Below are 72,089 nucleotides of genomic sequence, written 5' to 3' on the forward strand. Positions count from 1 at the left end.
AGGAAAACTACTGGTCAATATCCCTCATGAACAAAGACACAAAAAGTCCTCAACAAATATTAGCAAATTGAATCAAGCATTAAATTTAAAAATATGTCTTGATATCTGGAAGTGTAAGTCCTCCAAATTAGTTCTTCCATCAAGACTGCTTTGGCTATTCTAGATCCTTTATGATTCTGTATAAATTTTGGAATTAGCTTGTTAATTTCCACAGAAATAACCCTGTTTGGATTGTTTCTGAGATTGTATTATATCTATAGATCAGTTTGTGTAGCAATGGCATTTTAACAACATTGAGACTTCCTATCCATGAATATATGAAGATATATCCCTTCATTTACACAGATCTTCTTTAAGAATATCTTAAGGGGGCTGGCCAGTTAGCTCACTTGGGAGAGCGTGGTGCTGATAACACCAAGGTAAAGGGTTCAGATTCCTGTACCAGCCAGCTGCCAAATATATATATATATATATATACCTTAAACATTTTGAAGTTTTCAGCTTACAGGTCTTGAACATCTTTAATTGGATTTATTCATAAGATTTGTGTCTGTGTGCATGTGTGCATGCACTGATAAATGATAGTATTTTGTTCTATTTTCTAATTGTTTGCTGCTTTTATATAGATATACCACCGTTTTTGCATATTGGCCTTGTATCCTGTGACCTTAGGAAATTCATTTTTTAGTTCTAATAGTTTTCCAATTCTTTGTATTTGTATACAATCATCTACAAATATTAATAGTTTTACGTTTTCCTTCCCATCTTTTTAACATTTATTTCTTTTTCTTTCTTTATTGCACTGCTAGAACACCCAGTAAAATGTGAAACGGCATGGTGATAGTGGACATCTTTATCTTGTTTCTGATCTCAGTGGTAAAGGATTCAAACTTTTACAGTTAAGAATAAGGTCAGCTGTAGAACTTTTTGGAAAAGAGCTTATATCAGAATAGGAAGGTCCCCTTTCATTTCTTATTTGCTGAGACTTTTTGTCATGAATAGGTGTTGAACTTCATTAAATGTTTTCTCTGCATCTATTAGTATTTCTTTATTCTGTTAATGTGGTGAAATACATTGACTGATTTCTTAATGCTAAGCCACACCTTGTATTTTTTGAATAAATTCTCCTTACTTTGGATGTACAGTCAGCCCTCTCTCTGCATGGGAGATTGGTTCCAGGACCTCCTAGGAATAACAAGATCCAGGGATGCTCAAGTCTCTCATATAAAATGGCATAATCCCTTTATACTATTTCTTCCAACTTGTATATGAATGTACAATTATCTCAAAATTAAAGTTTTAAATAATTATAAATAAAAGTAAAATAAAATCTGTATCTGCGGTTCAGCATCCATGGATTCAACCAACCTGGGATGGAAAATACAGATAGTCAGCCCTCCTTATGCACAGGTATCCATAAGCAGTTGGTTGAGTCCACAGACACGAGGGCCGACTGTATTATCCTTTTTAAATATCATAGAAATCAGTTTGCCAGAAACTTGTTTAGGATTTTTTGCATCTATGGTCATGAGAGAATTGGCCTGTAATTTTCCTTTCTTGTAATGGTCTTGTTGGGTATCATTGTTATGCTATCCTCACGAAATGAGTTGGAAAGCACTCTATTTTTCTATTCCCTGGAAGAGTTGTCTATTGGTTATTGTTTCTTCCTTAAATTTTGGGGGTATATCAAACTAAAAAGCTTCTGCACAGCAAAGGAAACAATCAACAGAGTGAAATGACAACCTACAGAATGGGAGAAAATTTTTGCTAACTATGCATCCAGCAAGGGATTAATATCCATAATATACAAGGAACTCAAGCAATTATACAGTAAAAAAAACAACCCAATTAAAGAATGGGCAAAGGAGCTGAATAGACATTTTTCAAAGGAAGACATACAAATGACCAACAGGTACATGAAAAAATGCTCAACATCACTAGCCATCAGGGAAATGCAAATTAAACCCACATTGAGATATCACCTCGCCCCAGTTAGATTGGCTATAATCAAAAAAATGGAGAATAACAAATGCTGGTGAGGGTGTGGAGAGAAGGGGAACACTCCTACACTGTTGGTGGGACCGTAAATTAGTACAACCGCTATGGAAAACAGTATGGAGGTTTCTCAAACTACAGATTGATATTCCATAGAATCCAGCAATCCCACTTCTGGGTATATACCCAACGGAATGGAAATCATCATGTCGAAGGGATACCTGCGCTCCCATGTTCATCACAGCTCTGTTTACAATAGCCAAGATATGGAACTAAGCTGAATGTCCATTGATGGATGATTTGATAAGGAAAATGTGGTATATATACACCATGGAATACTACTCTGCCATAAAAAAGAATGAAATTCTCTCATTTGCAACAACATGGATGAGCCTGAAGAAACTTACGTTGAGTGAAATAAGCAAAGCACAGAGGGATAAATACCTCATGTGCTCACTCATAAGTGGGAGCTAAGAGAGAAAGAAGGAAGGAAAGAAAGACCACAGTGGTGTGTTGGACTTGCAGAGGGAGAGAGCACACCTAGGGATACAAAGTGGAGTGGGGAAAAGGGGGATGGGGAGGGAGGTCAGGGATAATTGGGTGGGGGACACAGGGTATGAATGCAATTTGTGGTAATGGGCATGCTGCCAGTATGGATCTGGCCATCGCATCTTGGGCACAAGTGGTGACAATCAGCTTTGTATCTCATGAGTATTCATAACCAATTTTTAAAAAGTACTACGTAAATAAATAAATTAAATTAATTTTGGAGGTATTTACCAATGAATCCATCTGTGCTTGGAGCTTTCTGGGAAGGTTTTAATTATGGAGTCGTATTATTTAACATGTATAGAAGTATCCTACTTTTCTACTTTTCTTGTGCCAGAATTGGTAAGTTATATCTTTCAAAGAAATTGCCCATCTCAGATATACTGTATTTTTAATGTTTGCTATAATAATTGCCCCCTTCTGTAACTTATATTAATAACTTGTTTTTTCTCCCTTACTTTTCTTTGTCAATTTTGCCAGTCATCTACCAATTTTATCAGTCTTGTCAAAGAACCAACTTTTGGTTTTTTGGGTTTTTTTTTATCTTTTGGGTGCCAGCTCTCTATTTCATTGATTTTTGCTCTAATTCTTTATTATTTTCTTTCTTCTGCTTTCCTTAGGTTTAATTTATTCTTCTTTTTGTAGCTTCTTGAGATGGAAGTTTTCATCATTGGTTTTAAACATTTCTTCTTCCCTAACATATCATTTAAAGCTAAAATTTTCTAAGAGTTGCTTTACCTAACTCTCACAAGTACAACAAAATATTTGGAGCTGAAAGTAATGAAAATGCAATATTGTTCAGCTCCAAATATTTTATGATTTATTTTGTGATTTATTCTTTGACCCCTTGGATTATTTAAGAGTGAATTGCTAAAATCTAAGTATTTGGAGAATTTTTTATTTATCTTTCTATTGTTGATTTCCAGTATAATTCCACTATAGTCAGAGACTCAGGTAAGGTCAATCTTTTGAAAGTTGCTGTGACTTGTTCCCTGGCATATCACATAGTAAATGTTCCATGTGTACTTGGAAAGAATGTTGTTGAGTATCATGTTTTGTAAATATCAGTTAGGTCCAGTTGGTTAATCATGTTGTTAAAATATTTTATATTCTTAGTGAATTTTTGTCTGTGTATTCTCTCAGTTTCTGAGCAAAATATGCTAAATCTGATTGTGAATTTGTTTATGCCCCCTTTCAGATCTGTCAACTCTTTATGTATTTGGAAGATGTGTTATTAGGTGCATATAAATTTAGATTTCTTATATATCTTTGAATTGACTCATCTTTAAGGAACATCTCTCTTTATTAATACATCATGATTCAAAGTCTATTTTGTCTGGTTAATATAGCTGCATTGGCTTTCTTTTAATTATTGTCTATACAGTATATCTTTTTAGTCTTCTTACTTTCAACCTTTCTACATCATTTTATGTGAAGTCTATCTCATAAAAAGCAAACATTTGGTTTTTGTTTTTTATCTGATCAGACCAATATTGTCTCTTAATTTGATGATTCAGTTCATTTATACTTTGTGTAATTATTGATATAGTTTGGGTTAAATCTACCATCTTGCTATTTGTTTTTTTCTTTGTGCCATCTTTGCTTTTTTGTGTCTCTCTCATGCCTTCTTCTGAATTAGTCGGTGTTCTTAATTTTTTTTCACTTTCTATTAACTTTTTTGTTATACATTCTTTATAATTCTTTTAATGTTTACCCTAGAGATTACAATATGCATTCTTGACTTATGATCTACCTTATATTAGTTCTATTGTAATGACTGTCATCAGCTTTTGTTTGTCTGAAAAATTCTTTATTTCATCTTTATTTTGGGGGGAATTTTTTCCTAGTTTGCCAGGTTTTTTTTTTTCTCCTCTACACTTTAAAGATGTCATTCCATTGTCTTCTAGCTTTTATATTTTCTTTGGAAAAGTATTATCAATCTTATTATTTCTCTGTTGACTGTAACATATCTTACCTTTTATATAATTTTAAGATTTCCTACTATCTTTGGATTTTAGCTGTTCAACTTTGATGCATCTATGATGTTTTGTTTTGTTGGTTGGTTTGATTTGGTTGTTTATTGTTTTTGTTTTGTTATGTTTTGCTTTGCTTTGTTTTGTTTTATCCTGCTTGGGTTTCTCTGAAGTTCTTGATTCTGTGGGTCATGGTCTTTCAAGAAAAATTCTTGGCTCTTATTTCTTTATATATACCCTCTTCTCTCTTCTGGCACTACATTTACACAAATATTGGTGTTTTGATAGATCTCAAATGTCTTTTATGTCCTATTCTTTTAAAAACTTTTTATTCTTTATTCTTTTATATTCTGCTTGAATATTTTCTAATGACCTGTCTTCAAGCTGGCTAATTTTATAACCTGTGTCCAGTCTGCTATTAAACCCATCCAATGAATTCGTAATTTCAGATGCTGTATTTTTCAGTCCTAGAATGTTCATTTGATTCTTCTCCTTTTTTTTTTTCTTTTTTTTTAAAGCAAAGAAAAGAAACACAACTTTATTTTTGGTTTTGTTGGCAAATGGTGACATCTGGGGGTTTTAGACAAACATGGGCTCTACGCTCAATTTGGAAGCCCCAACTCTGTCCAGACACTGCTAATCACGGTCATTGCCCAGAGGCCATTAGAAGAGACCCTCCTTTTAAACAGCATTCTCTGTTTCATTTGCAATGGAAATCTGTGGGCACCTCTTTCAGTAGGATATATAAGCTGCTGTCCCTGTTTGCTTAAGCATTTCCCATCTTGCAATAGCAGCAGCCTTTTCAGAATGGCCATTCCCCCAAATTGGCCAGGGGAACTTGTTACTTCAGCACAGCCTCTTGTTTGAGTTAAGATTCACAATGCAGAAAATAAATTACAGCACAGAATCTTCAATGTCCCCACTTCTGACATTTGTGCTGCTAATTGGTTTCTGCTCATTGTTACATTCTATCTTCTCTGTTTTACTTTGGAAAAATACATAAATGTAAATACATTTTTACATATCCAGATTTTCATTTCAATATTCCGAAATAGATGTACAGTTTCAGTGTCTGAGCATGTGACCAGTGCTTAGATGCCACATTTTATACCCCATCATATTGCATTTTATTTCTACATCACTGTAGAAGCAAATCTGCTCAAAGAAGCCCCACTTAAAAACAAAATCTTCAAAAAAAACCCAAAAACAAACAAACAAAAAACCAAAACCTTCAAAATAATAAACATTTTATCTTCAAATATCAGTTTATTACAGTTGTAAAAATTATCACCACCACCCATTGACCCCATCTTAGTTTTCTGTTGCTTATAACAGAATACCTCAAATTGGGTATTTATAAAAAAACAAATTTTTTTTTTACAGTTTTGGAGTCTGGGAAACCCAAGGTCAAAGGGGCCATCTGGTGAGGGCTTTCTTCCTGGTGGGAACTCTGCGAAGTCCCAAGGTGGCCGAGGGCATCATATGGTGATAGGGAAAGAGTGTGTTAACATGCTCTCTTGCTCTCCTTGTCAAACTACCAGTCTACTCTCATGAGTAATCCATTAATCCATAAATGGGTTGATTCATTTGTGAGGTATTGCCTTATGATCCAATCACCTCTTTAAGGTTCCAACTTTCACATATCCTACAGTTGCAACCAGTTGTGTTTTTAGAGACCTCAATTTTTTACAACAGCCCCATTTAACGACCAAAAAACTTACTTGTTGTTTTTTCTATCAGTACAGGACTCTTATGGATCAAGCTCAATATTCAGTTCATACACAGAATGAACAAATGCTCCCAGGGAATAAAACATCCAGTGACCACCACCTCAACTCAGAAGGGATCCTCCCTGTCTGAATCCCAATTTGTCTAGTCACTGTTTCTACAGCTCTCCAGTATCTTAAAAATATGATTTCTGTAATTTATTTGGCTTTTTCTAGTATTGCAACAGAGTGCAGTGTTAAGGTGCTACATCCTATATAAATCAGAAACCCAAAGGACAAGTTTGACTTGAATGAAGAACTGAAAAAAAAACGGCTTTCAATTTTCAGCAGTGATTCAGAAGATTGCCAAGAATAAGTCTACAATCATGGTGCTAATATGATTAACAAAGAAAGGCATATAAGCCAAAATTTTGGCAAAAAATCCAAAAATAATCTTTGGCCATGAAGACATGGCTTCAACAGTGCTGATAGCAATGACATTTTTTGGAGTAATTCAAAGATTATACACAATATTTTCTGGATAGGCCCCAAAATGGAACATATTGATGAAATACAACAAATTTGACCTAAGAACCACTCTCAGCCACATAGCAATCCCAACTAAATGCCATCAAACCAATCAAATTAAATTTTTTAAAAGGTGAGATATACTAGAAAAGTTAAATGAAAGAACTAAAATTCTCAAATAAGGACAAATTATTATCTTAATTTTACTTTTGAATATGGATTATTAAGTTAATTTGCACTATTGCTTGCTATTAAAAATGTTAGCAAAAGCTTATAAAAACTGTTGGCTAAGTTTAACTATTTCACTTTTAAAACTAAAATCTATTTCTATAAGTATTAGAACAGTTTTTTTAATTAAAAAAACATACACACATGTAAAATATACAATCAAAGTGAGATTTCAATAAAATATAGGGCAAGTAGAACACCAGAAGGAAAAAGTTGCATGACAATGAATAAGATTCATGGACAAATAATCTCAAAACTAATTTCTATAGAGACTATTTTTTGACTGTTATAGATTGAAGAGAGATTTGAACCAATTTAGCAACAAAGTGTCATTTTCTTTTTTTTAACAAATAGCCTGTAATTGAAAATTTTGAAAAAAAAAAGAATTTTAGAATTCCTGTATGAATATGGCTTGAAGAAATGGTTTTTAAAAATCACATTATGGATAATAATGATTTATATGATGAAATTAAAATATTTTATATTTTCTGTGATGGTAATTTATTATACATGACCCAAATACACTGTTTAAACATAATATGTAAAACTGAATTCACTCATTTTTGATAATTTGCTGACTTTTGATCCTGAAAACCACAGCTTTACACATATTTTCCTATTTCATCCTTACAAAGGTATATTTGTGAAGGCAGGAGGATGGAACACATTTTATTTAACAATGTGTTAGCTTAATTTATAATGTTTAAATATTTAGACATAGAGTGTGTGAGCCTCCATCCTTACTCTTGCCAAAGACCCACAAATGCTAGGAGCCAGCATGAGCCCCGCACCCCAACCACAAATCCATTTTAGAAGTAGGCTGGTATGCACTGAGAATTAGGGATCAGGAAGGTTGATTTAATGACAACAGTTCCCTGTTAGGGCTAGGTGATTGGCATGTGCCACACCAAAGGCAGGAAAGGGCAGGCCTGGGAATGCCCTAGGAGTGATTGTTCTGTAAGAGAGGTCGACGTCCCTGATGCTGGAATGTAGCCCACGGAGGTAGTTTCAGGGTCAGCAAAAGACTGCTACAGCCACAGATAAATCTGCAGGACCTGGAGCGGGAAACGCTATCCTTCTCCTGGGGCCAGAGGAGAGGGAGACAGTTTTCAAGGCAAAGAATCAGCTGCAGGAAGAGCACCTAGAGGTCTGAAGACAAAGAGCAAAATCAAGCTGGAGTCTGACAGGCTTCCTTATGGAAGCCAGAGGAGCATGTGGGGCCTGGGTTAGAGATAAGGAGCAGGTAGGGTCTCAGAGGACGCAGGGCTGGCAGAGGGGCCTAGGTGGTGTGTGCAGAGTCAAAGAACTGGGCCATTCTTGGCCATGGTCAAGAACCAGGTTGGTCTGGGTTCAGAGACCTGGGCTGTGATTGAGCTGAGGAAGAGGGCAGGGACCGGTATAGAAGAGGAACTTTATTCTTTCTGTGCCAGGAGCAGCTTCCCTGAACCACATCTGCACCCCACAGCCACCGGGTGTGGCCTGGGTAGGTAGGAGAAGGAACTGGGCATTCCTGGCCCTACAAGAGAGTGGGGAACTTTGGGGCATACTAATTAATAACTACCAAAAACAGCTGGCAGATGAGTTTTCCCTGAATCCTAGAGAAAAGGGGTGTGCAGCATCGAGTGAAGGGCCATGCTGGGCTCTGTTCTCCTTCTTGGATCGAGGGAGGGTCTCAGGTCAAATTTTTGAAGGTTTAGAATAAATATGGGGACTGAGAGTTCAAAAGGATTAATAGTACAAAGCAGTCTTTCCTCAGGCCCTTTGCCTCTAGGTCCTCACCTGGCTTCCTGCTTTCCTGAGTTCACAGGGAGGGAAGAAGGAACTTCCAAACACTGTAACTCTAGACAGAGACTTTCCTTCCATCTTGTCTGACCTCCCAGAGGCAATCTTCTCTCAAGTTCTTTTTCCCCAGGTCAGACACAGAAACTAAGTTAGACATTTCCCAAAGGAAACTGACTATTTTTCTAAGGGAAAAGTCACATCAAAAGCGTGATAGTATAAGACCTCAGGGATGGATGAAGCCGCATGGAATCATTTTTTTATTTGGACAGAATAAAATTCAGCCTCAAGAGATTCAGCTGGCTCTAGTGTGGATGCCAGGTCATTTCTCAAAGACCCAGCCTTGCATGGCCCCCCGGGACAGAGGAATTCACTCCACCAGAGCAAATGAATTCACAATGTGGGCCCAGATTGCCTCTTGGCCTTGGGCTGATATGCTGGTCAGCGCTTGCATGGGATGAGCAGGACTGATTCCCAAGGAAGGAGAGAGAACCAACAATTATTGTGGACTGACTACTGTGTATTTGGGCTCTCACTTAATTCCCCAACAAGCAAAATAGGCTAGGATTTGGCTGGTGTGAAGTCTTAGGTGATACCCTTTCTCTTCCCACTTCTACCCCTTTCTGGTTTCAAATAGATGTCAAGGATACTGAGAAGCCTTCTAGGAAAAAGAAAAAAATTAACCATACTCACAGTTGGAATGCAGATATATTCATGTATATTAGAGGAGCTGGGACACCAACAGAAGTCTAGATTCAAGAAGGCGCAGGTGATAACACCCAGTGCTGAGTGTGTGATAAAACAGGGAACTTTACATGCTGTTAATGGGTATGTAATTGGTGCAGCATTTCTGGAGGCAATTTGATGATGTCATTAAACAATTGAAGTGCACATACATACTCTTTGACACATCAATTTCATTGCCAGGAATTTATTCTATAGATTTAAAGTATGCAACAGTTGTGAACAAGAACATTCATTGCAGCATTGTTCATGACAGTAAAATACTGTAAACAAATGTCCACCAACAGGAAACCAACTGAGTAAAATAAACACTTTGCATTTATTAAAAAGCATGACATAAACCTATATGTGCTGCTATGGAAAGATATACAAGATAAATTAAAGAAGAAAAGAAAATCGCAGAAGAGCCTTGTATCCCACTGCAGGTTTTCAAAGAAAATTGACTATACATGTGTCTTGGTGCTGAATAGAAAACACCTGGAAAGATACACACACAAGAAATTAAAAACAGTGGCTACTACTGGGGGACCTTTACTGTCTATTTTACATTTTTCTCTACTGCTTTAAATTTACTTTCATGAACATGCATTACTTTTTTTTCCATTGTAGAATTTTGCATTTTATCTGAAGAACAATGACATGTATTACTTTTAAAATAGAAAAAGAAAAAGCTAAAGAAGGAGTAAGGTACCAATGAAAGGTAATTTATCAAGAAAAAGGAATTTGCCAAATTTATTGTTAGAAGGCAAACTCACAGTGGGACCTTAAGATAGGTAGGCATGGTAGATACTTCCTGCTCAGCCGACTTAGCAACATGAACATGCTGTTCTCACTCATTAAGCTCTAACTCCTTGAGGCCCGAGCAGTCCTGCTGTGGGGCCCCCAAATTCATGGCTGAGGAGGGTGAGTGGTTCCCCTCCCCACTAGAGGCAGACTGCTGAGTTGTCACAGAACAGGAGGAGGGAAAGCACCAGTAGCCAGAGCCACCGGCAGGGATTTGCACCCTGTGAAAGAGTCTCAGATTAGCTGATGCTGAAGGCAGAAGCCTGGCCCATCCCTGTCCCAGCTAATAGCAGGATGGATCTCCAGCTTGGTTACCACCAAGTCTTGGCACAGGAGTCTTGGCACAGTGGAGGTGATGGCAGAATTGCAGGTATCCAGCAACAGCAGGACACAATAATCTGGACTGGGTCAGGAACACATCAGGATAAGACAAGCTTGGAGAATCCCAGAAACACTTGAGGAAAAGCTACCAGAGACTGGACTGTCTGAGTAAGCACGTAAGCATTTTAAGTTACCGATATTCAAGTTTCATTCACTCATCTGATACACTGAGCTCTTACTATGTGCAAGGCACAATACAAAGCACAGGATATACAGCAGTGAGCAAGGTAAACATGGAATTTACTAAGTTGAATTGGATGAAAATTAAATTGACAATATTCAATCTTTTGGGACTTAGAAAAATGGCAATTTCTTCTGGAGTAATGTAAGTACATTCTGGCAAGTGAGAAAGAAAAAAAAACCAATGCATTACCCAATTAATTGCTTGATTACGATTGTGAAAAGAGCTATGAAGGAGCAATCAGATCTGATCAAGTCGTGTGTGTGTGTGTGTGTGTGTGTGTGTGTGTGTGTGTGTGTGTGTGTGTGTGTGTGTGTGTGTGTGTGTGTGTGTGTGTGTGGTGCTAGCCAAGAAAGGCTTCCCTAATTACTCTTGAGGAAGTAAGCAAGAGGAGGATTAACTTAGTGAAGGAGAGAGAGGGAGATCATTGCTGGCCAAGTCAGGTGCAAAGGCCTTGAAAGGTAGGAAACAGGCATGTTCCAGAGACCAAGAAGAAGGTGACTGTGCCCGCAAAGAGAGACGCAAGGGTGATAGAGGATGACATCGGGAGGGAAGCAGGAGCCAGATCAGGCAGGGACTTGTAGGCTATGTTAAGGACTTTGGGTTTTATCCCAAGAGGTTTAAAAAACAATAGCACATTATTTGCACCCAAAAGCTGGCAAAGTCCAGGGAACATTTGGGTTACAATGTTCTATCCCCTTGTTACAGATGAACCCAGCGATCTACAGCTACACGGCTGGTATGTGGTTGTATCAGGATTGGAATCTAGGTCCTTCCAGAGAGCTTTCTCCACCTGGAAGCCGCTAGGAGGGCGGCAGGGGAGGAGGCCAAGGAGACTCTCTGGGCCCTGGGTTCCCCTCAACCCCAGGGGGCAGTTCAGCGCCCAGCAGTCCCAGCAGAAGCAGCGCACAGAGAAGCAGTAGATGAGAGGGTCCAGGCAGCTGCTGAGGCTCAGCAGCTCCAGGCTGAGGGTGTGCAGGACGTTGAGCGTGCAAGCGGCGCTGCAAAAGCCAAGGTCACCGCCCTCCTGCCAGCACACCCAGGGCTCCAGTAGCAGGTGGCAGGGCACCAGGCAGAGGGCAAAGACGAGCAGGAGCCGCAGGACCATGATGCTGCTCACTCGTCGGTGCTGGCCGGCGGGGACAGGGCCCGGGCCCGAGGGTGGCATGCGCCAGGCTCACATAGGCCACGAGCAAGCACCAGCAGGAAGGCAGCTATGAAGAAGGCCACGGTGGCACAGGCCAGGCCCGGAGGTGCCCAGCCGTGCTCCAGGCAGTGAGCGGTGCCGCCCGGGTGGGGGCGCAGTGCAGGCGGCTGCCCTGGGCCAGCCCATGCACCAAGCTGCAGCCACACGCTGGTGGGCGCTGCCAAGGCCACAGCTGTGCAGGTGGACACGTAGTAGGCAGCGCCGGCATCTGGGTGGGCAGCCTCGGGGAAGGACCAGTGGGCTGGGCCCAGGTACTAGGTGCGCCACAGTTGCAGCGTGAGCATGAAGAGCACGTTGGCCAGGCCCAGGCTGAGCAGGTAGAGCTGCAGGGCCTGGCCCAGGAGCCCTCTGCTGTAGACGAACACTGCCGGGGCAGCCACGTTGGCGGGCAGCCCCAGGCCCAGTGCCAAGGCTTATGCCGGCACCACGACAAAGTGAGCAGGGTTACCCCAGGGGTTGCAGCCACCAACACCCAAGTCCCCAACACTGCTGTTCATCTCCGACCTTGAACAGGGGAGAGAAAGAGAGGTCACTGTGGAGTCTAGCCACAAAAGAAGCTCCTCATTCCACCTTCTCCCACCCCAGTCCACTTCTTCAGTCCTTGCTGGGAAAGGACACTAGAGGCAAGAAAGCCCACGTGAGCAAGGATGAAGGACAGAGAGGAGGGGAAGGGCTCCAGAGTTCTTGATGACAAGCTGTGGGAGATAAGGAAAAGGCAGGAGTCCCAAATAATGTGGAAATTTCCAACCTTGGTAACTGGGAGGATGGAGGTGCTGCTCATAGATGCAGTACGGTTCTGATATGTGGGGGCACAGCCATGTGCAGTAAGCCCAAGCAGGGCTGAGCCAACAGAGACTTCTGCATAAACCAGGATGGAATAGAAAGTCCTTCCCAGAAAAAGCGCCAGTCCCTCTCCCTGTGCCACCCAGTGGAGAGTGACCTGGGACTTGCCTTGGTGAAGGTCCACTCCCCAGGAGGTGCCCCAAGTCTTACCTGGAGCACCTTTGGCAGGGCTGAAAAGGTTTCACAACTCTCAAGCCTTCCAGCCTGTTTCTTCCCCTCTCACCTTTAGACCTCAAAGAAGTACTGGGTCAGACTCAAAACTTTGGACATCAAAGCAAAAAAAGCACAGGCCCAGGAATTAGGCAGATTCTACATACACACATTTATTTGCCATGTGACCTTGGGCAAATTACTCAGCTTCACCAAGCTGTCTTCCCTGCTGAAAAATGGAGATTAAAATACCTACCTCACAGGGTTGTTGGGAGGATTATGAGAAAACATAAGTAAAACTCTGAGCCCTGTGGCTGACACTGGGGAGATACTTTATAACTATTAGCTCCCTTCCCTTCTAGGCAGCACACAGATAAATGTGTACGCCCACACAGGAACACATGCAGCGTTAGAGACACAGACGCTCCAAGCAAACAAAACAACACAAAACATCTGGGCGTATTCCTACCCTCTCCCTAAGGGGAGTAAGTGCACAAGCCAATGCCCTGTTACTATTTTTGACCCACAGACACACCCCTAGGGTGTCCCAAAACTCAGTTCCTCCAAAACCAAAATCTGGATTTCTGCCTTTCAGTCTCTCAGGCTCCAGTTCTTTCTGGGACCCTGAGTGAGTATATTTCCTTCTCCCCCGCTCTCAGTTCTGTCCACCACGAAGCCCCCAACAGCCCCAACCCTGAACCTCCCCCGGCCACACCACCAGATTGTTCCTCTTACTCTTGCTGTTCTGGCTTCTGGAGCTCTCTCTGGGGTCCTGGGGGCCTGGCTTTAAGGAACGCAGACAGGGCAGAATCCCCTCCCACCCACACATCCCAGACCCTCCCACTGACCTGATAATCCTAGGACATGACATTAAGAATGGGGCCAACACCTGGAGGGGCTGGGGCCCACCTGTGGCAGCTGTGAGCTGGGTTTGTGGGGGTGCAGCCAGGGCCCCAAGGGAAGGGAATCTCACTGCTGGGCAAGATGGCCTTCAGCAGAGGGAGATACATTACAGTACATATAGTATTAGGAAGGCCAGGCAGCTAAACGTCATTGTGCTGAGCTGACATAGATTTAGGATGTAGTTTGGGGAACACATCTCCTGAGGCCTGGCTTCTCCTTGGGCTGCTAAGGAGGCACTGCTGAGGCTCAAGATACTCCTTCTGCTTTCAATCCCAACTGCTCCTCCATACCAGTTGGCCAGCCCACTCCACCCAGCACCCTGCCTTTCCCCCACCTGCTGGGCCAGCCCAAGGGCCAAGCTTGGGTGGGCCTGGTAATCAGCCGACAGCCCAAACCTTGGTAAACAGGAGCCCACAATCTAATGCCAGCTGTGAGAGGTTTTACTGAAAACCTCTGGAGACAGAGACAGGCTGGCTGTGGCATCCTGGAAAGCGTGGAGAAATTATGAGACCAGAAACCTAGGGGGTTCCAGACTTTTCTCTCATGGGCTTCAAACTTTTCATGCAGCAGGGCAATTCTGGAGCGCAGGGCAGATTTAATCACATTGGACAGGTCTTCCCATCTACTCTCAATTTGAAGAGAGTAGGGGTGCCATGCTTGCTCATTTTTGGCTTTGTCAGCTAGTGCAGTGGAAAGTGTGGTTCTGGAATCAATCAGGCCTTAGTTCTAGCCTCAGATCTGACACATAAGCACTTAAGCTTTCCAAATCCATTTTCTCATCTGCAGAACAAGTCAATATTTAATAATAGCTAGTATTTACTGAACACTTACTATGTGCCAGGCCATGAAATATTTATTATTATTGTCCTTATTTTGCAAATAAGCTAGTAAGTGGCAGAAACCATTATCTACCCCCTCCTTCCTTGCTGACCAGCGTGGGTAAATCTTAACTAGTCTAAGTCCACTATGGGAATTCCATCCTCCAAGCCAGTGACTAGTCAAGGAATGGACATGTAACATAATTCTGGTCAGTGAGAAGTGAAGGAAAATCTAGGATCTTCTAAGAGAACTCTCCTTTCTCTTCTCACTTTTGGATGTTATGTGTAAATGCACTGCCTGGAGCTGCTGCAGCTATTTTGCAACTCTGAGAGCCACAGCCAATAAATTGAAAGCAGCAGAGCAGAAAGTTGAAAGAATGTTTGTCCTTGATGTCATCATTAAGCAGCCAAGTTAACCATTAATGTAACTGAAGTAATGTTATCTTTGGGCCTCTTATGGGAGAGAAAGTTTTCCTTATTGTTTTGACACTACCATGTATATTTATGTACTATCTGTCCTTCTTATAGGTAGATTGTATCACTGTGCTTTCAGACACAAAAAGAAAAGATCCAACCAAGAGTGTCAACCTGCCTGAGGTTCATGCTAATCAGTGACACAGCAGGAATTATTCTGAAGTGAATATGAAATGGAGTAATATAGACTTCTTTCACACCTGTGGGCTCCCAAAGGCTACTGTCCTTACCCTCAAAGCTATTTGTGGGCTGGTAGCTAGAATACTTGCATAAATGAATGGACACTTTTTCCTCACCATTTCCCTCATGGGAAGAACATCACTTCCCTAAAGGCTCCCACTGGACTAAGGTGAAGAAGGTTGGTGACATGAAAGTAGCTGTCCTAACATGTCCACTTTCCCTTGAGAACTGTCACACACACACCCTTCTGACCCCCAAGGACCTCTAGAATCTTTCCCAGGTTTTGGGCCCTTCTGTATCATTCAGCATTCCATGGAATTGTCTATCCCCCACCTCCAAATTGAGTGCCACACCTCACCACCAGAGGCTGGTGACTTCAGGTCCTGTAAAATGACTCAATGGCCATCTTTGTTAGCTCTGAAAATCTAGTGCAAGTGATAAAAAGGAATAGGAGAGAATCCCTCATGTGGCTCCAAAGGGCACAGGCAGAAGCAGATACTTAAACTGTGCCATATTCAATATGTAAAATTTAAATATGTATTGAAAACCTTAAAAGTGTGCATGCATTTGAACAAGCACCCTCCCTTCTAGGGAAAGAAAATCAGTGTGCAAAGGTGATTTACTGTGAGTTTTACAACAGTAAAAAAAAAATTGGGAACAACCCAAACGTTCCTCATGGGACTGAGTAAATACATTACAGTACATCCTTCCAATGGAATACTATGCAGCCATTAACATCAATGAGGTTAAATAGACATGGAATGGTTTTACAGCAAATTAGGTTTAAAAAATAGGTAATAAAGTAGGATATATGGTCTCATTTTCATTTTTAAAAAAATATGTATCTGTAAAAGCATAGAAAAAATTGAGAGATACAGTTGTACTAGGGCACAAAGTGGTATTTAGGTGGCATTAAAATTTGGGGAGATTTAAAATTTTTCTGCTTATTTTCTATTTTCATATGACATGATGAATGTTAGCATGTATAACACATACCCCTTAAAAAAGAGCAGTAAAGTTAAAGAGAGAAATCACTACCAGGTAGACAAGGTGTCTCTTTCAATACTGGATGACCCTGGACATATTGGTAACATGGTGGTAGACTGTGTTCTACCATGTTCCTGCTGTGACAGCTGTATGGCATGGACAGGCAGAGACTCTCTACTTCCAGGATTGCTTGAATGCACTTGGAGTCTTCTTCCTACTGGGTCTGACCACCTTCTTCGTTTGGGATAAAAGTTGGCCGACATCCAGCAGCAGCAGGAGCCCCAGGCAGACAATGGCCGGGATGCAGGTGCTCAGTGACTCTTTCAGAGACATCAAAGTTAAGATAGCCCCTGGAATGGAAAGTGAGGTCCCTGAGGCTCCCTGGGAGAACCCAGGAGATCCTGGCACTCAGTGCTCTCCAGCCTAGGCTGACCCATTCTAGCCCAAGCCATCCCATTAAAACCCCCCACAAACACACACATACCCCAAACCAGCTGCACTCATCTCTCTGGCCTCCCAGAGAAAACAGGACCAGGAATTAGAAGCCTCTTGAGCTAATGTAGCCCCTCTTAAAAAGAGAAACAGAAACAATCCAGACAAATAGGGCAGAGACTAAGGTGGGTAGATGGAGATTTTGGAGCAAATTCTCCCTGATCCTTCTTTCTTAATCCTACATCTACTGGAAGGAAGGAGGCCCAGGGGTTGGTGATGGAGGTATGGGAAAGATCTGAAAATGAGGGAAGCTCTAGAGATGGAAAGAAAGCCTTTGGGCAGGGTGGTAGTGGTGGCAGCAGTGTAACACAGGCCAGGGGATATAGAAGAGCCTGAAGATGTCCAGCCTTTGAGGCAGTAACTGTCTTTGCACATCAGTAGTTCCTGCAGGCAGAGCCGCTAGGAAGGAGCTCCTTTAGGGAGATCCTCTGCCTTTCTGTTGAGAGGGCCCCAGCTTACCTGCTGTCCACTCCCATCTTCCAGACATAGAAGTCAAGTGGCAACTGCTGCTCCATCCCTTCACCCAAGAAGTGGGTGTGTGGAGGAACGAGCAGAGGCTCTGAGGTTATGATATATTCTCACAATGGAATACTATGCAGCCATTAGAACTGATGAGGTAGAAGGTATACGCATATATGACATAGGATACTGTTATAGCATATTAAGTTTAAAAAGCACCTGTCCTAATCTAAAAACTATGCAAACTATAGGAGAGCAGGAAATGCTCCTGGGTCCCAGAGAAAAAGGAAGGGTGGCAACAGTAAAGGGGGATGGCCAGGTCTTTCCATCATCCTGCCCCAGAAGATCCCACTTCCCCAGGCCAGTTGGCCCCCTTACCCATCATGAGCAGGGTCAAGAGCAAGTTACTGATGTCTTGCAGCATCCGTGGGCCCACGACCAGCAGCAACCCAGCCAGCAGTTCCAGCCAGCCCACAGCTGTTTGGTAGCTCATGGGGTCTGGCTGGTAGCCGAACACCTTCAAAGGACATACCTCAGCAAACTGCACAAACAGGGCTTTCTAGGGGTAGCAGGGAATGCCTGTCAGCCACACTCAGCAAGGACACATTACCCAGACACTCCACCAGGGAATTCTATGCCTGTACCCTCAACTCCCCAGACAGACAAAGGAACTACTACTTTAGGTCAGCTCCAGGCCTGAGGTCAGCCTGGAGAGGAGAGAGCTGCCCTGTGGGGCCGAGGTTTGGAATCAGGAAACTAACTTGCTCTATGTTCCAAGAAGGGCTGGGTGGTGGCACAGAGACTGACTGATTTTCTCACCAGATCTCTCAACAGATTACACTCCACCCCAAAGGCCAGGAGGAAGAGGGTGGTGGGCTTGGGCCTTCCCATCTAGTGCCAAGTCCTGGGGAACATTCTTTCTTTGTGCCTGGCCTGGTTTCTCTTCAGGCTGCTATGCAGAGAATATCTGGGCAGAGGGTGGAAGGGCTCATTAGAGTCCACCTTCAATCTCCTATGCTGGGTCCTGGATCCCACTGAGGCAGATGGGGATGGGGTGTGTGGAGAGGGTTCACAGTGACTGATCTTACTGAGTCAGACCCTCCCCTGGGCAAATGACAACTTCATCCTGACCCTCGGGGATACCTGTTCTTGCTCTCCCAACTCAGCTCTACCTTCCCTACTCAGCGCTACAAGAAAGAAGCTCCAAGCTGACAGGCTCTGGGGAAATACTTCCTCAAACAAACCACCACATAAGCCACGGGGAGAGAGAGGCCCAAAGGGGTCTCCAAGCCTGGCTTCCTTGAGCGGCTGGGTGGGATTGGGGGACAGAACATGAAAACCTTCCCATCAGTCTGGAACACGACAAGAGCTGACAGGCGACTTCTAGGCTCCCCCTCAGGCTTCTTGGAAAGGACTGTGTGGGTTGAATCAGGACAGTGTCTAGTTTGGGCCCTGCTTCCTGACTAGCTGTGTAAACCTTTATCAGATACACTTCATCTTCGGGGCGGGTTTCCTATCCTGCAAAGCGGGACTACTAAACTCCTGCCTCGAGGGCCTCCCGAGAACTGAAGCAAACTGACAAAGGGCGGAGGGCGGGGGGCGGGCGGAGAGAGGGGTTCGGTCACTTTTCCACCCATCTTCCTCTCCGGGGTCCCCGGCCGTTCAAAAGTCGCCTGGGGCCACCAGTGCTCGGCCGGAAGGCGCTGCTCCGTCCCCTTCCGTCCAGCGGAGATCCAGAGAACTCGAGGAACTCCGCAGGGCCCGGGACGGGGGCGGGCGGCGCCAGGAGCCGGCGGCACGGCCCCCCGCCCGCCCACGCCGCGCCGCTCACCATCTGCTCCGACACCGGAGCCGAGATGTGCCCCGAGAGCTTGGCCGCCCCCGCGAGCGCGAAAAAGCCGCCCAGCAGGACGCGCAGGCCACCGAGCAGGAGCGCCATGGCCCGAGGGTGGCCCCCGCCGAGAACCCGCCCCCGCCGCGGGCGTGTCCCCTCCCTCCCGGGGCGCCGGAAGGCCCGCCCCGGCGCCGCCCCGCCCCGCGCTTCCCGGGGGACCGCCACCGTGTTTGGGCCTCGCACCCGCTGCGTTTGGATGGGGACCCTGAGGCACACTGGCTCTTGATTGAGCCAGCCCCAAGCAATGCGGAGTGAGGCAAACACGGGTGGGTATCTGGAGGTGGCTCGTGTTCTGCCTGGGTCACCCTAGCTGTGGAATCTGCGCTGTCGCCCAATCCCAGTGGGCCTCAGTGTCTGCATCTGTAAATGGGGATAACGCCCTACCACTTCTCTGGGGTTTGTAACAGGCAAACACAAAGAGCTCAGAAAATTATTTGTAAATTAGTAATTTATACAGTTATTAGTAATAAATCAACATCCAGTAATTATAAAATAAGTCGTTCTTTTCTGTCTTTGCCTGAAATATCTTTACCCTCTAATTTCCCTCAGCAGAAATTAAAATGTGAAAAGTGTTTGAAAATTCAGATGCTTACTTGCAGCCATGGAAAGAGAGGTTTTCATTGAACAACGCCCTACAGGCGCTCCTGGCCCATCTGCTCTTACCTGGAAATCTGTCTAGAGCTAGGATGGGCAAACTATGGGCCAAATTCAGCCAGCTGTCTGGTTTTTTTGTTTGTTTGTTTGTTTGTTTTCACTCTTCTCCCTCTCTCCAAGCCAATTATGTTTTTTTACATTTTTTAATGATAAAAAAAAATTAAGAAGCTTGTGTGACACGTGAAAACTATATGAAATTCATATTTCAGTGCTTATAAATAAGTTTTATTGAAACACAGCCTCTCTCATTTGTTTGTGTATTATCTATGTGACTGCTTTTGTGCTGCAACCAGAGTTGAATAGATATGACAGCATGGACTGCAAAGCCTAAAATATTTACTATCTGGCCCATTATGAAGTTTGCCAAGCCCTGGTCTAGTGGGCCAGAGGGGCCCCAAACAGGGGTCTCAAACTCCTCTCATGCTTCCATTTTCTGTTAGCCGGGTTACTTAGATCTTTGTTTTCCACCTACCCACAACCTGCTGGAGTAGGTGGCTGGCTGGCTGGTTGAAGACTGAAATGTCCCATGTGCTTCTAAAGGCCAGACTGTTTCAATATCCAAGTTGTTTACATTATAAACTAGGCCTTTCATTACCTGCAATCTTTGTCACTAATCCAAATTTATCAATTGATAAAACAGCTAAATTCTCTACCTCGGATTACTAGAATTATACATAATTATGTATAAATGCATGATTATTAAATTCCTCAACAAAAAGAGAAAAATTATTAAAACACTTATTTAATCACTGAAAACACAAATCCACATTAGGAAATTATAGTTTAGGATACTTATACAAAATCTGACACAAAATTATAGACTTTGATGATAAACAATATGCATGTTGCTATTCTTTCTCCTTTACTAATTTTTCTATCCGTGGAATTAAAGATGTGACTGCAAGTCTTAGGGCAGGGCCAGAAACCAACAGATTTCTTTGTTTTGACTCGGTCAAAGCTGAAAAGGTAGCATCACATAAGTAAATACTTGAAAAAGGTAATAAAAATTTCATTGCTTTTTCATGGAGTTCTGGGTAACTTGTCTTTGCATTTATCCAAAACTGAGTTACAGACACTGATTTAAATACTGACTGTAATCCCAAATCTGAAGATAACTGTATTAATTTTTCTTCTTCGAAGTCGGTCAGATTATTATTTTGGTGATTCATAAAAGGATGAATTATCCACAAATTTCCTGAACGCAAGTCTTCTTCTGGTGGATAACAGTCATCAAACATTTGAGAAAGTCCTTCCAGGTGCTCAAAAATAATGCTTGTGATGCTTCTCATATTTAAGTCTGATGAATTTGAGAATTCAGAAAATGAAGGGAACACGTCATAATCATTCTCTTGTGTGCGCTTCAACCACATTTTTAACTTTTTCTTAAATACATCAACTTTATTATACAAAGTGAAGAAAGTAGTCATCGTTCCTTGAAGACTTAAATTTAATTCATTTATAAGTGAAAATATATCTGATAAATAGGCCAGCTTTGCAACCCATTCCTCATCATGAAAATACTTGGCCAAATCTGAATCCTTTTGATTTAAAAATATTTCAATTTCATGTCGTAATTCAAATAATCTTGTTAAAGTTCTCCCTCTTGATATCCAACGTACTTCAGCATGAAGTGGTAAATTCACATGCTCAGACCCCATCTCTTCACACAAAATTGTTAACATACGTGAATTCAACGCATTACTCTTTATAAAACTTAAAATTTGTGCTGATTGCAAAAGAATTTTATGTAGGCATGGAGACAAGTTTTCTGCTGCTAAATGTTCACGGTGAATAAAACAATGTGTAAATGCCATTGTATTCATGGCAACTTCTTGAATTTTTGCCCTCAAACCAGAACACCTGCCAGTCATACTTGCAGCCCCATCTGTACAGAGACCAACACAATGTTTCCAATTCAGAGATTTACTATCAATATATTTATTTATTAGTTCAAATATTTCCAAACCAGTAATTTGAGAAGGCATTTCAATGCAAAATAATAATTCTTCTTTTATATCACCACAATCATAATCAATGAAACGAATATAGCACAAAAGAAGGGTGACATTTGAGATTTCTGATGACTCATCTATCTGCAGGGCAAACCACTTTGACTCTCTGACCTTTTGAATCAGTTGATCTTCAATGTCTGCAGATAGTTCATCAATCCTGTGTCCAATTGTATTATTAGAAAGGGGAATGGTTTTCATTTTGTCTCCAGCACTTGAACCCAAAACTTCTGAACACATTTCTACTAAATATGGTTTAATTAATTCTTCAGCAATGGAGAATGGCTTTTTGCTGGCAGCAATTTGGAAAGCAATTAAATAAGAAGCTTTCACAAGTGACTTTTCAACTAGTAAACACTTTTTTAAAGAACTGTTTTGACAATCCATTTCAAGAGATTTTTGTTCAAAAAAATCTACTGGTTTGTTTTCTAATTCTGAATGTTTTGTCTTCAAATGATAAGAAAGATTTGCTGGCTTCATGTTTTCACTGGATAAGATCTCTCCACAAATGACACACTGTGGCCTTGGTGAACTTTCTTTTGATCCAGGACAGATAATAAAACCAACTTTTAAATATTCTATATCGTAAGTCTGAAAAAAACCCATTCTTTTTTTTTTTGCAGGTGGAGAATCAAGTTCTGCATCATTTTTCTCATTAAGCATAGGTGAATCTGAATGAAATATTTGAATCACTGTTATTTTCAAGAATAAGCAATGTTTTTTATGTTTTTCCCCACAAAGCACATCAAATTAAGAATAAATTATTTTACTTTCAAAGAGTTCAGGAAAAAAAGAGAAAACAAAGGTTGCAAAAAGTTAACATCTGGTGAAACTAGACAAAGGGTTCATTGATACTGGTGTTCACTGTATTGAATTTTCAATCCTTCTGATTTTGAAATTTCTCAAAATTAAAGTTGGGGAAATTCAGATATGAGTATAATGGGTAATTGGGTGGTTGGTTATGTTACATACATTGGAATCTATGTCTGTTAAAAATCTCAATGTATGTTTAAATTTCTACTGATGTGGAATGATGTTTCCAATGAAATGTGAAATAACAAAGTACTTTACAACAATATATTAGAAGACAATCCAATATTTATCTAGAAATTCAAAAAAATGTATAAGCACACACATACCCACACAGATACCCATAGATGTCCACAGATCCTTTACTACCCTCTACATGTGAGTGTGTACACAATATAGATTTAAGTACATGAAGAGTGTATCATTTTAACAATATAAAATAATCAAATTTCCTGAGGGAAGGAAAACAAGATTCTCCTTGACTTCTACCAAAAGAAAGGCACCCTAAATAAAACTCTTGATTACTTATTGATAGACCAGGTAAGATTATTTTAAAAATAAAAAATAAAAAAGTGTTTTGAGCAAAGTAATTGAAAACACAAGGGTAGTGAAATTAAAAGTAGTTAACATGGATTGGGGCAATACTTTACAACTTTTTCAAGTATAAGTCCAAACAATTTTCCTGATTGCCAACGCCTCAGACATATTAGTTGTACTTTTAGTAACTGACAATTGAATTCACAGTGTGAAAAAAAACAATTAAGGTTCAATCAGTAATGCTTTTAACTAAATCTGTCTCTTAGTAATTATAATAGCTTGTCTATAACATTTAAAATACAGCAGTGCACACATAAAGGAGATGCTTGTCTTTACACATAACGCTTTGTGTACATATGGATTCGATTTAGTAGTTATTAGGGTTAATGACAATAATTATAAAAGAAATAGGTTTTCAAAGTATGTGATCCAAGAATTAATAAATGTTTTTATGTTATCAATTATTTTCTTTTCCTTTCTTTAAAAAAAAAAAAAAAACTAAAACAAAGAAACAAACCAGATAACAAACTCTGTACACAGGAAAGCACAAGGACACATACCTGTCTGACATTCCTTGTGTTGTGTATGTGGTTTGCAAGAGGTGGCCTTGGTCTGAGTGACGGGCTTGCACAATACGGCTTTGTTCTTTAAAAGCCTGGAAGGCTGGGAAGATTGGGAAGACAGAAGTTTCATGGCATCTGCCTGCGTACTTTCCTAGTTAAGAACAAATTAAAAAACCAATGAGATTTTTTCTTAATACCCACTTACTGACTATAATTGCTATCTACTGAAAGGTGGTATATATCAAGAGAAACATACTTCCCCTGAAAGAATATTTGCAATAAAGAAGTCACTTCGGAAAATATACACTAAACCCTAATTCTTCTATTCATTATCAGTTTCATTCATTGGTTTTTAAAAAAAATTCTGCCTATAGTACGTTTAATCAAAACAATGAAAACAATCCTTGCTGATCAGGACAACTGGTTACTCAGAAAATTAGATCCAACTTCAGACCATATGCAAAAATATATTCTGTATCAATTAAATACCTAAAAAAAAAAAAAAAACTTTAAAATCACTGGAGAACCTTCAAATAACCAGAACACAGAGAAAGCATCCTTAAATGAAACACAAAAAGTAAAACCAAAGTAAAAAAAATTAATATATTTACCTTGAAATTTAAAACTTTGTAAACAAAGGCTTTATAAAACAAACTTAAAGGATAAACAGAGTGGGAGAACGTATTTAAAGCATGCTTATTCATTCAGTAAGTATTTACTGAATGTTTACTTCAAGCCAGGCACACTTCTAAAAACCCTGGAAATCAGCAGAAAACAAGACAAAATCTGCATTTATGGGCCTTACATTCTAGAGGGAGACACAGAAAATAAACAAGTAAAACAAACATTAATGTATATTTCCAGGTAGTCATACGTGCTATGAAGAAAAATAAAGCAGGATAAGAAAATGGAGAGTAATGGTATGGGGGAAGGGTAATTTTGGAGTAAACATCTGAGCAGAGGGCTCTTCTGAATTATTCATAAGAGTAAGCTATGCAAAGATCTAAGGTCGGAGGAGTTCAGGCAGAGGGAATATAGGTGCAAAAACCCTGAAGTGGGAAAAAGCTTGGCATGCTTTAGGAACATCAATAAGCGCAAGGCTGAAACAGAGTAAGCAGGGGGAGAATAATAAGTTTGGAGAGGTAGGTAGAAGCCAAACTGTGTAGGATCTGGAAGGTCTTAGCAAAAAACGACAACAAGGGCCAGCCCCCTGGCTCACTCGGGAGAGTGCGGCGCTGTGAGTGCCAAGGCCGCGGGTTCAGATCCTATATAGGGATGGCCGGTGGCCCGTGTGCTCACTGGCTGAGCGTGGTGCAGACCATACTGTGCTGAGGGTTGTGATCCCTTTACCAGTCAGAAAAAAAAAAAAAAAGACAACAAAATCCAGACTGTATTTTAAAGGTGGTGGGAAGCCACTGGAGGTTATATTTAAATTTACTTTTAAAATAAGTAATAGATGCACTCAGTACAAAATTCAAAAGGTATAAAAGTGTATACATGAATGACTGCCACCTATCCCGACTCAACATTAACACAATCACTGTTCCCAGTTTCTTATGTATCGTTCTAGAGATGGTCTATGTAATTAAATAAGGTGCTTCTGACTACAAGTGGTAGCATGTTATTAGCAAGATTCAGCACCCTGCTCTTGTCACTTAGCAAGTTTTCTTGGAGATATATTTATATAACTTGGTATAAAGCTTCCTATTAACAGCTTGCATAGTATTCCCTTATTGAATGTACCACAATTAATTTGAAAAGTCCCTGCTGATGAACATTTAGGATGTTATAAAAATTTTGCTATTATAAAGAATGCTACAATGAATATCCTTATACAGAAATTAGTTATACATGTGCTAGTATATCTAAAGAATACAGTCTTAGAAGTGTTGGTGGGTCACAAAGTATATGAGATTAATTCTCATGGTACTGCCAAATTGCTCCATAGAAATTACATCAAATTATGTGACCATTAGCAAAATATGTGAGCCTGTTTTCCAACATCCTAGTCAACAGAGTATTATCAAACTTTTTGCTATTTATCAATAAGTGAAAAATTATCTTACTGTAGTGTGGTTAGGTATTTTTCATTTGTAAGCATTATTTATATTTCCTCTTCTGTGAACTGTCTATTCATATCCTTTCTCCTGTTTTGCTTTACCTTAAAAAAAATTATGCATATTTTCTGAATGGGTAATATGACATAAAATTCAAATAGTAAACAATGACAAAAATAAATTTTCCCTGTTAAGATTCTCCCCCAATCATTCAGTTCTCCTCAGAGACAACCACTATTACCCATGTATTGGTTGCCTTCATGGATATTCTATACATATGTACAAGTGTGCATGCGTGTGTGTGTGTGTGTGTGTGTGTGTGTGTGTGTGTGTGTAAGCACGAATGGCAGTATGCTATACACAATTTTGTGTCTTTTTTTTTACTTATATCAGACTACTATCTGTACACATTGAGCTGCCACATTCTTTTTAACAACTGCATAGTATTCCATTGTATGAATATACCATACTTAATTTATCTACAGCCCCAACATGCCACTGTGTATGCCTGGGCAGGGCTCTCCACTAGCTACACCATATAAATAGCTGTGGTTTGGGACAAGGGTGCATTTCAGACTCTGGCCATGTAAGACTATTTTTCCCTAATTCACAGAATAACTCAAAGTGAATGCACCTTGGCCCTAACCACTAATGTAACAATTAGGTTGTTTTCAAACTTCTGCTACTACAAACAATGCTGCAATAAATATCTTTGTAGTATATAAGTCATTTCATAAATGTGCAAAATGTACCTGAAGGATAAATTACTAAAAATGGAGTTCTTGGGCAAACGATATTTACATTTGAAATTTTAACAGGTTCTCCTAAATTGCCCTCTGTAGCAGATTTACCAACTTACACACTTCTACTGGCAATAAGAATGCCTTAATGTTTTCCATTATTTTATCCTTGCCAATCTGATTAAATTGTAGTTCTAACCAGCATTTATCTAATTTTGAAGTTGAGTATCTTTGTATATATTTAAGAACTATTTTTATGTCCAGGTCTGTAACAATGGGGCTGGTAAGTAGGGAACACGGGAGAGGAAGTCTGGAGGGAATAAAAGGGTTCTGTTGTAGACTTATAACTTCAGATGGCTAATAACCATCTAAGTGTAAATGTCAAGTAGTAGTTAGATACACGAATCTGGAGCTCAAAGGTCAAGGCAAGAGAAATAAATCTGGGAATCAGCCACCATCTAGGTGGCTTTAAAACCACAGGACTGGGACCGGCCCATGGCTCACTTGGGAGAGTGTGGTGTGGATAACACCAAGGCCACAGGTTCGAATCCCTACATAGGGATGGCCAGTTAGCTCACCTGGGAGAGCATGGGGCTGACAACACCAAGTCAAGGGTTAAGATCCCCTTACTGGTCCTCTTAAAAAAAAAAAAAAAAAAAAAAAAAAAAAAAAACCACAGGACTGTATGAGTCCCCTAGGAAGTAATGTAGACTGAGAAAAGGGGCAAGTAGGATGTCCTGGAAGTTGAATGAAGAAGGTATACAAGCAGGAAGGGGAGATCAGCTGTGTCAAATGTTACTGAATGGTTGAGTAGATTGAAAACTGACCACTGGATTTGGCAAAATAAAGACTGATGGCAACCTTGACACAAGCAGTTTCAGTGGAGTGATGTAGACAAAGCCTCACTAGAGGAGCTAGGGAAAGAAAACAGATAAGAAAGTGAAGGCAGCAAATAGAGGCCATCCTTAGAGGAGTTTTTCTATGAGGAGAGCAGAGAAATAGGACAGTTGCTGGAGGGCCATGGTGTTTAAAGAAGGATTGTTTTCAGATAAGACATACAACTGCAGATTTTTGTGTGGATGAAAATGACAAGTAGACAAGGGAGAAATCCAGAATATATAGACCTCCTTGAACTCAATGAAAAAAGACAATTCAACACAAAACTGGTGAAAGATAAAAAGCAGGAAATTCAAAGAAAATTCAAATAAACAAAAACACAGAAATATAAGCAAACCTACTAGTAGTCACTGTCATACAAAATAATACAACAAAAAGACATCACTAAACAGATTGGCAAAAAATGTTTAACTGTGACAACATTAAATGTTGGTGAGGCTGTGGGAAATGGGCACAATCATAAACTGTTGGTAGGAGTAAGAAATGGAACAGTCATTCTGCAGGGCAATTTTAAAACTAAAAATGCAAGTACTTTTTTACCCAACAATTTTTCCCTTCCATTTCTTCACTAGAGAAACACCTGAACATGTGCATAAGGAGACATACACAAGGATATTCATTGTAGCAGAAATATTTAATAATGAAAAACTAGAAACAACCTAACATTCGTCAATAGGGCAATGGATAAAAAAATGTGGTATGTGCAGACAATACAATACTATACAGGAGTCAATAGAAATGTACCAACCTATTAAGCATCAATATAGATATTTGTCAAAACAATATTAAATATTTTCCATGGATCTGTATATACAAAAGATTACAAAATGTCTGAAAGGACACAGACCAAACTCATAATAGTAGTTGTTTCTGGAGATGTGAAAATGGAACTGGTAGTCATAATTAGCTTTTTAAAAAAGGAAAAGGAAAGACAAAAAAGGTAGAGGGAAAATAACTGACAGTAAATAAGCCAAATCTAACAATGGTTAATTCTGAGTGGTAGCAATACAGCAGAGCAGGAGTTGGTAAACTATAGTCTGTGGGCCAAGTCCAGTCCACCACCTGTTTCTGTGAATAAAGTTTTATTGGAACACAGGCACACTCACTCTTTTATGTATTTTTATGGCTGCTTCTGCACCACAGTGGCAGAGGTGGCAGAGTCTCTAGTTGCAAAAGAGACCATATGGCCTACAAAGTCTAAAATATTTACTATCTAGACCTTTATAGAAAAAGTTTGCTGATTTTTCCAGTAGATTTTCTTCTTCATACTTTATTTTTCGCCTTTCCCCCAAATTTGAGACCACTTAAATAACTTAAGGGAGATTCACACTGAAGTCCTCAGAAAAACAAAGAAAAGATTCTAAAACTGTCAGGGTTTTTTTATATATAACATGATCACTACATTATTTTTCTAGACTAATTTTTCTAGACTAAACTGAAAACATCAATCAGAGCTATTCTGTAATACAGTCTAAATGACTGGTGAATTATGGAAATACTCCAAATGGAGAAAACATATATAGGGCAGTCACATTAAATATGAGGTATATGTTCCTGAAAAAACCTGAATAATTTGAAACTAGCATAAGTTAAGACTAACTGTCTTATACATATAATGTAGAGGAGGGATGCATTCTCAGAGTACATGAATCTATAACCAACATAGAATGTTTTCATAAATACATGTTAATAATGCTTATTAATATATAACATAATACATTAAATTAGTATATTAATTTTACAATTGTGTGTTTAATAATGTAATAATTAATTTTACAACACAGTGATTTATTAATCATGTAATTTTAAAATATAATTTAATGCACAATACATAATATACAAATAAATACAAAATTAGCTTGATGACATTACATTAACTAATACGGTATACTGCCTGAAAATAATTATAAATAGAAATTATTATTATCATCATCCAACAACACAGATAATGGGAGGGTTAAAAGATACTAAATTAGGATAAGCTATCTCTCCACATTCTGGTGAAGGCTGGTCTGCTTCGCTGGAAGACTTTTTTTACTAAAGAATCAATCTGAATATTTAAAATTTGAGACATAAAGTAAGAGTTTAAATATATTTTCACTTTGTACTGTTTTCAGCCTCATATAATTCAAAGTTGCATAAAACAACATTACACTATACATTCAAAAGACTCTCTAGTCTGAAAGGAAAATACTTGAATGTAGTAAAAGAGAAAATTAAGCAACCAGATGGCATTAACAAGTATTTAAATAAGTTAAGGAACATGAACACAAATAATAAGATAAATCAATCTTACTAATGATCTAGGGTCAAACTGTAAGATTCAAAACAAAAGTTAGTGCACAATATATTACTCCACTTTTTTTTAAGACTAAGTTGCAAATAGAAAAGTACTCAGGTGTATATTAGAAAGCTACATCCAAAATGAAAACAAACAAGTGACATTATCAAGAAAAATATTAGCAATAAAACTTACATCTTCAATGATCTTTGCTGCCTCTTTAGTAACTGCACCTGTTGTAAATAAAAACATACATTATTATCCCCAGAATACACAGAAGTAAATATTGAAACCAAGAAGTTACTTTCCTCTCACTAAAGTGGGCTACAGTCTAGACCAGAATTTCTCAAAAAAATGTTCCAAGGAAACTCTGCATCAATATCTGCTTAGCAAAGGTAAGGATTCCCAGGCCCCACCTCCATCCTACTGGATTAGAATCTCTGGTGGTAAAGGAGCAGGTATAATAAAATCATTTGGGTTCTTAAAAAAATAAACTACACATACCACTTCTTTTTCCATCCACGCCACCCTGCTTGCTACCCACTTCCCTCAGAGAAATAGGGGCATGCTTCCTTACATAATGTAATGAAAGATATTACTAATAAGAACTACTTAGGCTAGACAGCACTCACCTCTACAGTCTAGCCAAATGCCTTTATATCAATTCATACCTTTTAAAACACTATTAGTATTCCTTGTGGGCTGGGCAGCAGGTATTTTTGCCAGTGACACCACACTGGTTATAACTGGTGTCGTATCTGTCCTTGTAGAAGGAAGCTCCTTCAAAGCAGTTTGCACCTTAGAAATATTTACTGATTAAAATAAACAAATAGGTAAGAACTGGTGTAAACAAAAGGGTCACACACACACAAAAAAACGTATTTAACAACTAGGTTTTCATGGAGCAATGCAGGCCTGACTGGTTAGCTCGCTTGGTTAGAGCACAGTGTTATAACACTAAGGTCAAGGGTTCAGATTCCCAGACCAGCCAGCCGCCAAAAAAAATTAAGGAGCAATGCAAATATCTAATTCTGCATAGTGTCAGGTTAGGTGATTCTAGTCAGATTCATTAGTGCTTAAAGAGAGCCTGATTCTATAAAATTATAAACCCCAAATGACATTTAACAGGTAAAAACACAGGTATTCACGTCAGGATTAACTGGGCTGTTCTATTACTGAATATTGAAACTCTTATACCTAAGTTTGCTTCAAATAAAAGCTGAATATGACAATTTTAAAAATAAGTTGATGAGGAAGCTATCCAATAACACTGGTTTTCTTAACCCACATTATAAAATGAATATTCTACCACTATCCTGACTAGTCCCAAGGAGTGGATGGCTAACACAGAAGATTAGCACAAGGCATACATAATCAAGGTGATGATTAATAAGACTGCAGAGATATGCAAGGGCCAGACTATAAGAAGCCAAAGCATGTGGATTCTGTCAATTAGGCAGCACTCCAGGCTTTGATAAGAGAACATAATATAAAGTGTTTTTAATCTAACACTCAAAAAGTGCTACTTAGGGGAGCTACTTTAAGAACATGCCACATATCTATCTATTCACCTGGATATTTTGACCACATGAGCCATCCTACTTATTTTATTCTTAGCCAGGAAAAACTTTATTACCCATGAAGAACTGGTCTACTTTATTTTTTCTGACGTAATTAATGTGTTGTTCTACTTCCTTGGCTATAAGCAAGCTCTGGGTCAAATCTTATGCCAGTCACAGCAACTATGTTAACATACCTGTATCTTTTCTCTTTGTTTGCCCTGATTTTCTATTTTTATTTCTAGTTTATTAACTAAATAGTATATATGCCTTAGTGTCACGTATTTATGTACAGATAATTTCAATCAAAAGCAATAAATTCCCTACAAAAATTAGTACTTACACATTTATTGATTTCTTGGTGTCTTTGAATAGTAGAGCAAAAAGCATTAGAATTAATTTTCCCTCAGGGGCAATCTTTGAGGATTCTTAAAGAAAAATTTAAGGAAATTCAGGCTATTTGAATCCAGTGAAATTTTGTTTTTATTATATTATTTACAACTAACTGTGTGTGCTGATAGTACAAGGAGTCTTCAAAAAGTTCATGGAAAGATTTATGTTATCTTTTAATTTTATTTTTCCACAAACTTTTTGAAGAACGCTCGTGTATTCTAGCATTGACATAAAGATCCCATCATCCAAGTTTAATTTTACCTTTGTTTTGTGAATGAGGTTCATTCTTAATTTGCTGATGACAAAACTCCAAGACACAAAACAGGTTACAGAAATGTTTGACGTTGCCTCGCCACTTTATGGACTCACTTAGCTTACCCTGTCGTTTACAACCATCACACTTGGCCATCTGAGAAAGAAATGTAAGAAAAGATAGGCTTAAAACTATAAAATAATGAAAAGATAACACCCATCATAAAACCAGAGGCAATATGAAACAGGATATATGAGTCAGTTGGGACTATAAAATGTAAGGTTCCTATTTTAAAATATTGCGGTTAAATATATATATTTAACCATTTGTTTCATATAGATGCGCTACATCAAGAGAATATAAGAGTTGCTCTTCTGTTTTCAAAATTACTGATGAAGGAATCTAAAGACAGGTTCTATTTTTAAAAGATTTTTAAAAGGTGAAGAAACAGCATACTGCAATATTAAGAATATAGGCTTTGTAGTCATAAAGACCTTAGATTCATTCAACAAATATCTAATTAGACATCCTTTGTCTTAAGCTCTGTGATTGGCTCTAATCACATAATGATAAAAAAGATAACACCCCCCCCAAAAAAATTACATTTGGGGTGAGGTAGACAAGCAAACAGTGACTCCACTAGAGGGTTACAGGTGCTGTCTAGCTGTCACCTACCAGCTTCCTGCAGGACACGTTACTTAACCTCCCTGGACCTCACTCCTTTTTCTTATTTATAAACTGGTAGTAATAATACACCTACTTCTTGGGACTACGGTGAGTATTAAATGAAATAACACAGAGCACCAAACATGTTATTAGTGGTTCAATTAACTACAGCTATCACTGTTATATTAGCCTTTCAGAAAGGTAATCTTTTTTAAAAAGAGATGGGTCAGGTTATCAGTCACTGTCATTTGACCTATGAAGTGAGAACAAGGTCTGATTTCAAATTCCTCAGAATAATCTGAATGAGAGAGCTACTTAAGGCAACATTATGTAAAATTCTAACCTGAAAGAACTCAAAGTTACAAATAAGGTCAATGTGCCTTATAAGAAAGCAAAAATAAAAGGAACATATCTTCAATCAACAACAAAGTCTCCAGAAATCCTATACACTTTACCCCAAAGATTTCATGTTTATACTCAACTGAATTTTGCTATACTAGCCCATACATTTATTTTACCTAGCTCTAAACACCAAATTTTTCTTCACATAATTTAAACATATTTTAAGCAGAACATAATTTGTACTAACTTCAGAAAGCCAAAACAGTGTATCATATTTACCTGATAAAACAGAACTGTAAACTTGGACATGCAATCTTCACAGCAAAACTCTTCTAATTTGCCCTCCAATCGATTTTCTACCAAATTTGGGGATGTCTGTGTACAATAACTGCACATCTTACAGTAGTTTCCCCATCGTTCTCCAAAGTCACGGGCAGAGAGGAATTTGCAAACTGAGAACCAGAAGAGATGTAAAGAATAAACATTAACTTAAAGGAAGTAAAGCGAGCTTCTATATTTTTAGATATAAACTTTAAGCTAATTTCTTAATACCGGACACAATTATTTTGCCTCTAGGTTAAAGGAGAGTCTCTATGTTTACAAAACAAACTCATATCACCTTTAAAAATACTTTAAATATTAGGCCATCTATAGTCAGAAACATCAGAGGTATAAAGATATTCTTAAGCCAAGAAGTGATTGTCTAATTTCCCTCTTTACAAATGGGTGCAAAAACAAAAAGATCTCTGTCATAGCTAAACTTGTGAAGAAATTTTCTATATTAATACCACTGGTCTAATTATTTTTTATAGTTTTTCTTTATTGAGATTACTGTAACATTTAAAAATATAGACTTTAAAGTGAATTAAGTATAAACTCAACATAAAAAACCTCAAATTACACCTCATATGACAAATGTATTTGAAAATTAATCATGAATTAATCACCAAACTCATCATGAATTATTTCATAACAATCACATGCTGTGTAGATAAAAATGAACTTTTTTCTTTACCTTCACTACAGAATGGCTTATCAACCCCTGAGAATCGCACAGTCTCCTTTATAATTTTCTGCAGTTTACAGTAGTCACACATTGCCACAACTTTATTTTTCTTTTTGTAATCATCAGAGCAAGTCTTATCACAAAACAGAAACATTTTACCCTGCAGAGAAATAACAGTCATTAAGATCTAACTAATCAGTTGCTCTATCTTTTAAGAAATCCTTTTTCTCCTCATTTCAAAGCAAACTGAGTGACTGTCAAAGATGTAAAGACAAAATGTTTCTATTGGATAAATTTTATATTCAATCCTTCTCATGATCTCTCTTTACCTTGTAGAAAAGAAGTTCTGGTTTTGTGGCAAACAGATGGTTACAGTGCTGACACTTGAGTTTAACAACTGCATGGGTTAAAGCAACTTGCTGGGATTGTTCAGCAAGAGGCTGGAGACTGGCTGTAGCAGAGCCACTGATGGAGCTGGGGGAAACGGCAGAGGTGTTACCTCCTCCTGCTGACACTGTTGACCCGGAGGGTGGGCTTACAACCACTTGGCCCTGAGACAGGGGCACTGCCGAAGAGTTTGTTCCTTTTGGCTTGTTAAAGACATTCTGAATGAACACAAACAAGGCAAGAATTTTATCAATTGAGAAATAACATAAGTCAGTAATTTTCAGTTCCTCATTTTAATAATTTAATTTCCCCACAAACCTTTCTTTTTAAATCTTATGTCTCGGCCTTTTGGCTAAGATCAAGTGTAAATCTTATATCTCATAGAGTTTAAATGGCATACTTCCAAAATAGGACTAAGAAATACAACATTTGGGAGAGTGTGGTGCTGATAACACCAAGGCCACGGGTTCAGATCCCATATAGGGACGGCCAGTTAGCTCACTGGGTGAGCGTGGTGCTGACAACACCAAGTCAAGGCTTAAGATCCCCTTACCAGTCATCTTTAAAAAAAAAAAAAGAAGGTTAAGGACTGGAATTCAGGCTTTTCAGATGAAGAAATCCAGCATATGCCTCTAATAAATCAAAGCAGGCCTCTCTTTTCCCCAAAACTACCCCTCCACCTGCACTCCTATCACCAACCAGCTCCTGAAGACACAGTGGCCACCAGCAGTCTCTTTCTCCCTGGTGCCAGAGATACCGCACCGGCTATCTCCCCCACAGGGTGATCACTAAACTCTACTCTTTCTGTGTGTATTGCAGAGAGTGAAGAGAAAATGGGACCAGTGAATGATTACAGTTCCATGCCAGGAGTCTTTAGCTATCTGGCCTGGGGTGACAGAAAGGGGCACATGAGCCCCTTCAGGCTACGATTCTGCACCATACCACCCACCCAAACCATATCCTAGCTTGCATCCTTTTGAGAGGCAGAGAGCCAAGAGAGAAAGTGGGAGGGAAGGGTAGTTTAGGCGAGGACCGTGAATAAAGAAGAAAATGCTAAGGCCCAACATCTGGGCTCAGAAATCTTGTGGACATGACCTCTGAAACCCTGGTTGAACAGAATTTTTTTCTTTTTAACTTAAATTTAAACTTTTATAAGTATAAACCTTCAGCAGTCAACATTACCATAGAGCAATGCTTAAGAGAACTGCAGGGATGAAATACTACCTTAAATCATACCTGGAAAGCCACCACACAACTGGAGCTGCAGAAGCTGTATATAGTGCCATTTGACATGGCTAGGTGATACTGAGGTATTGATGACATCTTACAACTATGACACAAAACCTGGACACCTTGGTAACAAAAAAAATAAAATTAATGAGTAAGTTACTCAAATGAACAAATGACCCAAAAATGTACTAGGAGAATGAAAAAATCAAATATTCGATAACATATGGAAAAAAAAGAACTTTACAATAATCTGTAAATCTAATTACAACTAACCTCAATCAAGTCCCAATTATACAACTAAACTCGGAACATGTGTTTTTTTCTTTCTTCTCATATATGAAACAAAATATATACTGCAACCAAAAAAATCAGTGAAATCATTCACTTAAAAACCAGTTCTTCAAAAATAAACCAATCTTGGACATTTATTTAACCATATAGATAAATTTTAGTTTGTAACAAAATGAAAGAAAAGCAATTACATTCTTCTCCAATAGTTACTAAACCTATAAATTTATCAAATTTCAACATTACCTGAAGAAGTAACAGTCTTAACTCTGTAAGCAGATAAGCAATTAACAGAACAGAAAAGCTCTGTTTTTCCTGAATCATTCGTAGTCTCAATCATCTCAGCTGAGGGCCTCAATGATTTCCCCAGGGCATAGGGAGGCGTTTGGGCTGAGTTCTATTAAGAGAATAGAATAACATTTAGATACCCAGTACAAGCATTCATATTTACATATTGTTTAAAAATGAAAAGCTACCTACAACCACTACTTGAGCATGACAGTAAGGCCACACTATTGGGTTGTGGGAAAAATAAGTTCTTTCAAACAATAATCACACATAAACTGAAGAAAATTAGCAATATCTGAGTAGATAGATATCTTAGCAACAATAAAACACACTACAAGTAATGAATTAGGTAGTCAGAGCATACTTTTCTCATCACAATAACCAGAGAAGACCAGTTGATCTGTAAACCAAAAGGCCATCCTCAGTACAGACCTGGATATAAATCTAAGAGAGTATACCACTCTTAAGGTTTTTGTGACACTCTTTAGCAAGAGATAAAAATAATGATTATTACTACAGACCTACCTGTTTTTCAAACTGAGTTTCATAATAAAATTTGCCTGTAAGTTTATTCATGTTTTAAGAAATAATAATAGTAATAATAATGGCTACCATTCATATAAGCAATATTATCACTTACCAAATGCTTACCATGAGCCAGGCCCCATGCTAAGCAATTTATATATACCATATCATAAAACTTTTTCAACAATATAGTGAGGTGCTTAAAAAATCACATTAACAAAAAGTTTAAATTAACTTTAATTAAATTAACATAAACAGAAGTAGGAATTTAAACTTCTTTCATCAGATTCCAAAGTTCAAGCTCCTAACCATTCCCTATACAGTCAGTGACGCACTATAAGGTCCCTCAAAAAGAAAGTAAATGGTGGGGAATATAAATTGTAAAGTTTCACTACATAATCTTCCTACTAAAAGAGGACATTATTTATGCAACTGATAGAGTACAATACTAGTAACAAAATTAGGAATGGAACTGATTTTTGTATCAAATGTAAAATAACATGCATCTTTTTCTTGTGAAAGATGTAACCCAACTGCTAAAAGTGGCAACTTTTAGAAACGAGATACTTTTCAATGATGAACGTCTATTACTAACTGCTCAGAGAAATTAACAAATCAAACTTTGCTAACTGTTAAGGGACGCCCCAACCCCTACTGACCTTAACATATGCATTCTGCTTCTGTACAAATCGCTTGCTAAAATAAATGGGGAATCCAGGATGGGGAGGGGCTACAGGGCTAACCGCAAAATTAGCTTATGTACCGCTAGCTTGCTTGCATTGGCTAGATTGTGTCAGGCGGGAAAAATTCCCGCCTAGCTAAAAATAAAAGCTGTGAGAGGTTTCAACTCGGGGCTGCGCTCCTCAATTGGCCTGCATAGCCCTGGCTGCCAGAAATAAACTCTTTTCCTATCACCCGGTTCTCGTGGGCAAATTTCTTTCACCCGTCGGACGTTGGCCATAACACTAACTGAAAAATAGTTTTAATTATCATTTACGTACTTTTTAAGAAAATAACTTTTGAAAAACCTCAAATAATTCAGTAAAAATTAAATTGACACAGTGACATATTTAGTAATGAGATTCATTATTCATTACAATAAGTAAAATTAACTATAGTATTCTAATAGGGCAATGTGGCCAAAACAATTACAATTCATTCCAAAATACATCTTAAAACAAAAAAGATATGCTTCCTTTACAGTCACTGGTTTTATCATCTTTTAACTCTTGCTCATAGTTTATTTACAATATGGAGTTTTCTTCACGATCACTATATCACAAAATATTTTACACTCACAGCAAATCATGAAATTATGTTTATGAATTCTTAACCACGAAGAGCTAAGAATCTTAAAAAGTGACCTAGTTCACCTATATCATCTCACTACCACAGTCATTCCTTACAGTATCAGAATCTATCCCACTTTTTTGGAAGGGAAATCCAACACCACCAGGATGAACTGATAGGAGGAGCTCAATCTTTCATTTTATAGTTCATCCTCGTGCAGCCAACTCAGAAGGAGTGAGCCTAACTGCATGCAACAGACTGATATTCATACCTGCTTGTATGCCGTGACACTTGTTGAACTAAAAACCTTTTGGGATTGGCAAGGACCAGAGCTACTATAGCAATAGCTCCCACAGTTCTCACAACAGTTCATGGTGAGGTTGTTGGTAGAGTGAAATTTTGAAAAACAGGCATCACTGCAAAGACCATGTACCACATTTTGATATTTAACTTCAAATCGAATCTAGGAAATAAACACACACACACACAAAAAATAAGCAGAGCCAGTTAAAAAATCTCTGATCTTTGAGCAGAATCCCAATAAAAGTAAAATCTAACTTACATCAGCATTCTTCTGACACATACTGCACTTAGTCGAAACACTATTGGTATATATGGTAACAACTGGTTTTTTCTTTAGCTCATAAGATGACAAGCATGACTGGCTGCAGAAATCCTTGCTAGGAGAGGAATTTTCAAATCGGGTTGTAATCACCTCCTTTGGATTTAAAATGTCTCTAAAAATAAATAACAAAGGCAAAATGAAATATGTTCTTCACAATTATAAATTCTTCCTCTTTGTGAGCTAAAATAACATTTACTAGGGGCAACTACTGTATGGTAGAAAAAAGGCCCTAAATAAGGCATCTGAAAACCTGGGTTTGACAATCAGTTCTGTTATTTATCAGCTGAGTGACAATGAACGAGGCAATTACCGTCTCAATTTCCTCATGTACAAAATGGAATTTATAATACCTAATTCACAGATGTATGGAGGGAGAATTAAATTTAAAATACAGCCAGCCAGATGCTTATGACAAAAACAGTAAGGCTTCCAACTCCAACCAAGTTTCATCTGCTGGAGCCAATGAGACTAGATTCAGTGGTCATCCCACAACTCCAGACCATGAGACACAGTCCTCTTACTAGCCAGCAGCTGCCAACAGCAGAAACATGAATGAGACAAGAAATGAAATTTTTAAAAATTAAAAATGCAAGATTTTGAGAAACAGATGAACTACCAAAGATGAAAATTAAAAATTAGCATGATATATAAAACTTGGCTATAACTGAAAAGATCAAAGAAACAGATGACAAAAGGACTGTTAAGACTTTGTATCAGAGGACAGATGGAAACAAGCATGAGACAGGAAGAACACAAATAATTAGGTAGTTCTGTGAGATTCACAGAGCCATTTTGTAAGAACTAATTATTACAATAAGCACTGATAGCAATATCTTGGTAAAACAGAGGCTTAGTATTGCCAATCTTCGGACTAGTATAAAAACTAAAGGAAACAGTCATTAATTAGAAACACTAGGGAAAGCCACAAAGTAAAGAATAATAATGGCAATAATATCACATACTACAATAAGTGTATGGAGTAATTACTATGTGCCAGGCACTGTTCTCTTTACTCAGTTTATCCAACTTAAATATCACAAAAGCACTATGAGGTAAGAATTGGTAAAATTTCCATTTTACAGATGAGGAGACTGAATCAGAGGTTAAATAGCTTATCAAAGTTATACTGCTCTCCACAACATCTTAGAATGTAAAAATTAATATTAATAATAAATAAATTAATTTTTTTTTAAAAAAGTAGTACTGCTAATAAACAGTGAAGCCGGAATATAAATCCAGGCAGTCTGATTCTAGAGTCCACGGAGTTAATCACTCCCCTATCCTGCCTCCCATCCTGTACCTGTATTATAGAGAACTGTTCCACGGTAAAGTATGAAAGAATAACTACAACAACAAAAATTATTTGAATTTTCTAAAACTCATTTAAACCCTAAAAATATGACAACAAATCTAAGAAACCAAGTGGTTATGCTTAAACACAGATGAAGTATTGATTTTGAAAAGTGATTTTTCTACTAAAAACAAAGCAATAAAAAATTTTATTTAATAAGACGAATCTGCCAGTGGCATAATGTATATATAAGTAAACCAATGAGAATGACTTTATAATGAAAATTTGTGTACATAAATAAACACTAAACCTTATGCATCCAAATGAGTGTTATACTTTAACACTTAGTTATCTTAGAAAAACCAGACCTCTCTCAACAGTAACATGGCTCAAAACATTTTTTCTAATTTTTCTTTTAATTTATAAGAACCCAAAGAACAATTTTCTAATTTTATAGTCAAATCTCATGTTTAACAGTATGACTCAGTTTAATCTCTATTACATTGACCTGATAAGGTATTAAGTAGCTTTTGGCAATTTGTAAAAATAAAATCCATGCTGAAAAGAAACACTTGTCACCTAACCTAACGTAAAGGAATGTTTCATAGGCTCTGAAGGCAATGACAAATCAAGAGATCAAAAAAAATTTCAATCAAGAGCAGCACTGTGAGGGCCGGCCCATGGCTCACTTGGGAGAGTGTGCTGATGGTAGCACCAAGGCCATGGGTTCAGATCCCTATATAGGGATGGCCGGTTGGCTCACTTCGGAGAGTGTGGTGTTGACAACATCAAGTCAAGGGTTAAGATCCCCTTACCGGTCATCTTTAAAAAAACAAAAACAAAAAAGAGCAGCACTGTGGTAAAAAGTCACTGACAAGGGTGACTACTTTTAAGAAAACAATATACATTTGGATGTATAAGTTGTGCTATGTTCTTTAAAATTTAATTCATTTTATTTTGATATTTGATATGCTGAAGCAGAATATCCAAAAACAGAAAACTAGATTTACTCATTCAGATCGGTTTTATAAGAATGACATAAAAGTGTTAAAGATTTTAGAAGGGCATTTTACAACAAAACTAAATTTCAGTATTTAAGTAAAACATTTAAAAAGTTCCCCCTCCTTTCCTTAAAAGTAATATCTTACTTTTTAAAATATTTTACTTTTAAAAGTATTATTTTACTTTTTAAATTACTTAAAAGTAATGTTTTTATTATTATTTACATTATTATAGAGCAACAATGACCCCAACAAAAGCTTACCAGGATATTAGAAATAAACACATATTTTTGTGACCATTTAGAGTTTTTACCTTCTAAAGAATTAAATAACTTTCATATACTATTAAAAGAGTGCTATTATCTTATTCTATATTTCAGTAACTTTCAAGATAACTGTTAAACAATTTTGAATGGTTGTTTTCTATAGTTACAGGATATATGAGTGGTCCTATAATTCCCACAAATGGTTTGTTATTTCTTTCCATAGTAAAATTTAAACTGAAAGACAGAAAACTGGTTTAGGTAATACTTTTAACACCAGGTCACTTATTTAATGTTGTAAAACTTTAGATCTGCAAACATTAGCCAAAAAGATATTTCCATAGAAAAGTGCTAAACTAAAGAAATTTAAAGTAGCAATAGCATGTTTGAACTAAACTGTATACATACTAAAAAGAAGTAAAGTAAAAAGGGATGCCATTAAGAATTTTATACTTCGAAGGGCTGGCTGCTTAGCTCAGTTGGTTAGAGCACGGTGTTAGAACACCAAGGTCAGATGTTCAGATCCCCGTACAGGCCAGCCACCAAAACAATAAATAAATAAAATAAAGAATTTTATACTTCGAGCAGTTTGTGCAGGTTTTCTTGGGAGGAGGTGGTAGGCAGACAGGTGAAGAATATCCAGTGATGCATCGTGTGGAACAGAAGAGCTGAGTAGATCCTGTCTTATGATACGCAGTTTGCCCCTTATAAAGCATTTTTTTACACCCAGAACAAAAAACTTGAATTGCTACAGCTGGAACTGAAGGAACCCATATATTTGGACGAGGTGGTGCAAGAGAAAGCTGAAAGCCTGGAGTCAACTGTTGGGCTATCAAAACAAAATAAGAAAAAAAAAAAGTTTCAGTATCAACACTAATGCATATACAGTCTCTCTTTTTTAGGACAAATTCCTTCCATCTTGAAATCCAACGCAAATGAAGCAATAAGCACTCCAAAGCAGGGGAGTTTCAAACTTTTTTTTAATCATGACCCACAGTAAGAACTACATTTTACATTATAACCTAGTTCTCACATACATACATTTGTATGTGGGTATAAAATTTGAAAACTGAGACAGAAGTTTCATGAAATAATTTCCTTACTACATGTATTATGCTCTTATACAACCTTTTTTTTTTTGGTGGCTGGCCAGTATAGGGATCAGAAATCTTGACCTAGGTGTTACAAGGCTGTGCTCTAACCAACTGAACTAACTGGCCAGCCTGATATAATCTTATTTTATCTCATTTTTTAAAATGCTGGTGAAGGCCAGCTACCCACAGTTTGAAAAACACTGCTCTAAAGGAAGAGAAAGACTTACAAAAGGAAGTACTTTACCTCAATTCTACTAGTCAGAATAAACAAGTATTAATTGTAATTAATTTATGAAGTTCTATTTCTTACCAAGAGGACTGTCACTAACTGAAAACACAGCACTAATTTTCAGTTCACTTTCTTGAGTTTTTGGCTGTTGGGCACATCCATACTCCTTTAAAAAAAAGGAGAGAGAAACGAATTCAGTGTATCTAAGTAAACTAGAAATTCGACAAAAAATTATTCTATCATATTCATCTCTTATACATTCTAATCATAATTTCCCTCACAAATACCTTAAAAGTCAAAATTTATAAGTTATTAGACTAGATTTCATCTTTACAAAAACAAACTTTCAGAATTGGAGAATCTCTTATAATAGTTACATCTACTTTTCAAATGTAATCTTCATATATGGGAGTAATATATAGCTATTCCAATGCTGAACACTACCCATTTTTTTAGGCTGTGTTTACAAGGGAACAGTAAATAAAATCAAATCTGAATGATTTAGAGTCTGGATTTAAATTAGTAATTTTAGCCAATACACTTACAAGCTATCATATCAGCTAACAGCAGAAAAGATACAAGAGTTTCAATGCAATCTGCTTATCATACATAAAATCATCACAGCCTAAATCAGATTTATAACATTTTAAAATAAAATGCAATCATGAAACAATTTTTAAATATATATATATATATATATATATATAAAACTATCTTTAATTTCTTCAGATAATTTATTATACACGTATGTGGGATACAACGCTCATTTTCAACAGTTGTGTACAATGTGTGATGGTTAGATCAGGATATAATTATCTTGAAAAGGACTCTTCTTTATTCTGAGATCACAACCATCCTACTTTTTTTTTTTTTTTTTTTTTTTTGGTGTTTAAATAGGCTTACATATTCCAAAACAGATAGTTTTTTTTTTAAAGGCCTTACTTTTCTGAAACAATGGTGATAATAAACAGTAGTTGTATTTTTAATCTCCCTACACTTAGCAAAATAAGCAACTAAATATGTCAGTTCCAAAGTTACTTTTGAAATTTCTTTAGACTATTAAATGCCAACGACTAGGAACCACTGCATTAAATTCACCACTTTCTATGATGTATATTATGGCACCAAAAGAGGTACTGCCTGCAAGATAAGAACTATTATACTTTCTTTACAGATGAGGAAAGTGAAGCTCAGAGATGTTTAGTAACTTGCCCAAGGTCATGATACTAAATGCACAGATGGGAATCAAATACAGGTTTCTCTATTCCAAAACCGACCCTCACAGGGTATAAATACAACATAATTACTATAATAAATTTAAACCCGGGGTCCCAATTGAAATTAAGTTCTCCTGTTGTAGTCTTTTCCATCTCCTTTCTCTCATAGCACTTATCATAATACATCATTTGATATTTAGTAGGGTAATAATTTGATTAATGCCTAATATCCCTCCTCTTCCTCCCCCCCACCTCCACTGGACTGAAAGAACTGTGTCCACCATGGACAGGGACCATATCTGTTTTTTCACCTCCCTACACTCAATGTCCAGTATTATAACACAACAGAGAAGACTACGGGTTCTGACAGAAGACAGAAACAGACGTAATCTTGGCTCTTCAACAAGTTATTTAATCTTTCTTAGTTCCAATTTCCTTATCTGTAAAATAAAGATAATACTACCTAACCCATAGGGCCACTACAAGGGGTGGGGGGTGGATGGAATGGAAACAATTTAATACAAATAAAGTATGTAGCATGTCTTACACTTAGGCAATAGCAAGTAAGCAAAAAAAGTAAGTAAAAGTAGCACACAAAAATGCTAGTATAAGAATACTTAGGTAATATTATTATCTTCATAATTGTGGCATTTAATAAATATTTGTTGAGTGAATGAATCCAAGTCCATTCAATTCAAAGTAGATGTTCTTAAACATTATACTTAAATAACAATATTCGTTTATTGGCACTTGTCAAAAGAAGAAGTTAAAAGTACTATATACTCCTCCTTCAAATTACCAAAAAGAATGCTTAAGATTCAATAAAAACTTACTTTATCAACTCAATCTCTAATATGTTTCTAATATTCCTGTTATGTTTCCCTGATGTTTCTTTTAAAGTAACTGTTCTTAACTTTCATCACTCACAAGTCCTGACCCCACACATTTCCTGCTCACTTACATTTTAATTTCCCCAAGTAAAAAGAAGCCACTAAGTAAGAACTTGCTCAACAACCCCCTCCGTCATACCTACAATAGATCAAACAGTCTTCCTATGTTACAGGAAAAGGCAACCTTCTCAGCCACAGCTAAAACAGTGCTTGTGTTGTGGCTCCCTCGCCTTTCTTTTGGCATTCCATCCTGTCTTTCTCTATCTTCAGCCTCTCTCCACCTCCATATTCGTTTCTTCCCCTCAGCTTAAAATGAATCTGTTCCTTTAGGAGCTACTGCCTTCTCTTCTCCTTTCCTTTACAACCAAACTAGGGAAAAAGTACTTCGTTCTTTCTCTACTTCCTCACTTTGATTCCCTCCGGAACCCAATCAATCAGGCTACCGTTTCAACTGAAACTGTGTTAAGACAACCAATCATCTCACAATTGCCTCATCCAATGGACACTTTTAGGCTTCTATCATACTTGGCCTCTCAGATACATCTGACACCGCCAGTGATTCCACGGTCTTCTGGTTCTGTTACTTCGATTCTTTACTACTTCTTAGTATCTGCAATGGACTGAATGCATGTGTCTCCCCAAAATTCCTATGGTGAAACTCTATAGACCCTGAAGTGATAGTATTTGGAGGTGGAGCCTTTGGGAGGTAATTAAGTCATGAGGGTGGAGCCTTAACGAATGGCATCAGTGCCCTTATAAGAAGAGGCCTGAGAGCTAGCTAGCTCTCTTTCTACAAGACGTGGGAAGTGTGCAACCCAGAAGAGGGCCCTCACCAGAACCTGACCATGCTGGCACCCTGATCTCAGACTTCCAGCCTCCAGAAGAGTGAGAAATAAATTTCTGTTGTTTATAAGCCACCCAGTATATGGTAATTATTTATAGCAGCCTGAAATGTCTAAGACAATAAGACAGTATCCTTCATTGATCTTATATTCACCCTTAAAGTCAACAGTTCTCAATTCAGTGGCATCAGAAGTTCCTGGGGGTCTTATTAAACACAGATCATTGGGCTCCAGCCCCACAGTTTCTGAATCAGTAGGAGAATATACATTTCTAACAAGTTCCCAGGTAATGCTGAGGCTGCTGATTGGGAGACTAAATCGACCCAGTTCCCAGCTTTCTACTCTGAGCTTTCTACTCTCTTCTTTCTACTCTTGTTCTCTAAACAATCTCATTCACAGTCATGACTTCAACTATCACCTATATACAGTTGTCAGACTTACCAAATAATACAAAACACCCAGTTAAATTTGAATTTTGGATAAATCACAAATTTTAGAATAAGTATGTTCCATGAATTGCATACAATATACTTATATTAAGGGCCGGCCCGTGGCTCACTCGGGAGAGTGCGGTGCTGATGACGCCAAGGCTACAGGTTCGGATCCCTATATAGGGATGGCCGGTTGCTCACTGCGGAGAGCGTGGTGCTGACAACACCAAGTCAAGGGTTGAGATCCCCTTACCGGTCATCTTTAACAACAACAAAAATATATATATTTATATATTTTTTTTTATATTAAAAATTATCATTGTTTATTTGAGAGTCAAATTTAACCAGGCATCCTATATTTTACCTGGCAACCCTATACCTCCAGGTAGATAATTTTTTAATCTTTAAATCCCAGATCCATACATGCAAATCCCTTCTAGTGCAAATTATCACTTGAAGCCCCTTAAACACAACATATCCCAAACTACAATTATTATTTTCCAAAAAAATCCTCTTCTAGCCCTTCAGTAAATGGTATCAGAAATCCAGAAACTGGTAAGTATTTCTGGACTCCTCTTTTACCCTCAGACATCATATGCAATGTCTAAATTTGACCAATTTTAGCTAAACATGTTTAAATCTATTCTCTTTTCTCATTTGTTCTTGAAATACTCAACCACTAAGCACATCACATTCTCTCACTCCTCCATGACTTGACATATGCTGTTTTCTCTGCCTAAAACTCTTATTCAGTCTTTATAACTCAAGTGCTACCTGCCCCGTGAAGCCTTCCTCTCCTTCCCAGACAGATGTAAGGGCTCCTTCCTTTATGCACCCAATACATCTTACACAATTTTTTACAGCAACTACATAATATTGTGATCTATACAGAAGTGGCACAAAGCAACAGAAAGAATACAAGTTTGAAGCCAGTTAAAACTAAGTTTCTACTATAGCTCTGATGCTTCCTTTAGGTTTGGGTAAGTTATTTAACCTCTCTTTGCCTCAGTTCCCTCATTTATAAAATGGGGTAAGTATATGTATTAGTCCATTTCTGTTGCTTATAACATAAATACCTGAAACTGAGTGATTTATAAAGAAAACGAAATTTACTGCTTACAGTTTCAGAAGCTGGGAAATCCAAAGTCCAGGGAATACATCTAGTGGTGGTGATAGTGACCCAGGGGTCTCACATGACAGAAAATGGCAGCACAAAGAGTGCAAACTTCTTATGTGCTCACCTTTTAAAGCCCTCAGAACCACACCCCTGACCATCATTATTAATCCATTCACTACGGCATGGTCCTACAATCTAATCATCTCCGCAAGGCCAAGGACTTTCCTCCCTCTTTACACTGTCACAGAGGTGACTAAGTTTTGGGGGGCATTCAACCCAAAGCAGTATACTTCCCCCATATGTCTGCAGGGTTTAAATGAGAAGGTATAAGACTTGCTTAGCATAGCTTCTGGCAGAACGCACTCAACAAATATTACTTCTCTCATTCCTGTAACTTTTCTCTCCGTACACTATCAGTTGCAGAGGCCCTATCTTTTCACCTTTGTAGCTCTTCTGAAAACAAAGTAACTGATAAAGCTTAGCATCCAGGTTAATGGTTTGGGCTCTTGAACCAAACTGCTGGGGTTTAAATCCTGGCTCAACCATCTACTAATTGTGTGACATTTAACAAGTTACTATCTGTGTCTCAGCTTCCTCATGTGTACAGTATTGTGAGCATCAAATGTATTAATATGTGTTAACTGCTTACAACAGTGTTCAAGTTTTATGAATTATAGTAAGCGGGAACAAAACCTCACCGAATGAATGAATGAGAGCTCAACTATAACTTTAATATCCAGAAGAGACTCTTAGTATATCAGAAAATATTAAACAGTTTTGGTTTCTTGTCTCCTGTTTTCCAATATTCAAATGAGATTCAACAATGCAACATGGAAAACAGCATACACAATTTATTCAATTGGCTTTTCTATCATAGTCCACACCCTCAATCATGAAAACATATAGCCTGTTCACCTGAAAGCATTAATATAAACCAAAGAGAACTGTAGAGGTCCATTTAAATCCACTTAAATTTACAATTTTAATTTGTTTTTGATTGTAAAGCTGTTGGGGAGATTTCCATTATCACAATTTTTATATAGAAAGAACAACTTAATTAACTTATAGCACAATATACTACAGACAAGGTACAATGAAAGAAATATTGAAGCTGAAATTTTAAAAAACTGGTTTGTATCTCAGGTTTCCGTGGGACATTAGTGAAGTCACTTATTCCTTCAGCTCAGTTTCCTTATCTGTGAAACAGAGAGGCTCTTTTATTCCAATTATTGAACACGTACTTCATGCCAGTTATTGTGCTAAGGATTGGGGATTCAGGTCAAATAAAACTAATCTCTGGCTTCAAAGAAACTGCAGTCTAGTGTGTGATGGGTGCAGGGGGGAGCAGGGAATGGCAGGATTAGTATAACCAATATGAAAACAAAATTCAATGACCTATAGATGCCATGATAAAAGTTAATACTCTGTACAACAGGAAAAAAAGGGAATGGTTAATTCTACCTGTGAGTGACAGTTAAACTATATCTTAAAAGAGGTGAAAATTTTTGCCAGGCTACATGTTTATTTCTCCTTTTGCAGGCAGAAGAAATGGCATGTACAAAGGCAAGGAAATAAAACTCAACAGAAAACAACTCTTAGTGAACTGCAAATAGTTTGCAGGAGCATAGATTTGAAAAGGTGGGAAAGATGAGGGATGACACTGAAGAGGGAAACAAAGGCCTAAACATGGATAGTTTGGATGTCTTACTATAAATTTTATGCTTTATCACATAGGAGAAGACAGGGTCTTTAAAGGGAGCATATCATCAGATCTATAAAGAGTACAATGGCATCACTATACAGTGTTTTTGTGGGGTGTGACTGAAGGAAAGAAGATGAGTAGGAAACTGTAATAAAAGTCCAGATGAGAAATAATGAAATAGGGATGAAAATGAAGGGACAGATTCAAGAAATATTTAAGAGGTAAAATCCACAAAACTTGGCAAACAAATGGTTACTTTTGACAGAGGAAGAGGAAGAATTTACAGTTTGCCATCTGGAAAGAAAGAAAGTGTCATGGATGCCATCATCCCCCATCCTGCATCCTGCAGACACTACCTCAGAACCCTTCTTAGCACAGCACACTAGGAAGGCGGGGAGTTCATGAGTGAGACAAAACTTATCTGGCATCCCTGTCCTGGAATGATGTTGCCTGTGAGAAGGTGTGGGAAATAAAATATTGTTTTCATTATTATTATATTTATTATTTTATGATTTATTTTATTATTACATTTATTATTTTTAAATATTATTATACTTTACTTATACAATAAAGTCAATAACTATAGATTATAAAGCAAAAGAACTGTCCAAGAAGAAAAAAAACTTCTTGCCAAAACACCTAACTGGTCTTTCCAAGCTGATTTTTGCAGTTTCCAATATGGGCCTCAAGGGGTAGCCAAAATGATCTTTCCAGACACAAATCTGCTTCATCTTACTTTCCCACTTAAAACCCTACGATGGCTCCCTATTGCTCTCAGGATAAAGACCCAAATTCATAACAAGATCCACAAGGTCCTGCATAATCTGTCCTCAAGCTATGTAGGCTCTGGCATCTGACTACCCGGATTTGAATCCAGTTTCTGCCATTTACTAACTGCAATCTGTGGTAAACTGCTTGGCCTTTTTGTACTTTGGTTTCCTCATCTGTAAAATGGGGATAACAATATGGTTGTGAGAATGGTACCTAGCATGCTCTAGGCATGCATAAACATCAAGTTAATATGAATAATATCACATATTATGATATAATATATACTATATATTGATATAGTAATACTATCTATTATTACTGTTGTTGTTAGGATCATTACTATGACTACCATTTTCACACCATTTCTGTTCCAGGCCCTCTTGTCTTGCAGTTCTTCAAAAGAACCATACATCTTTCGAAATCATGGCTTTCCTATTTGCATTTCCCTCTGTCTGGAACAAACTCCTCCATGTCCTTTGCCTAGTCAATTAATTCTTCATAATTCAGCTTATAAATCCTTCCCTCAGAGAGGCCCTCCCTAACCCACCCTGGCCCCCAGCCCAAACGAGGTTAGATTCTCCAATTTACATTTTTCATCCAAAGCACTTGTTACAATCACTTGTGTAATCTCTATCTCCTCTACTAGCCTATAAACTCTATGAGGGAAGGGACTAAGCTGGCTTTGCTCACTCCTGGATGCACAGAGCCTGGTATAAAATAGATCGATATTTAACAAAATAAAGGAAACTACTATTAGATATAAGAGAATTTCTTAAAGTACCAAGTATGGTAAAATGGTAACACATATTACTTTTCTTTTACAAAAAGAAATATCACACAGTTACCAAAATCTTTTTTCATTCAAAGAGCAGAAAACCTGATTTACCCATCTAGTGGGGAAAACATCGGTTTGGGTTGTTTTAACTTATAAATCAGAAACTGCCAAACTAAAATTTTCAATTCACCGGAGAGAAGAATTTTTTTAAAAAAATAAATCAAGATGAAATGCTTACTTGAGCATTGTCAGGTTCTTCTTTAATTTTGTCCAGAAGTCCCTGCTGTGGTGCCACTGCTTTTTCACATTCACCTTCCAAAGGTTCTTTCATTCTAATTTTTTATATAAAGGAGTTCCCCAGTATAAAACTAATAGATTTATTCTTGGTAATGGATAGCTGGACTCCTAAAACATAACAGAAAAGATTGGTATTCAGGTTTATTTTTCTTTTTTGTTTTCATGTTTACCTACATTAAAAGCTTTGTATTACCCACAAAGTTTCAGGGCTGAGCACTTGAAAAAGAACTCCTCTGGGGCCTTGACTAACTCTGTTCTTTCTCCCTGCCTTCTGCTCCTTTAGCTTCCTTCACATAAGAAAACAGTCTTCCAGCAGTATCTCCCACTTCCCCAATAGCTTTAAAGACAGGCACTCTGGTCTTTCACATGTTGAAGGTTGCTGAGGAGAAATAGACTAGCAGATCAAGATATGGGACGAAGTTACCATGCTCTGAGAGGAATGGACTCAAGAAACAGTTTCTGACTCCATGAGAATTAGTATTTGTAGGCCCACGTCAGCTTTCATTTCTCAAAGGGGGACACACCAACCTCCCCACCTCCACCTCTAACTCAGCCTTCCCTGGAAGCTTTCCTTAGAGCCCCATTTCTTGGCCTAACTCTAATCACAGTTCAAGATGTCATCGCAAGTGAACAGGTACGTCCTTACTTAAAGTGGGCCACCTGACCCTTTCAGGGGGTTGGGCACCTCTAAGCCTCGCTTCACAACCGTTTTCCTTGAAACAAGAAACTCTATTGACCATTTAGACGATTCCCTCCCTCCCCATAAGAGTAAACGTACTAAACAGGACAGACGAAACCTGAAGCAAAAAGGGAGCTCTCCAAAGTTATCTTTAACCAAACAGACAAGCCAGGCATAGAAAAGGACAACTGGTTTAAAAGCCTGTTCCTAAGAAGAGAACTTTGGACCACTTGCCACGGTTATGACAATCTACGGACGCTCATCCCTCCTCTGAGTATCTCGTGCGTTCCGAAATTGTCCTTCCCACCAAGAATCCCCACGACCGTCCCTCAGGACGTACGCGGCACCGTAACGTCGGAGGGAGAGCATCGGACCTGCAAGTGACTGTCAGCGCGTCCCTGCGGCGAAATCTGCAACCTCCCCATCAGCCCCAGACACGCAGCCCCCGCCCCGCACCGCCTCGTCACGTGGCGCGGCCCCCGCCCCGCCCAGCCCGCCCGCGCGGCTCCTCCCGCCATCGCCGCAGTCGGACCTACCTTGTGTAGCTTCTCTGCTCCCGGAGGAGCACTGGGCGGGAGACGGGGAATAGGACCCAAGCCCCCGCGCGAGGACCACGATTATTTTCTCTTACTGGAATTCTGCCTGATCTAGCCAAACGCAACACCCGACCGACCACGCGTGCGCAGCCTTAGTCTCCGCCCTCCTTTCCCGTCATGCCCCAGAACTGAGCTGAGTAGACCTTCCCAGCATTCCTCTCTCCTCAGTTATGGTTGACTTCTTAAAGAGACGGAAGATCAATTGTGAAAAGGTGAAGGAAAGGTCTTGGGGAGGAATGTCAGGGGGGTTAGAAGGCGCTGTAAGTGCTCAGCATCATTCTTTAACGTCCATTTCCAGAAAGGTGGCCTGCTGAGATAACATAATAGTAAATAATGCCTGATATTTATTAAGCCAATTGTTTGCTAAGCACTTGACATGCATATCTCACAATCCATACCACAACTCTAAGAGGTATAAATTTTTCTCTCTGAGGTATCAATGAAAAGATTAATTACTTGTTCTAAATCAAGATTTGATACAATTTTTCATTGAACATTGTTTCAGAGCTACATTTTGACTGCTGCATAGTATTCCATTTTATTAATGTGCTACAATTTAATTATCTACTATTGATGGACGTTTGAGTTGTTTCCAATTTTTGGCTGTTAGAAATGCTGCTGTGAACATTTTTGTCTTTTGTGCCACATATGCTCACATTTCTGTTGGGTTTATACTTAGCAATGAAATTGTTATGTATATGTAAAACTTAAGCAGGTAATGTCACACAATTTTAGAAAGTGGTTGATTTCACTTAACACATCTACCAGCCATGTATGAGAGTTTCAGTTGCCCATAATGCTTGCCAATAATTACTACTATACATCTTTTTAACTTTAACATTCTGATGGGTGTATAGTGGTATCTCATTGCAGTTTTAATTTGCATTACCCAGGTTAATAATGAGTGTGAGTCCATTTGCACATTTTTTGATATCTGGATATCCTCTCTATAAATTGCCTGTTCAAGTCTCTCACTCATTTTTGTGTTAGATTTTCTGCCATTTTCTTATGAATATATATTCTAGACGTGAGTCTGGCTGTGGGTTTGAATGTATGTGTCCCTTCAAAATTTGTATGTTGGGGCTTACACCAGAAAGTGATGGTATTGAGAGGTGGGGCCTTTGGGAGGTGATTAGGCCATGAGGACTCCACCCTCATGAATGAGATTAATTCTGTTATAAAAGAGACCTCCTACAGGGTTTGCCCCTTTTGTCCTTTTAACCCTTCTGGCGTGTGAGGACACTGTGTTCCTTCCTTCCAGAGAACAGCAACAAGGCACCATCTTGGAATCAGAGAGTGAGCCCTTAACAAACATCAAATCTGCCAGAGTATTGATCTTGGACTTCCCAGCGTCCAGAACTGTGAGAAATGAATTTCTATTTTTTTACAAATTACACAGTCTGTGGTACTTTGTTATAGCAAGCAAGGGTGGACTAAGATGAGCCTTTTTGAATATACATATTGCAAATATCTTCTCCCACTCTGTAGCTTGCCTTCTCGCTCTATTATTGGTGTCTTTTGATGAACATGAAAAACCTTTATGCATAGTGCGTCTTATGTCATGTTTAGAAATATTTTTCTTCCAGAGGTAGGAAATTTCTGGAAGTATTATTACTTTGTCTTTCACATTTAGATCTATAATCCACCTGAAGTTGAATTTTGTGTATGGTGTGAAGTAAGTCAGGTTTCATCTTTTCCATGTGAATATTAAATTGATTAAGTGCTATTTTTGAAAAGCCTGTCCTTTCCACCACTGCTCTGCATTGTTGCCATTGTCATATGCCAGTATAAGTTGTCTCTACATTCATAGATTTGTTTCAGGGCTATGTAGTCTGTTTATTTTGTCTCTCCTGTGGAAATACCTCACTGTCTTAATTTCTGTAACAGCTTTATAATGAATTTTGATATCTTATAGAAAAAGTTCTCCCTCCCGTTATGTTCAAGATTGTCTTGGCTTTCCTTGGTCATTTGCATAGTCATGCAAATTTTAGAATCAGCTTGTCAATTGTGATAACTTTACTTACAAATTTTAGAATCAGTTGGGATTTTGTTTAATATCGCACTGAAGTATATACCTGTTTTGGAGAATTGACATTTATTATTCATTGTGTTGAATTGTGTCCCCCAAACAGATATGCTGAAGTCCTAACACTCAGTATGTGAATTTATTTGGAAACAGGGTTGTTGCAGATGTAATTAGTTAAGATGAGACCATACTGGAGTAAGGTGGGCCTTAATCCAATATGACTGGTGTCCTCATAAGAGGAGAAGAGACATAGAGACAGACATATGGGAGGGGAACACCATGTGACGATGGAGACAGAAATTGAAGTAATTGCAAGCCAAGGAATGCTAAGGATTGTTGATAAACACCAGAAGGTAAAAGAAGCCAGGAAAAATTCTCCCATACAGGTTTCAGGGAAAGCATGACCCTGATGATCTTTGATTTTGGTCTTCTAGCCTCAAGAATTGTGAGAAAATAAATTCTGTTGTTTTAAGCCACCTAGTTTGTGGTACTTTGTTACAGCAGCCTGAAGAAATTAATAAAGCATTATAGAGGGCTGAATCTTTCAATCCATAAAAATGACATATATCTCCACTTATTTGGCTGTCTGTAATTTCTCAATAATATTTTTTGCTTTTCAAGTATAGAGATTACACATATCTTTGTTAGATTTGTTCTAAGTGTTTGATGTTTTATGCTGTTTTATTTATTTTTTCTTTCATAATTGAGATTTTATTGGTTGTGTTGGGGATCATTATACAGACATTTCAATTTGTACACAATTCTTAACATATGTACCAAAATTCTAAAAGCCATGTATCAGGATTTTTTTAAAAAGTTTTTCCAGTACCTTCTAGTTTCAAATTTGGAGACAAATTTTCCTTAAGAGGATATCAAGTACCAGTATCTCCAAATGTTGGTAAGCTGTTACATAAGTCCCACCAATTCACAATTTAATATCATATACACTACATAATCAAATTTCCAATCATTCACAACACATTAACAAAATTATTAGGAAAACTGGACTACAATGACCAAAGATATTACAGAGCACACACAGTTCTGACAGGGAGAGCAATGATTAAGCAGTGGTCTTCTTTAAGAAACAATCCTACTAAAAAACCACATGAGAATAGAGGTAATTTTGAATGTTCAAGACATATTAAATGTATGACTGTGACTCCTAATTGCCATTTAGTATGCTTTGTATTACAGGATATAAAAACTACCCCCCATCTACGGAATGTTAAGCTGACACCCAAGACAGTCAAAGCCTCGAATAATTCAATATTCCACTATTTTCTGGTTGTACCAAAAAATAAACAACCAGCAAATGACTTCACCTCTTAAAAAAAGGATTTACACTTTAAAAACGGGATGAGGTAGGATTCCCTTCTTCTTAAAAATGTTTCTAGAATTACTGAAAAACTTGCATTTACAAAATAGTTGATAAAAATATTCCTCTGGATTGCACAAGGGTGACAAGGACCGCTGCTAAGACATGGTATATGATATTAATCAGACTTGGCTTCTTTCTCCCCTGCTTCATCAGAGGCAGGACTCTCCTCATTTTTAGTTTCTCCATTTTCCTCAGGTAAATCTTCTTTAGTTTCTTGGTTAGTCACTTCGGCCTATTTTCCCTTTGCCCCCCTTTTCCCTTTTGTTTGTACCTTTTTGTCTGAAAATTTATCCTTTGCTGCTGCCTTTTTAGCTTCATTTCCACTTTTGCAGGAGCAGGTTTAGCTGACAACCTCGCCAATCTCCTCTTGAGCTCTTCCTTCACTGCCCCTTTGGCTGAGCTGACCTTCCTCGTGGGCATCCTGGCGGCGGAGAGGGTGCTTGCCCGGGGCCGGCGGGCCGCAGCACACCGAGAGCCTTGGAGAAGCTGGGCTGCCTGGCCGCTGCGGCTCCTCCCGCCCAAGCTTTAGTTATTTTAAATGGTATAATTTCACTTTCTAATTTTTTGTTTCCAGTGTAAATATAGAAATATAATTTATTTTTGTATGTTGGTATTGAAGCTAGCTAGCATCCTTGGTAAATTCACTATTAATTCTAATAGTCTAGCCTTTTTTGAAAAATTTTTTTTAAGTTTTCAACTACGTTGAGAATAATGACAATTTTATTTCTTCTTTTCCAATCATGTAACTTTTTTTTTTTTTTTTTTTTTTACCCTTTACACTGGCTAACACCTCTGGTAATGTGTTGAATAGAAATGGTGATATTGGGCATCTGTGTCTTGTTCTTGCTTTGTTACTTCCAAAATAAAATTATTAAATATTTATGTTAGGATTTTTGCAGTTACCTGTGGAAGATTAAATATGGCCATAAATTCTTTGCATCTTCTCCCATCAAGAGGGGGAGACTGTCATAGTTAATTTTATGTGTCAAGTTGAATCTGCGGATTCAGTAGACTGTCCTCCCCAGTGTGGGAAACCATCATCCACTCTATTGATGGCCTGTATAGAACAAAAGGTGGAGGAAGGAGGAATTTCTCTCTCACACACACACACACACCCTTTTCCATCTGCCTCACTGCTTGAGCTGGGACATCTCATCTCATCTCATCTTCTTTTGCTCTTGGACTAGAATTAACACCATCAACTCAACTGGTTCTCAGGCCTTTGAACTCAGTCTGAATTACACCACTGGTTTTCCTGGGTCTCCAGCTTTCAGATAACAGATCACAGGACTTCTCAGCCTCCATAATCATGTGAGCCAGTTCCACATAATGATAAGTCTTCATATATATATATTCTGTTCTGTTTCTCTGGAGAACCCTAATATAGAGTCTGTTTCCCTACCTCTGTTTCAAAGTTGGGCTTGTGAATTATTCTGAATGTGGCAGAAGTGATACCATATGAATTCCCAAACATAGCCCTCAATAGTCCTTGCAAATTCTGATCTCACTCTCTTGGAACACTCACAACACCATGTCAAGGTTAGATGGGTTAAACTCCTGAATGATGAGTCACATGTAGAGAGTGGCCCCATGGCCAGCACCAAGGCCCATACATTTTAGTGGAACCATCTCAGATCCTCCAGATTGCTCTACTACAGTATCTATTGCTAAATGGCAAAGGGTGCTTTGTTATTTAGCAATAGATAACTGTTATAGAATTGATGTCTAGAAATGGGGTACTGCTATAACTAAAACATAAAACATGTGGCATTGACATTGGGGCCAGGTAGAGTCTGGAAAGACAGCAAGGAGACTATTATTAGTGGAAGGTAGAATAGCAGTGAAGAAATTGTTATTGAAGGCTGGAGAAAGACCACCCTGTGTTATTTAGTGGCAAAATGTTTGGCAGTACTGTCACCTGTGATAACGTAGAAGCTAGAAAACATACTTCTTGACTTTGTGGAGCTGGCTTAGGAGATTTACATGTAGAATATTAAAAGTGCTTATTGATTTCTTTTAACCACCTAATGTGGTACTGCAAAAGAGAAATAAACTAAAGAAGAACTGTTTCATTTTCAAACAGAAACTAGACGAAATATAAAGGGCTAAGGACAGTCTCTCCAGCTAGCAAAAGATCATCAAAATAAGAAATGGCCTCGGAACAGAAGATCAAATCTAGGACATTGCAAGTAAAATGTGGCCTCAAGGTCAAGATCAAATCAAGAGCACAGCTGTAAGACCTCATAAGGAGCTAAGCAGTATCTTATAGATCATCTCACCTAGACAAAGGGGCTTCTGAGAATCATAAGAGCCTTGTGACATAGCGATCTAACACACTCAAAGTAGAGAGAGTTCTGTCTCAGAAAGAAGTATGGACCTGGCTGGTTAGCTCAGTTGGTTAGAGCATGGTGCAGATAACAACAAGGTCCAGGGTTCAATCCCTGTATCAGCCAGCTGTGAAAAACAAACAAACAAAAAGAATGCTTTATCAAAAAGAAGTATGGATGTAGAGGGGGAGGGTATGGAGTGAATTCCAGTAAGATTCATAAGGTACCCACAACATTTTTAAGAGAAGTATATTGGCAGAAGCAAAATCATAGACTATAAGGAGCAAAGACATTCATTTTGAACTAATGAAAAAGATCTATGAGCCCTCAACTTTCTATGGGCAGAAAGAAGCTGAAAAAGCTACTCAGCTACAAATATGGACCATTTCTTATGGAAAAGGAGGGTTTTTCAGGGTTGAAGCCAAGAGCCCAGAGGGCAGAAGCAAAATCCTCTGAGAAAATGATTATGAAACCATTCCCAAAGAACAAAGCAATCAAAGAACATTCCTTGTCCTCAGAGGAGGAGAACCTGACAATAGATACCCAAGTAGATTTCAGAATTACTATGGATCAATGATTGTTAATGTGCTTTCTGTTCTTCCCTTTTTGAATGGGAGTATCCAGGGAGTCATTATATCTCTATATGATCCAGTGTATTGGGTGTGTGGGGGTGGAGAGCAGGGAATAGGGGAGACAGATAACTTGTCTATCTAGTTCACAGGTTTCTGGGTTGAAGAAGTTGCAACTGAGCAGTTGCACCCAATGCACTACAGCAGAGTTTTTTCTTCATGAGAATACTTTAGATGGTGAGATCCTAGACTTTGATCCAGTGACATAATGGTTTGAGACTTTTGGTGGAGGGGGTAAGTGTATTTTTATTGGGGAGGGATATAAATCATGGCCAGAAGATGAACTATGGAAGATTGTTTCCAAAGATGACTGCCAACAATTCCTCCCATCTTTGTATGTTCATGATATTCTTCCATCAAGGGGTGGCAGTCAGACTTCCCTCTACTTGATCTGGACTGGACTGTGACTTGCCTTAACCAATAAATTGCAAGGGAAGTGACGCTTTGACAGTTATAGGTGTAGGCTTTAAGAGGACTGGCAACTTCTGCCCTTGCTGTCTTGGAGCTACTATGAAATAGGTCTGGCCACCCTGCTGGAGAGACCACATGGAGAGAGAGAAAGTCCCAAAACTTCCCTGCCAAGGTCCTAGGCATGTGAGTAAAGCCAGCGTAGATGTTCCAGTCAAGCTTCTAGCTAAATGCAGCCACAGAAATGACCCCAGTCAACACTATGTGGAACAGAACTCCCCATCTGAGCCCAGCCAATCACTGAATCGTGAGAAATAATGAATTGTTGTTTTAAGAAACTAAGTTTTGGGGTTGTTTGCTACATAACAATAGATAATTGACGTTAAAATGGTTTGTAATTTTTAGTCTGATGTTATCAGGAATTTCCTTTCAGTATAAATGTTTCATTTCAAGAATCCTTACTTTATCGTTCTAAGACAAACTCTCAGTTGCAATGTTGTGTTCTATTTAGATTTGACTATATAGAGTACAGATTTATACTCTTTTTTTCTCTTTCATTTTTCCCTACCTTGAAAACTAGTCAGTGTACTCTTTCAATTATTTCCCTCAGATAAAGTTATGAATGATATACTCCCTGAATCCCTGTGTACTATTTAAAGACTAAATTTCTATAACAAAGAAGCTACAAAATGCAACAGCTCAAATGCAATTGAAGTTTATCCTTCTCTCATGTCACAGTTAAGGACGTGTTTTGCAGGACATTAGTAACATGTTTATTTATTTATTTATGGGTATTCTCCCATCTTCTTTTTCCCTCACCAAACTGGGTCACAGGCACATCCTCCTGATTGTGTGGAGGAGGCACACATTGGCCTTATGTCACTGGGCTCAGAAATGACACATAACACTTCTGATCACATTCTTTTAGAGACCACTTAGTCCATGCAGCCACATGTAACTACACTGGTGGCTGGGAAATAGAGTGTCATGTCCCAGCCTATAACTATAATCCCACAGAAAAGGGGAAGATTGAATTTTAGTGGAAGGTTAGCAATCTTTACTATTCTATGATATTTCCAAAAATATCATCAATTTGCCCAAGAATGATGTCTTGGCTATGTATAAGATTCTTGGATTTTAGTTTCTGTCATAGTCTTGCAGAACAGCAGTCCGAAGCTAGACTCATTCTCTTTCCTTTGTAAGTAAAATCTTTTTCATGCCTAGAGTTGTATAAGCTTTTTTTCTTTATCCTTATTTCACTTAGGATTTTTCCCTCTTAGTACTCACACACCCTGCATTATGTTCATGAACTAACTAGAAAATTGCCTCTCATTTTCCAGCAACTTTATTTTTTAATCTAGCAGCACCTCATAACTAAATATGTTATTATTTTTTCAGCAAAACTTAATGAATATTCATCCTAAATAGAGTAAATAAAAACTAAAAATAGCTTCACATCAGTTCTGGCCAGGCTTTGTTGCTAAAAGAGTTCAGGTCACCGCATATTATGCCACCAACTGAATTATGAAAAACTTTCTATTTTTGGAGCCTTTTGGGTTTCAGGAGTGTTAAGAGATTGTGGAGCTGTAAATTTAAGTTTGAACTTTTCATTCTTCCTTGTGATGTTTTTATATATAATGGTAAAGAGGGACAAGGTTTTGGTTGATATGCACTTTATGTCACCCCTTTTCTGGCAATTTGAGAGTACTAACTAGAGTCTACACATGTGGCTTAAACAAGGTGGAAGTTCATTTCTCTTACATAGAAGTTGGCAGGATGTTGGTATGGCAGATCCATAGTCACTAGAGAAATGTACAAATCCTAAACATACAGCTCCATGAATTATTACAAAGTGAACATAGTCTTTTAACTACTAACTAGACTAAGATGTAGGATATTACTATCCTCCCGAAATACCTGCTCTGAGAAAATGAACTTTGGAATACCGCTTCTGTGAGTGCTAAATTTTAAATTGAGAGGTAAATTGTCTTCTGGCAACCAAGTGAGGGGGTGGACTTGAGGGGAAAATTTAGGGGATGATGGTGCCAACACAAAAGTCACATGACCTGTAACAAGACCAAATAGGAGCCTGAAGGTAGAGGTAAAGAAGTCCAGCTGTGCATCATAGCAAAACCAACACCAACACCAAGCTTCTGGGTTCAGAACAGAAAAGCAGGTCAATGCAAGGGCTATACACAGAGGCATCCCAAGAAGTACAAGACAGTGAATGTGAAACACCCCAGGAACTTGGGCCCATGTAGGAAAGTGTCCAGTCAGTATTCTCAGCATGTATCCACTCTAGAATTATTCTAAACTTCAAAGGTTTGAACTTCCCCGACCCAGGATGAGGAGGAATGCATCCGTAGGATTACATGGCCTGATGCCCTGGCTGGGCCTTGACCCCATGCTTGTCAAGGGAAGCTCCCTCTCCAGCAGGGTCAACAATGCCCAATCACTGCCCCTACCCACAACAATGCCCAATCACTGCCCCTACCCACTCTGGACCTATGGTTGAGGTTGTGGAACCAGGACTGGCTCAGGGTTTAATCCAGAAACATCTGATACCCAGACTACAGAGATATTATCACTCTCTGCTCCCACAGCCCCAAGCATAGGTCTCCCACCTATGACCAGGGATGGCCCAGGTCCTCAGCTCTGTGTATACCTGCACACACTCTCTGACCCTGCCTACTCTTGCCTGGATCCTCACCTTCACCTCCAGCTCTGTCCCTCTTGCTCCACGGGCCTCAGGAATGAGGTCTCTTTCATTTCTCTCCCTTTTCTTCAGACCTTAAAACTGCTTCTCTGGCTTTGGCAACTCCTCTGGTCACAGGAAGAGGAAGACCCCTATTGGTCCCAGAGATACTTTATGGCATTAAGTTGTCACTGTCTGACTCAGAAACCACCAGCTTCCCTCTGTTATCTGACCTCTAGGAATAGAACATATTTATTGAGATACAATCCACACACCCATTTAAAGTGTACAGTTCAATGGATTTTGTATATTCACTTAGTTGTGTAACCATTACCACAACCAATATTAGAACATTTTCATTGCCTCAAAAAGTAACCCCATGCCTATTAGCAGTCATTCCCAATTTTTCACCAACTCGTAGGCAACAATCAATCTACTTTCTGTCCCTGTAGAACTGTCTATTCTGAACATTTCATATAAGTGGAATCGCACAATATGTGGTCCTTTGTGACTAGCTTCTTTCACTTAGCATAATGTTTTCAAGGTTCACCCCTGTCGTAGCATGTGTCGGTTAATAGATTTATTTTTATTGCCAAATAATATAGATGGATTATCGTATTTTATTTACCTATCATATGGATATATCACATTTTATTTGATGAGCATTTGGGTTGTTTCCACTTTTTGACTGTTATGAATAATGCTATTATGAACAGTCATGTACAAGTTTTTGTGTGGACATGTTTTCACTTCTCTTGGGTACATACCCGTGAGTGGCATTGCTGGGTTATATGGTAACTCTGTGTTTAACCATTTGAAGAACTGCCAGACTGTTTTCCAAAGTGGTTGCACCATTTTACATTCCCTCCAACAGTGTGTGAGAGTTCCGTTTTCACCTAATCATCACCAACTTTTCTTATTATCTCCCTTTTTTGTTATAGCCAGCTTTCTGGGTGTGGAGTGTTATCTCTTTGTGGTTTTGATTTGCATTTCCCTTATAACTAATGATGTTGAGCACCTTTTCTTGTTTATTGGCCATTTGTATACCTTCTTTGGAGAAAGGTCTATTCAGATCCTTTGCCCTTTTTTTTTTTTTTAGTTGAGTTGTCTTTTGATTATTGAGACATAAGAGTTCTTTAAATATTCTATACACAAGACCCTTATCAGATATGTGATTTGCAAGAATTTTATACCATTCTTTGGGTTGCCTTTTCACTTTCATGATGGTGTCCTTTAAAGCACAAAAGTCTTTAATTCCAATGATGTGCAATTTACCTTTTTTTTTGGCTGCTTGTAATTTTGGTGTCATATCTAAGATACCACTCCCAAATCACAGAGATTTATGCCTAGATTTTCTTCTAAGATTTTTATAATTTTGATTTAATTTTTATATATGATGTGCAGTGGGGAGTCCAACTTTTGCATGTGGATATCCAGTTGTCCCATCACCATTTGTTGAAAAGACTATACTTTCCTCCTTTGAATTGTCTTGGCATCCTTGTCAAAATGAATTGACTCTAAATGTGAGGGTCTATCAAACTCTCAATTCTATTCCATTGATCTACATATCTACATGTCCATTGATCTATATGTCTATATTTATGCCAGTATCAACTTTATTCTTTTTCTTTCTTTTTTTTTTTTTAATCAAGATTGTTTTAGCTATTCTGGGTCCCTTACATTTCCGTATGAATTTTAGGATCAGCTTGTCCTTTCTGCAAAGAAGCTAGCTTGGGTTCTGATAGGTACGTGTTTCTTTTTTTCTTTCTTTTTTTTTTTTTTTTGACCAGTAAGGGGATCGCAACCCTCGGCACGGAGTGGTCTGCACCACACTCAGCCAGTGAGCGCACCGGCCATCCCTATATAGGATCTGAACCCGCGGCCTCAGTGCTACCAGCGCCGCACTCTCCCGAGTGAGCCACAGGGCTGGTCCGGTACGTGTTTCTTCTTAATTCAGGATTTCTCATCTCTGTGCTCTGGGAGAGACCACTTAGCTGCCATGGTGTATCTTTTTGTTCTACTTGCCCAGCAATTTCCTCAACTTTATTTTGCAACACTTCTGTTAAATTTCTAATGTTAGCTATTATATTTCTTTTAAATGTTTTGGTTTTTTCATTGGTTATGAATATTCGTGAGGTACAAAGCAAATTGTCACCGCTCGTGCCTAACATGTGATGGCCAGATCCATACTGGCAGCATGTCCATTACCACAAATTGTGATTGTGTCCCATGTCCCCCACCCAATTATCCCCTCAATTATCCCCAACCTCCTTCCCCATCCCCTATTTCCTACTCCACTTTGTATCCCTAGGTGTGTTCTTTCTCTCTGGAAGTCCAACACACTACTGTGGTCTTTCTTTCCTTTCTTCTTGATTTCTTAGCTCCCACTTATGAGTGAGCACATGTGGTTTTTATCCCTCTGTGCTTTGCTTGTTTCACTCAACTTAAGTTTCTCCAAGCTCATCCATGTTGTTGCACATGGGAGAATTTCATTCTTTTTTATGGCAGAGTAGTATTCCATGGTGTATATGTACCACATTTTCCTTATCCAATTATCCTTCGATGGACACTGAGGTTGGTTCCATATCTTGGCTACTGTGAACAGAGCTGCAATGAACATGGGAGTGCAGGTATCCCTTCAACATGATGATTTTCATTCCTTTGGGTATATACCCAGCAGTGAGATTGCTGGATCATATGGCAGTTCTATCTGTAGTTGTTTGAGAAACCTCCATACTGTTTTCCATAGTACAAAATTAGTACAAAATTTACAGTCCCACCAAGAGTAGGAGCATTCCCTTCTCTCCACATCCTCGCTAGCATTTGTTATTCTCATTCTTTTTGACTATAGCCTGTCTAACTGGGGTGAGATGATATCTCAGTGTGGTTTTAATTTGCATTTCCCTGATGACTAGTGATGTTGAGCATTTTTTCATTACCTGCTGGCCATTTGCATGTCTTCCTTTGAAAAATGTCTATTCAGTTCCTTTGCCAATTTTTTAATTGGGTTATTTGTTTTTTTACTGTGAAATTGCTTGAATTCCTTGTGTATTATGGATATTAATACCTTGTCAGATGCATAGTTAGTAAAAATTTTCTCCCATTCTGTAGGTTGTCATTTCACTCTATTGATTGTTTCCTCTGCTGTGCAGAAGCTTTTTAGTTTGATATAGTTACTCTTGTTTATTTTTTCTTTTGTTGCTTGTGCTTTCAAGCTCATGTTCATAAAGTCTTTGCCCAGACCTAGTTCCTGAAGTGTTTCACCTATATTTTCCCTTAGTAATTTTACAGTTTCAGGTCTTATACTTAAGTCTTTAATCCATTTTGAGTTGATTTTAGTATATGGTGAGAGGTGCATGTTTAGTTTCATTCTTCTGCATATGGATATCCAAGTTTCTCAGCACCATTTATTGAAGAATCAGTCTTTTCCCCAATGTATGTTTTTGTTCCCTTTGTCAAATATCAGATAGCTGTAAGCCTGAGGGGTGATTTCTGGGTTCTCTATTCTGCTCCACTGGTCTGGGTGTCTATTTTTATGCCAGTAACATGCTGTTTTGGTTACTATAGCTTTGAAGTATAATTTGAAATCAGGTAGTGTTATGCCTCTGGTTTTATGTTCTTTGCTCATGATTGCCTTGGCTATTCAGGGTCTTTTGTTGTTCCATGTGAATGTTAAGATTGTTTTTTCCATTTCTGTGAAAAATGTCATTGGTATTTTGATGGGGATTGCATTGGATCTGTAGATCTCTTTGGGTAGCATAGACATTTTCACAATGTTAATTCTTCCAATCCAAGAGCATGGAATATCTTTCCATTTTATTGTGTCTTCTTTAATGTCTTTCAGAAGTGGTTTGTAATTCTCATTGTAGAGGTCTTTCACCCCCTTGGTTAAGTTGATTCCTAGGTATTTGTGTGTGTGTGTGTGACTGTTGGAAATGGGCTTACTTTCTTGATTTCCCTTTCTGTTAGCTCATTATTGGAGAATAGAAATGCAACTGATTTGAGGGCATTTATTTTGTATCCTGCAATGTTACTGAAATTATTAACCAGCTCTAGGAGTTTTTTGATAGAGTCTTTAGGTTTTTCTATATATAGTATCATGTCATTGGCAAATAGTGACCGTTTGACTTCATCTTTTCCAATCTGGATGCCCTTTATTTCTTTCTCTTGTCTGATTTCTCTGGCTAGTACCTCCAGTCATATGTTAAATAGAAGTGGTGAGAGTGGGCATCCTTGTCTGGTTCTTGTTGTTAAGGGAAAAGCCTTCAGTTTTTCCCCATTCAGAATGATACTGGTGGTGGACTTATCATAGATAGTTTTTATTGTGTAGAGATTCTTTCCTTCTATACCTAATTTGTTAAGAGTCTTTATCATGAAGGGATGTTGAATTTTGTCAAATGCTTTTCCAGCATCTATTGAGATAATCATATGGTTTTTGTCCTTGAGTTTGTTGATGCGACGTATCACATTAGTTGACTTTTGTATGTTGAACCATCCTTGCATCCCTGGGATGAATCCCAGTTGATCATGGTGTGTAATTTTTTTGATGTGTTGCTATATTCTGATTGCTAATATTTTGTTGAGGAATTTTGCATCTATGTTCATCAAGGATATTGGCTGTAATTTTCTTTTTTTGTTGTATCTTTATCTGGTTTTGGTATCAGAGTTATGTTGGTCTCACGGAATGAGTTTGGGAGAATGGCTTCTGTTTTAATTTTTTAGAATGGTTTGAGAAGAATTGGTATTAATTCCTCTTTAAAGGTTTGGTAGAATTCAGCTTTAAAGCCATCCAGACCTGCGCTTTTCTTTGTTGGAAGATTGCTGATTACTGCTTCAATCTCATTGCTTGTTATTGGTTTTCTACCTCTTCTTTGTTCAGTCTGGGTAGTTTGTATGTGTCCAGAACTTATCCATATCTTCCAGGTTTTCATATTTGTTGTCATACAGTTGTTTATAGTAGTCTCTAATGATTCTTCATATTTCTGTGGTATCAGTTGTAATGTCTCCTTTTTCATTTCTGATTTTTGTTATTTTGGGTCTTCGCTCTTCTTTTTTTTTTTTTTTTTTTTGTTAACCTAGCTAATGATTTGTCCATTTTATTTATCTTCTCGAAAAACCAACTCTTTGTTTCATTGATCTTCTCTATTATTTTTTGGGTCTCTATTCTATTTAGTTCTGATCTTGATTATTTCTTCCTGCCTACTAACTTTAGGATTGGATTGTTGTTTTTCAAGTTCTTTGAGGCATAATGTTAGGCTGTTTATTTGAAGTCTAGCCTTTCTTTTGATGTAAGTGTTTATTGCAATAAATTTGCCTCTTAGTACTGCTTTTGCAGTATCCCACAGGTTTTGGTATGATGTATCTTTATTTTCATTAGTTTCAAGCAATTTTTTGATTTTCTGTTTAATTTCTTCTTGGACCCATAGGTCATTCAGGAGCCTCTTGTTTAGTTTCCATGTATTGTACAGTTTCCAGGGTTTTGCTTGTCATTGATTTCCAGTTTTAGTCCATTGTGGTCTGAAATGATACTTGGAATGATTTCAGATTTTTTTTAATTTGCTGGGACTAGATTTGTGACCTAATATGTGGTCTATCCAGGAGAATGTTCCATGTGCTGATGAGAAGAAAGTATATTCTTTAGTTGTTGGGTGAAATGTTCTGTATATATCTGCCAAGTCAAGTTGATCTAAGGTGTAGATTAAATCCTGTGTCTCTTTGTTGATTTGTTGCCTGGAAGATCTTCCCCTTACTGAGAGAAGGGTGTTCAGACCACCCACTATTAACATATTAGGGCCTGTTTCTTTCTTTGGGTCTAAGAGTGTTTGCTTCATATATATGGGTGCTCCAGTATTGGGTGCATATATATTTATGATTGTTATGTCTTCTAGCTGGATAGATACTTTTATCATTATATAGTAGCTTTCTTTGTCTCTTTTTATGTTTTTTGGTTTAAAGTCTATTTTATCTAATGTAAGAATAGCTACTCCTGCTTGTTTTTGGTTTCCATTTGCACAGTATATCTTTTTCCATCCCTTTGCTTTTAGTCTATGTGTGTCTCTATATGTGAGATGGGTCTCTTGAAGACAGCATATGCTTGGGTCTAACTTTTTAATCCAATCAGTCAATCTATGCCTTTTGAATGGGGAGTTTAATCCGTTCACATTTAGGGTGGTTATTAAAAGGTATTGTAATTCCTGTCATTTAATTGCTTTTTGTTTAGATGTTTTAAATATCTTTTGATACTTACTTCCCCTTTTATTTCTCTTCTTCAATGTTAGTCAGATATTTGAGGTGGCATGATTTAGCTTCTTGCTCTTTCTCACTGGCCTTTTTTTCTTTTAATAGCAGGTTTTGCTTTTTCTTGTGTATCTGTGATAGTGACATTCATTATTCATATTCCAGATGCAGAACTCTCTTGAGAATTTCTTGCAGGGCTGGTCATGTGGTGGTGAACTCCCACAATTTTTGTTTGTCTGTGAAATACACTATTTCTCCCTCATTTCTGAAGGAGAGGCTTGCTGGGTAAAGAATTCTTGGCTTGCAATTTTTTTCTTTTAGTATTTTAAATATATCATTCCACTTTCTTCTGGCATATGGGGTTTCAGTTGAGAAGTCTGCTATTAGTCTGATGGTGGTTCCCTTATAGATGACTTGATGCTTTACTCTTGCTGCTTTTAGAATTCTCTCCTTGTCTTTGAGCTTTGCAAATTTGACTATAATGTGTCTTGGAGAGGATCTTTTTGGATTGAATGTTTGGGGACCTTTGAGCTTCCTGGATCTGAAGGTCTGCATCTCTCCCTACCCCTGGGAAGTTTTCTGTTATTATTTCCTTGAATAGATTTTCAATACCTTTTCCTTTCTCCTCCCCTTCTGGAATACCTACAATTTGGATGTTAGAGTGCTTGAGGTTGTCTACTATCTCTCTTAGATTTTCCTCATTATCTTTAGTTCTTTTTTTTGTTTGTTTGTTTTTTTGTTTTTTGTTCTGCTTAGGTTATTTCAAAAAGACCGTCTTCGAGATCTGAAATTCTTCCTTCCACTTGCTCTAGCCTGCTGCTTAAGCTCTCTGTTGTGTTTTTTATTTCAATGAGTGAATCTTTCATTTCTAGGAGTTCTGCTACATTCTTTTTTAAGGTATTAATCTCTTTGTAAATTTCCTCCTTCATATTCTGGATATTTTTTCTTGTTTCCTTGTATTCTCTAATTGAGTCTTCTTTTCTTTCTTCAAGCTTTCTTAAGATCATTGCTCGGAATTCTTTTTCAGACATTTCAAGGATTCTTTGTCCTGTGGGGTCTGGAATTTGAGCATTACTGTATTCCTTTGGAGGTATTATATCTTCTTGTTTGTTTGTGGTTCCAGCATTTTTTCGTTGATGTTTGATCATCTGGTAGAGGACTTGCTTCTACTGTTACTCTGGGGTTGGCTATGAGGATAAAGACTTTCTTCTCTATTTGCAGGCTTTACTGGTGACTCTTCTTATATCAGTGTAGTCAAGTGAGTGGCAGGTTGCCTATAGAGTGGCCCTGGCCGCTACATGGTAGTGAACTGTCCTTGTAGTGACAGAAGGTGTGACAGTATCTATATTACACCACCTTGGCTCCTGTTCTAGCTTTCCGTGGCAGTAAACTGAGCCCCTGATACTGTGCAGGTCTCAGCTCACCTTGGCACCAGCTGGGCTGTGTGAGCTTCCCTTCCCCTCCCCACCCCAGACTCCGGGCCTTAGACTGGGCCCTGGTGCCACAGGGGTCTGGTCTTGGCTCACCTCAGCGGCTGCTGGGCTGTGTGCTCTTCCCTTTCCCCCTGGGGCCTTAGACTGAGCCCTGGTGCCACATGGGTCTTGGCTCACCCTGGTGGCTGCTGGGGTATGGGAGCTTCCCCCTGGGCCTTACACTGGGCCCTGGTGCTGCAAGGGTCTGGTATCCAGCTACTATATTTTTAATTTCCAAGAGCTCTTTCTTATTCTTTTATTGTTCCATTTTTTATAGCATTGGTTCTTGTTTTATAAATGTAATAAATTATCCTAACTCTTTGGGTACATTAATTTAAGTTGGTGGGTTTTTAAGTCATTTTCGTCTGTTTTCTGTATTGTCCCTATTTACTCCAGGTTTCTTTTTCCTTATTCTTAGTTTTGGTTTCTCCCTTTCACCTTAAAAATTTTTTCAAATGTCTGTGATCCTTGGTGTTCTATTCATTTTTTAGTGAAGCACATGGAAAGGTAGCCTCCACTGGGTTTTTCATTGCGGGGGTCTCCAAATGGCCCACCTAAACATCTTTTCTCTCATGTCATTCAGTCCTCCAGAAAGTAATTCTTCAAGTTCTTGCCTTATGTCCAGTGATCTGGGAGCAACACAGGGGAAGAGGGCTGCCAATCTCTTCATTCTGTTTGTAGACTTTCACTATATTTACTCCCTATTTTCATCTGTTTTCGTCCCTGCTTACCACCCCTACTCTCCATTGTGCCAGGTATCCCCAAACCTGAATCCTCTCTTGTTCATTTTCTCAAAATGAAGGAGTTGGGAGAATGCTGGGGAGAGTATTGCAGTATCTAACTGTCCCAAATTTAGAGTTTCTACCAATTCTTTTGTTTTCATCTCTATGCTACCACCCACCATCTGAGATTCCTGGTGCTTCTGCATCCCAAGCTTTTCTGGAGTTCTGTGGAATAGATTGACTTCCTTCTAAGGAGATCCCACTTCTGCAGGGACACAGCAGTTTCCTCCTCCTCTAAGTTTTCAGTCTTCAAAAATGTGTCAAACTCTTTCATCCTTTAACATCCCCTTCCCTTTCTTTTTGCCCTTTTTACCAGTTTTTTATTCCTTTAATCTCATTTTAGTTGAGTTTCAGGAGGAAGACATTTTTGGTCAGAATTTAGCTCTGTCAATTCTACTCCCCGTACTTTTCACTGTTCCAATTTCTGAGGGAAGCAGGGGGACCTGTGTGGAGGAGTCATCTCCTGCCATTCTGCCCCACACCAAAAAAATGGGCCTGTCGTGACTGGGAGTTGGTGGGGATTCCAAGAGGAAAAGTGATCCTCTGCCTGATGAAAGCCACGGTTTCAGGCAGTCAGTGGGTTCTGTCATCATCCCCATACACTCCCAGGACACATCCCATGGAGGGGCAGGAAGGGCTCAGGGGAGGGTAGAAGAGAGCCCAGGCCCTCTTCTCATCCTCTTTTAGCGGGTTATGGGGTGGATTTCTTTCCAAAACTGCTCCATTTCCATTAGAAAGAAAGAGACTGTGACACTGGAGAAGCATGTCTGTCTGTCTGTCTGCTTGCCTGCCTCTGGCATTCCTCACTGGTCTAAAGTGTTTTATTGGGGCCAGCCCATGGTGCACTTGGGAGAGTGCGGTGCTGATAAGACCAAGGCCACGAGTTCAGATCCCTATATAGGGATGGCCAGTTAGTTCACTTGGGAGAGCGTGGTGCTGACAACACCAAGTCAAGGGTTAAGATCTCCTTACCAGTCATCTTTTTTAAAAAAAATAATAATAAATAAATAAAATAAAACAAAGAGTTTTATCTGTGCCTCTCTTCCCAAGTCTGCCCCTCTCTCCCCAGGTTATTGGTCAGGGGCTCAGAGCCCCTCCCTCCCTCAGCTACATTGGCCTGGCTAGCTTAGGGGATGATTAGGAATTTAATTAGTTTCTCCGGCTTTGTAGATTAATCCCATCCATCACAGGCAGGCCAAGCCTTCCCCCTTTGTTCCCCTCTCAGGGCTGTCTGGCCAATTCCAAGAGGAAGGAGCTCCCTAGCTCACTGGGCTGGGGGCAATGGATGAAGTTTTGTTTTTGTTTTTAAAAAAGATGACCGGTAAGGGGATCTTAACCCTTGACTTGGTGTTATCAGCACCACGCTCTCTCAAGCGAGCCACGGGCCTGCCCTAGTGGATGAAGTTTTAATTAGGGTGAGGGGGTATGTATAAATTTGGGCTAGTGAGTGTTTATTTAGTGATGAGCATAGGCATTAACATGTTTATCCATGAAGAACGTATGGAGGTAAACATTTGGGCCCTTCGGTTTTTGGCTTGGAAGAGGCCAAGCTGCAACTTTCTTCATTCATCCCGCCTCCAAATTCATCCAACACCACCTGCCTCCACCATGCCGCTTAAGTTTGACCCCAATGAGATCAAAGTTGCATACCTGAACTGCACTGGTGGGGAAGTTTGTGCCACATCTGCCCTGGCTCTGCTGAGTCTGTCTCCAAAAAAATTGATGATTACATTGTCAAGGCAACCAGTGACTTGGGTTTGAGGAAACAGTGAAACTGATTTTTCAGGACAGTCCCAGATTGAGGTGGTACCTTCTGACTCTGCCCTGATCATCAAAATGCTCAAGGAACCATAAAGTGACAGAAAGAAACAGAAAACATTAAACACGGTGGAAATAGCACTTTTGATGAGATTGTCAACATTGTCCAACAGATGTGACACCAGTCTTTAGCCAGAGACCTCTCTGGAATCATTGAAGAGATCCTGGGGACTTCCAGTCTGTGGGCTGCAATATTGATGGCTGCCACCCTCATGACATCATTGATGACATCAACAGTGGTACAGTGAAATGCCCAGCTAGTGAAGAAGAACAAAGGAAAATATTTCAGTAAAAGATCATTTGACAACCAAAAAAAAAAACACATTCACATTCATTGCAACATGTATATACAGGCAGGTGTTTATGTAAGTTTTATGTGATTTAAATTGCTGTGAACATGTGCTTGCACATACAAGGAAGAAATAGGAGTTGAGGTTAGTGACATTACCCCGAGTGTCCTCCAAG

General features: G+C 38.6%; 2 protein-coding genes and 1 pseudogene across 3 annotated transcripts; all 3 read right to left on the minus strand.

Annotated features, from left to right (window-relative positions):
- Window positions 1-16,315: 16,315 nt before the first annotated feature.
- TMEM35B (transmembrane protein 35B) lies at window positions 16,316-19,308 on the minus strand. The gene is made up of 3 exons (XM_063107149.1): window positions 19,192-19,308; window positions 17,739-17,919; window positions 16,316-16,759 (listed from the first exon to the last, which is right to left on the minus strand). The coding sequence occupies exons 1-3, from the start codon at window positions 19,297-19,299 to the stop codon at window positions 16,584-16,586; spliced, it is 465 nt and encodes a 154-aa protein (XP_062963219.1). The 5' UTR covers window positions 19,300-19,308; the 3' UTR covers window positions 16,316-16,583.
- Window positions 19,309-20,756: 1,448 nt separating this feature from the next.
- ZMYM6 (zinc finger MYM-type containing 6) lies at window positions 20,757-51,876 on the minus strand. Of its 2 annotated transcripts, none has more exons than XM_063106127.1 (16): window positions 51,790-51,876; window positions 50,516-50,682; window positions 42,614-42,698; window positions 41,789-42,038; window positions 38,592-38,766; window positions 38,301-38,492; window positions 36,173-36,323; window positions 35,645-35,760; window positions 34,351-34,626; window positions 34,031-34,181; window positions 33,295-33,467; window positions 32,016-32,163; window positions 30,474-30,614; window positions 29,998-30,035; window positions 23,825-23,978; window positions 20,757-22,588 (listed from the first exon to the last, which is right to left on the minus strand). In XM_063106127.1, exons 2-16 carry the CDS (start codon window positions 50,606-50,608, stop codon window positions 20,757-20,759), a joined length of 3,975 nt encoding a protein of 1,324 aa, XP_062962197.1. In that variant the 5' UTR covers window positions 50,609-50,682; window positions 51,790-51,876. The 2 variants fall into 2 exon arrangements, with proteins under 2 accessions (XP_062962197.1, XP_062962199.1); XM_063106129.1 differs by lacking the exon at window positions 51,790-51,876 and adding an exon at window positions 51,594-51,654.
- A 3,495-nt stretch (window positions 51,877-55,371) lies between these two features.
- Window positions 55,372-55,676, minus strand: LOC134383123 (non-histone chromosomal protein HMG-14-like; annotated as a pseudogene).
- Window positions 55,677-72,089: the final 16,413 nt, after the last annotated feature.

Source organism: Cynocephalus volans, chromosome 8 (genome assembly GCF_027409185.1).
Source record: "Cynocephalus volans isolate mCynVol1 chromosome 8, mCynVol1.pri, whole genome shotgun sequence".
NCBI lineage: Eukaryota > Metazoa > Chordata > Mammalia > Dermoptera > Cynocephalidae > Cynocephalus > Cynocephalus volans.

What these genes read in the sequence shown, in the direction of transcription:
- TMEM35B (XM_063107149.1), bottom strand. Translation starts at nt 19,299, where the DNA reads ATGGCGCTCCTGCTCGGTGGCCTGCGCGTCCTGCTGGGCGGCTTTTTC. An exon ending in CTCCGGTGTCGGAGCAGATG is followed by an intron (nt 17,920 to 19,191) that starts GTGAGCGGCGCG and finishes TGCTACCCCTAG; the next exon opens with AAAGCCCTGTTTGTGCAGTT. An exon ending in CTTGACCCTGCTCATGATGG is followed by an intron (nt 16,760 to 17,738) that starts GTAAGGGGGCCA and finishes TTTCCATTCCAG; the next exon opens with GGGCTATCTTAACTTTGATG.
- ZMYM6 (XM_063106127.1), bottom strand. Translation starts at nt 50,608, where the DNA reads ATGAAAGAACCTTTGGAAGGTGAATGTGAAAAAGCAGTGGCACCACAG. An exon ending in GTGTCACGGCATACAAGCAG is followed by an intron (nt 36,324 to 38,300) that starts GTATGAATATCA and finishes TTCTCTTAATAG; the next exon opens with AACTCAGCCCAAACGCCTCC. An exon ending in ACACAAGGAATGTCAGACAG is followed by an intron (nt 22,589 to 23,824) that starts GTATGTGTCCTT and finishes TATTTCATTCAG; the next exon opens with ATTCACCTATGCTTAATGAG.